The following is a 72089-nucleotide window of genomic DNA, read 5'->3' as shown; positions in this document are numbered from 1 at the left end:
AACAAACCCAACCTAAACTGGCACCTTAAGGCAGGGTCATTCCATCGAGAAGCTACGCACCCACTGGCGTAGCTATAGGGGTCGCAGCGGTCGCAATTGCGACCGGGCCCCGAAGCCAGGGGGGCCCACGGCCCCCCGCACCACATCAATAAAAAGTTACTATAGTAACTCGGGCCGCGGGCCCCTGTTACTATAGTAACATACTTTACTTACCTTCCTGGTTCCGGATCGCAGCGGAGGTCCTGACGTCAAGCGCTGTGCGCAGCGCATGACGTCACAGCGCTATGCCGCCGCGCACAGCATCGAGACTACAGAACTCCCGCCGCGGCCGAAGAGGAAGGTAAGGTTATCCCTGACTGGCGGGGTCCGACTCCCGGGACCCGCCAATCAGCTGTTTTGAAGGGGCCGCAGCACTCGTACGAGAGCTGCTCCCCTTCATTCCTGTCACTTCATTCCGGTCACACTGTGAATCGGTGTCGGCGATTCACAGTGTGAGCGAGTAGTGAAATGAAGGGGAAGCAGCTCTCGTACGAGTGCTGCGGCCCCTTCAAAACAGCTGATTTGCGGGTCCCGGGCGACACATCAGCTATTGATGGCCTATCCTGTGGATAGGCCATCAATGTTTAGGGACTGCACAACCCCGAAGCCTACGATGTAGCAGGCTTAGGGGGCCCATGAGACAGGATCACAGATTGTGTGATCCTGTCTGCTGGGCCCTGTATCTAAGCCAATCACATGGTAGGCTTAGATACATGGCCCATGCGTGATCCTGTCTGCTGGGCCCTGTATCTAAGCCTACCACACTGTAGGTTTAGATACAGGGCCCCAGCACACAGTAAATCTTATACTGTATAAGATTACTGTCTGCTGGACCCTGTATCTAAGCCTACCTTGTGGTAGGCTTAGATACAGGGTCCCACAGACAGTATCACACATGGGCCCTGTATCTAAGCCTTAGGGTATGTGCACAGACACTAATTACGTCCGTAATTGACGGACGTATTTCGGCCGCAAGTACTGGACCGAACACAGTGCAGGGAGCCGGGCTCCTAGCATTATAGTTATGTACGATGCTAGGAGTCCCTGCCTCGCTGCGGGACAACTGTCCCATACTGTAAACATGTTTTCAGTACGGGACAGTTGTCCGGCAGCAAGGCAGGGACTCCTAGCGTCGTACATAAGTACGACGCTAGGAGCCCGGCTCCCTGCACTCTGTTTGGTCCAGTACTTGCGGCCGAAATACGTCCGTCAATTACGGACGTAATTAGTGTGTGTGCACATACCCTAACACGTGTTACTAATCATTTTTTGTGTGTTTTCTTACAGGTTCGGTCGTTGGACTACGTCGGATTCCAGGACTACTTCGATGACAGCTTTTTTTTTATTAATAAAATGGTTAATGAGGGCTGTGTGGGTTTTTTTTTTATTTCAATAAAATATTTTTTCTATGTCTTTGTGTTTTTTTTTAAACTATATTACTAACGCCTTAGTAATGGCCGCCGGCTGATTGACAGCATCCATTGCTAAGGCGGGGCTTAGTGTTAGCGGATGCGGAGGCTAACACTAACCCCCTTTATTACCCCGGTACCCACCGTCACCAGGGGTGCTGGGAAGAGCCGGGTACGATCCAGTACCTGACCATCAGTAGTGATGGTCGGCCACTGGGGTGGCCGCAGGCTGGTATTATCAGGATTGGAAAGGCCAAAAACAGTGGCCCTTCCCACCCTGGTAATACTGCCTGCTGCTGCTTTATTGTATCTGGCTGGTTATGAAAATGGGGGGGACCCCACGTCATTTAAAGAAAAAAAAATAATTGGAAAGAACGATGTCGGGTCCCCCCCAATTTTCATAACCAGCCAGATACAACACAGCAGCAGCAGGCAGCATTACCAGGGTGGTAGGTGCCACTGTTTTTGGCCTTCCCCAGCCTAATACTACCAGCCTGCGGCCACCCCGGTGCCTGCCCGTCACTACAGATGGTCGGGTACTGGTTTTTACCCGGCTCTTCCCAGTACCCCTGGTGGCGGTCGGTACCGTGGTAATAATGGGGGTTAGTGTAGCCTCTGCACCGGCTAACATTAAGCCTCGCCTTAGTAATGGAGGTTGTCAATCAGCCAGCGGCCATTACTAAGGCGGTGATAATAAAGTTTAAAAAGATACAAGCACATAGAAAAATATTTTATTGAAATAAAAAAACACAACCCTCATTAACCATTTTATTGAGAATAAAAAAAACGCCGTCATTGAAGTTCTCGTATCCGAAGTCCAACAACCGAACCTGTAAAAAAAACACAAACACAAAAATAATCAGTAACACATAAAGAAGCAAAATTATTATTCTTACCTATCCTGGGTCCAGCGCTGGAGCCGCAATGTCAGCGAGCTGGGCCCTGTATCTAATCCTATCATGTGTGATACAGTCTGCTGAGCTGTGTATCTAATCCAATCATGTATGATACTGTCTGCTGGGCCCTATATCTAATCCGATCATATGTGATACTGTCTACTGAGCTGCTGTATCTAATCCGATCATGTGTGATACTGTCTGCTGAGCCACTGTATCTAATCCTATCATGTGTGATACTGTCTGCTGAGCCACTGTATCTAATCCTATCATGTGTGGTACTGTCTGCTGAGCCACTGTATCTAATCCTATCATGTGTGGTACTGTCTGCTGAGCCACTGTATCTAATCCTATCATGTGTGATACGGTCTGCTGGGCCACTGTATCTAATCCTATCATGTGTGATACTGTCTGCTGAGCTGTGTATCTAATCCTATCATGTGTGATACTGTCTGCTGAGCTGTGTATCTAATCCTATCATGTGTGATACTGTCTACTCAGCCACTGTATCTAATCCTATCCATAGTTGATAGGGTCGTAGTGCTATAGATATGCTATGCTGTCTCATATACACACTTTTTTTTGGGGCGGACACATATGTATTGGGGCTATTTCCTGGACATTTTAAGCCCTGAGGGTATGTTCACACGGCAGCGTCCGTTACGGCTGAAATTACTGTGCTGTTTTCAGGAGAAAACAGCACCGTAATTTCAGCCGTAATGGCATGTGCAGGCGTCTTTCGCTGCGTCCATTACGGAAGTAACTGAAGCTGGTTTTCCATGGAGTCCATGGAAAACGGCTCCATTTACGTCTGAAGAAGTGACAGGCACTTTTTTACGCGCCGCCTTTTGACAGCGACGCGTAAAAAAAAATGACCGTCGGCACAGAACATCGTAAGACCCATTCAAATGAATGGGCAGATGTTTGCCGATGCTTTTGAGCCGCATTTTCGGACGTAATTCAATGCTAAAACGCCCGAATTACGTCCGTAAATAGTGTGTGTGAACCCAGCCTTAGTGACGCCCCGGCTGCTAGTGCACTTAGGAGACCCAGCGATGCAGCTGAAAGCGGACCGTCGGCCATGAGAAGTTTGCGGGGGGGGGGGGGCCCAGTAAGAATTTTTGCATCGGGGCCCATGAGCCTCTAGCTACGCCCCTGTACGCACCACTTCCTAAAGTCAGAGCAATACTCCTCAACAGGTCTCTCACCCTGACGTAAGGTCACCAGCTGACTCTCGGCAAAGGCAGTCCTGTCAGTCTCGTCATAAATGAGTCAGAGAGCAGAAAAGAAAATATCAACGGAGGAAAGTTCAGGGGCGTCAGGAGCCAAGGAGAAGGCCCATTCTTGGGGCCCTTCCTGGAGCCGGGACATAATTATACCCACCCGCTGGCTCTCAGAAACTGAGGAGTGGGGCTTTAAGCGAAAATAGAGCCTACAACTCTCCCGAAAGGAGAGAAAAGTCTTCCGGTCCCCTGAGAACCGGTCAGGCAACTTGAGGTGGGGTTTAAGAGGTGAGGTGAGGGGCACTACCATGGTAGCATCAGGCTGGTTGACCCTCTTAGCCAGGGCCTGGACCTGTAGGGAGAGACCCTGCATTTTCTGAGCCAGGGTCTCAAGGGGGTCCATAGTAGTGTGAGGGACCAGGGTAGACTAGGTAATGGGCTTGTGATTATGTAATGATAGGGGTAGGGAAACAGACAAGTGAGCCCTAATTTACCCGCCACTCAGTCCCTGCCTACTTGCAACGACCCGCCCTAGGCGACGGGGTACAACTGGGCGACGGTCCCTACGCTCAATAAGTGCACGACAGACAAACAGACAGTGCATCAGCTTTAATATTTTTAGACCCAGCTCTATAGGTGACCACAAAGTTGAATCTAGTAAAAAAAACTACGCCCATCGAGCTTGTCTCGGGTTTAGCCTCCGGGCAGATTCTAGGAAAACCAGATTCTTGTGGTCGGTATGGACCGTTACCTGGTGCCTAGTCCCCTCCAGGAAGTGGCGCCACTCTTCAAATGGCCATTTAAGGGCTAAGAGTTCGCGGTTGCCAACGTCATAGTTACTCACAGTGGGGGAGAACTTCCTGGAGAAGTAGGCACATGGACGGATATGGGTGAGAGACCTAGTACCCTGGGACAAGACAGCACCCACTCCCACCTCGGACGCGTCAACCTCCACGATGAATGGCTCCATTTGGTTAGGCTGAATCAGCACTGGGGCAGTGACAAAGCACCTCTTAAGGACCTCAAAAGCCTGAACCACCTCCAGAGGCCAGTGGAGGAGATCAGTACCCTTGCGAGAAAGGTCCGTAAGAGGCTTAGCGATGACCGAGAAGTAAGCAATAAATCTCCTGTAATAATTAGCAAACCCCAGGAAGCACTGTAAAGCCTTCAGAGAGGCAGGTTGGACCCATTCCGCCACAGCCTGAACCTTGGCAGGGTCCATGCGGAATTCGTTAGGAGTGAGGATTTGACCCAAAAATGGTATCTCCTGCACCCCAAACATACATTTTTCAGTTTTAGCAAAGAGTTTGTTTTCCCTAAGGGCCTGGAGCACCTTCCCGACATGCTCAATGTGGGAGGACCAGTCCTTGGAAAACACAAGTATATCATCAAGGTACACTACAAGAAATACCCCCAGGCAGTCTCTTAAAACCTAATTTATGAAATTCTGGAAGACCGCGGGAGCATTACACAACCCAAAGGGCATGACGAGGTATTCGAAATGACCTTCGGGCGTGTTAAATGCAGTCTTCCACTCATCCCCTTCCCTGATTCGGATAAGGTTATAAGCCCCCCCCCCCCCCCCGAAGATCAAACTTAGAGAACCATTGGGCCCCCTGAACCTGATTGAAGAGATCAGGAATCAAAGGAAGGGGATATTGGTTCCTTACAGTGACCTTATTTAAGATCCGGTAACCGATGCATGGCCTAAGACCACCAACCTTCTTCCCTACGAAGAAGAAGCCAGAACCTACCGGAGAAGTAGAGGGGCGGATGTAACCCATGGCCAGGCTTTCCTGGATATATTCTCTCATGGCTTCACGTTCAGGACAAGAGAGATTAAATATCCTACCTTTAGGGAGCTTAGCTCCTGGTACCAAATCGATTACAGGAAATACCTGTGCGCCCAAGCGACCTCCCCGATGGTCACTTAGGCACTGAAGTTTTCCGGCTGCTTATTCTTATGCCTAGGACAGTCGTTCACTTGATGCTTGTCATCCCCACAGTAGAAGCCAAGACCATTCTTCCTGCGGAACTCTCTACGTTGTTGGGGAGATATGGAGGCCCCGAGTTGCATAGGTTCATCCGAGTTTTCCGTGGAAGAACGAAGCAACGGAACCTCGGGAGCCATCATAGGGGAGTCAGAGGAGAAGGCACAAAAACGTTCAAGTCGTCGTTCCCAGAGACGTCGGTCAAGACGTACCGCTAAAGCCATAACCTGAACTAGAGAGTCCGAAGAGGAATAACTAACTAACAGGTCTTTCAGGGCATTCGACAGGCCCAATCTAAACTGACACCTCCGGGCAGGGTCATTCCACCGAGAAGCTGCACACCCTTTCCTAAAGTCAGAACAGTACTCCTCAATGGGTCTCTTACCCTGACGTAAAGTCACCAGCTGACTCTCGGCAAAGGCAGTCTTGTCAGTCTCGTCATAGAGGAGCCCGAGAGCAGAAAAAAAAAATCAACAGACGAAAGTTCAAGGGCGTCAGGAACCAAGGAGAAGGCCCATTCCTGGGGGCCGTCCTGGAGCCGGGACATAATTATAGCCACTCGCTGGTTCTCAGTACCTGAGGAGTGGGGTCTTAAACGGAAATAGAGCCTACAACTCTCGCGGAAGGAGAAAAAAGTCTTCCGGTCCCCTGAGAACCGGTCAGGCAACTTGAGGTGGGGTTCAAGAGGTGAGGTGGGGGACACTACCAGGGTAGCATCACGCTGGTTGCACCTCTGAGCCAGGTCTTGGACCTGTAGGGAGAGGCCCTGCATTTGCTGAGCCAGGGTCTCAAGGGGGTCCATAGTGTGTCAGGGACCAGGGTAGAAAAGGTATATGGGCCTGTGATTATGTAATGATGGGAATCAAAACCACCAAAAAGGCCATACTTACTAGGTAGGTGGGTGGGTGAAAACCCATTCCCATCAGGACGCAGACGGGTCAAAGAATGCTGCAGAAGGAGTGTGCATTAAATAGTGATAGCCCCTCCCACTAGTCTTGAGGGGGGTGGCGAACTAAGTGCTCAAAGGTGTGCGATAAATGAGTGTCAGTGTAGTGCTAGGGTGTGAATGGATGGTAAAAAATAAATATGTATGTATGAAAGTGTCAGAACTGTGTAATAATGTAATAAAAATAAATAAATAAATAAATAAATGTGATGAATAGGGGTCAGTGCTGTGAATAGTACATGGGGTGTCAGTACTATGTGTAATACGTGGAGGGATAATGTGCTGGTCGTCAGGCATGGCGTAACTTGCCGAATAACAGCCTATTTGTAACGCCGCTGATGGGGTAGGGAGACGGACAAGTGAGCCCTAATCTACCCGCAACCCAGTCCCTGCCTACTTGCACGGCCCGTCCTAGGCGACGGCGTACAACTGGGCGACGGACCCTACACTCAATATGTGCATGACAGACAACACAAGACAGGGTACACAGAAGAAAGGGAAGTGGGGCAGTTTCCTACGGCAACACCGTAAGCAACAGGAGAAGTGAATGAGCCGAGTCAACCAGGAGAGTACGTGGTAACAAAAGCAGAACAGAAGAATAGTAGTCAATCATGCCAGGGTCAATATGAAGCAGGTCAATTGTAAATAGCAGGAACAGCAGAGCCAGGAAAAGAGAATCACAGGCAAAGGACAAGCAGCAAATGAAGATATACATAGACCAAGGGCGGGAGCTAGAACCGTCTGGCAAGGCTGTGATAGTTTCTCCCACTCCTCAGCCTACCAGCCTGAGTGGTAGCAGATCGAGTCACTCTAGCAGACCTAGGCACAGATGCAGGCTGATTAACCACGGGCGTCGACACAGAAGCTGTGTCAGGCAAATCCTTTACAATACTGTTACTGAATAATACCCCCATACTGTTACAGAAATAACACCCCCTTACTGTTACTGAATAATACCCCCATACTGTTACTGAATAATAGCCCCACAACATAACCATACAGTGACTGGGTAATACCTCCATACTGTTACAGAATTATACACCCATACTGTTACTGAATAATACCCCCATAATGTTACTGAATAATACCGCCACACCATAACCAGTGACTGAATAATACCCCCATACTGTTACTGAGTAATACCCCCATACTGTTACTGAATAATACCACCATACTGGTACTGAATAATACCACCATACTGTTACTGAATAATACCCCCATACTGTTACTGAATAATACCACCACACCATAACCAGTGACTGAATAATACCCCCATACTGTTACTAAATAATACCCCCATACTGTTACTGAATAATACCCCCATACTGTTACTGAATAATACCGCCACACCATAACCAGTGATTGAAAAATACCCCCATACTGTTACTGAATAATACCCCCATACTGTTACTGAATAGTACACCAATACTGTTACTGAATAATACCCCCATACTGTTACTGAATAATACCACCATACTGTTACTGAATAATACCCCCATACTGTTACTGAATAATACCGCCACACCATAACCAGTGAACGAATAATACCCCCATACTGTTACTGAATAATACCGCCACACCATAACCAGTGACTGAATAATACCCCCATTCTATTACGGAAAAATACCCCAATACTGTTACTGAATAATACCCCCATATTGTTACTGAATAATACCCCCATACTGTTACTGAATAGTACCCCAATACTGTTACTGAATAATACCACCACACCATAACCAGTGACTGAATGATACCCTCATACTGTTACTGAATAATACCCCCATACTGTTACTGAATAATACCCCCATACTGTTACTGAATAATACCCCCATACTGTTACTGAAATAATATCCCCTTACTGTTACTGAATAATACCCACATACTGTTACTGAATAATACCCCCACAACATAACCACATAGTGACTGAGTAATACCTCCATACTTTTACTGAATAATACCCCCATACGGTTACTGAATAATACCCCCATACTGTTACTGAATAGTACCGCCACACCATAACCAGTAACTGAATAATACCCCCATACTGCTACTGAATAATACCCCCATGCTGTTACTGAATAATACCCCCATACTGTTACTTTATAATACCACCATACTGGTACTGAAAAATACCCCCATACTGTTACTGAATAATACCACAATACTGTTAGTGAATAATACCTCCATACTGTTACTGAATAGTACCACCATACTGTTACTGAATAATACCACCATACTGTTACTGAATAATACCACCATACTGTTACTGAATAATACCCCCATACTGTTACTGAATAATACCACCATACTGTTACTGAATAATACCACCATACTGTTACTGAATAATACCTCCATACTGTTACTGAATAATACCTCCATACTGTTACTGAATAATACCACCATACTGTTACTGAATAATACCCCCATACTATTACTGAATAATACCCCCACACCATAACCACATAGTCACTGAATAATACCCACAGTCCTAATAAGTCTTCTCTACTATACATAGACCAATATTACTACCACACAGTGACCGTATAGTGGTAGATACCGGTTCCGCACAGGCGCTCTGCAGACCATATAAGTGATTATACTACAGTTATGTTCAATGACTAATAAGGGGAGATCTTCTCTGATTGTAGAAGTTCTCTTTCCTTTTCTTCTCCATCCGGCCCAAACCGCCAAGACAACTTCTTCCAGCCACCACTCTGCAGAATTTCACACAGACATGTTAGTTCCTCGCTTTACCAGCATCCTCTCTACCTATACCCCATCCTCTAAACAAACTCAGCACCCACAGTGCTCCAGATGGTAATGGTATCCCACACAATAAAAGTGCCCCCTCAGTAACACTGCTCCTTTTGGGCCCCTTTTCAGTAATAGTGCCCCCTTAGTGCCCCATACAGTAATAACGCCTCCTTTAGTTCTCATAGGTTGTACCCGCATCTATCAGACATTTATGGTCTATCCTGCGGACCAGGCGATTTCCCCCCTATGACAGATTCATCAGCAAGGCATGCTCCGCATATATGAATCTGGCGCATGCTGCTCTGGGGTAGAGAATGGCGCCCCAACCCCACTAATGCGCACAAAATTGTCTAGAAACTCCCAATCTTCATAAGCCCCACCTCTTAGTGGCCCTGTTCATGGGGAGTCCTGTGATAAGCCAGACTGTTAGGAGCTGTGCACTTTATATGTTTACACTGGAGACTTTATTCAGCACCATCTGAAGTTAGCAAGGATGTTAAAAAAGCAAAATTAAAATATAGTGGTTGCCCATAGCAACTAAATGGTGTCACTGCTTTGATTTCTCAACATGTCATTGATAAATGAGATCTGTCATCTGATTGGCTGCTATCGGCAGCAGCACATTGTATTTGCACAAGCCCCTCCTCCGATAAAAAACACGTAGACGTTAGAAACACAATACTTCCTGTTTCTGTGGAGTCACATGATTTATCTCAGCCAGTCAGCAGCTCTGAAATAGTTACCGTTCTCCTGGATGAAGCAGTGAAGGTGAAGTATAGAGAGGTGACGACATGACCTCATGACTGGATTCTGTCATCTATCTATCTATCTATCTATCTATCTATCTATCTATCTATCTATCTATCTATCTATCTATCTATCTATCTATCTATCTATCTATCTATCTATCTATCTATCTATCTATCTGTCTGTCTGTCTATCTTCGGTATACAAATCTTTTTAGCCTATTCATTGTATTATGAAAAGTCAATTTTCCAATTTACTTTGTGTGTATCAGTTTCATACAGAGTTCAAGATCTCAGCTTCATGTCAGTGAATAGAATCATTTTCCTGTTGTGTTTTTTTCTTCTTCTTTTTGTAATATCCTGACCAAGTTCTGCTCACACAGCTTAGGGGTTGTTAAGAGAGAGAGCTCTGATACACTTTAGCGCATTATCAGGGCAGAGTTTTTAGCTTCTAAATGGGTGTTTTTATTCACTGCCTGGAACCAGAGATCCTGAAAACTGGGAGGAATTGATATACAAAGTATTTTCTGTAACTTTTTATTTGAAGTAAGCAGTACTACTTAATACACAAAAGAACAGATGTCTAAGGGAAAAGGAGAAAGCAACAAGTTTTCTTGTGTGTCAAACTGCACGCAGAAAGAATAATAATCTGAGATGTGACCTTGGTGACAGCTGGACCACCAGTAGATAACCGCTCTACTAACAGGAAACACTGGTGCTTCATAACCCACGTAACTGGGAACATCAAAACACAATTTCCTGCGCTGTACGACCTACTTGGCCAATCATTTTATTACCCCTTACGTTCAGAACAGTCCAAGGTAAAGGACCTAATATCCAGTATAAACCGCAGTGCACACTCAACTGTCCCAATGCTTTATAAAGAGACGTAACATCAAGCCCGCGGGCCCTATTGCAAAATGTGTGACAGGGCCCCCCAAGTATCATGTGCCATTTCTACTATACTAGTGTTTCCTTATGTGACAGAGGGGCCTTTGGACCCCCTTAGCTACAAGGGCCTGGTGTGACTGCTACCTCTGCACCCCCTATAGCTACACCCCTATATTTCAGTGCTGTAGTATCGCGGCTACATTGGTATATCTTGCAGCATGCGATCCGTTGACAGTCCTGTGTAAGCCAGAGTGGACTGGCTACTGATGGAGACTCAGGGCTCAGCAGCAACAGGGATCCCCTTCCAGGCCACACCAAGATGGGGCCCAGCACTAGAGCCCCTGCGTTAAAAGGGAATTCCTGGTTTTATGTAAATAAAGCTTAATCAATGCATTAAATCCACAGCAGATCCACCACATGCGCATTGACCTTTAGGGTATGTGTACACATGTCGTATTTGCAATATGCAAGCCCGCCACTTATTTTATTAATAGATTTGCGGCAGAATTTCAAGGCTGACATTCCGATTTCTGCCACAGATGGACAGTTTGCTATTCTGCCAATAGCTGCAGCAGAAGCAGGGGAACGTCAAAGGAAGTGACAGCAGAACAACATCCCACCATGGAGGAAAAGTGCTAGGGAAAGTATTAAATGTGCTTGTGATGTTGTAATTCTAACACTCATGGCCGCGGACCGTCGGGATTACTCACCCCCCGACGGCCGCAGCCATGGATCTGCAAGCGATGGCCTCTATCTCCTCCTCAGGAGATGCCAGCGCTCACTTGCATCCCGTTCTGCAGCATCCCGCAAAGTAATGTTCCAATTAGCCTAAATCACCCTAGACTAGAAGAAGGGCTCTGCGCCTTCCTTCATCGCCTGAGCGTTGTTGTTGTATACCCGTGTTAGTCTTTCAAAATGGTCCCTTGAGTGTTTTCCAGTTCCCAGTGTTCCCGTTCCTGCTACCATTATCCTGTTCCCATGCTACCATGTTCCTGTGCTGTACAAGTGTTGGAGCCGTGTTGCATCGCTTACTACACCTGCTGTGTTTCACCACACCTGTTGTCTGCCTGCTGCCAGAGTTCCATCAGAGCCTAAAGCATCGCTACTGTCTGTATTGCCACAGGTACCTTATCCGAACTATAGACATTGACTTTGTACCCTGTTTGGCGAGCTGCTATACTGCTACAGCGGTACGGCCCACAGATCGTGACAGTACGCTCAGGCCATGGACTCCGCTGGTCAATCCAAGACCATGACGACGTCACAAGTGAAGCGGGCGGATATGCTAGACCTCAGGTCTCGACAACACCAACTCCTCCAGGCTTAAACATTATTGCACATCGGCTGGATATGCAAGCTGCCGTTCCTCCTACTACACCTCCTGGCTGTACGGACCCTCCGACTACACCTCCTGGCAGTGTTGATCCCTGATTCTCTCTGCCGCTATCTCATTGCTATGATGGAGACGTGAAGACCTGCAGGGGATTTTTTAACCAGTGCCAAATCCACTTCAGTCTGTATTCAAGAGCATTTTCTACTGACGGCGCAAGGGTCGCTTTCATCGTCTCTCTCCTCACTGGCAGGGCCCTAGCATGGGCGAACCCCATCTGGGAACAACAAGGATCAGAGACCCGTGATTTCCAGGGGTTCCTACGGACATTTCGCATGGTATTTGAGGAACCTGGATGAGTCTCGTCTGCAGCCACCTCCTTGCTGAACCTTCGCCAGGGAGACACTTCCGTGGGCGAGTGCGCCATTAACTTCCGCACCCTAGCGGGAGAGTTGTAATTGAACAACGATGCCTTGGTGGCAACATTTTGGCAGGGACTGTCCCACGTGATTAAGGGCGAGCTTGCTGCCTGAGATCTGCCATCTACCCTGGACGATTTCATTCTTCTGGCCGCCCGGATTGACATAAGGATCCGAGAACGGTTCCAAGAGGCTCGTCGGGAGGGAGGACTCTCTAGTCCGGCTCCCATATTTCAGCAACCCCTGCTGTCCTCATCAGCTGTTCCACCTAAGGAGTCCTTGAGGATGGACTATCTCAAACTGTCTTTCCAGGAGAGACAACGCAGGCTCACTTCGGGACTCTGTATTGCGGCCTCGGAGGCTATCTTGTGCGTCTGTGCCCCCAAAAGCCCCAGAACCTAGCATTGGTTGGAGAGACAATTCTGGGTGTGGAGGGAATTTCTTCCAAATTGTCCACCCCTGTGACCATAGTGTCCGGCGAGAGGACGCACTGGGTCTCTGCCTATCTGGGCTCTGGATCCGCAGCTAACTTAATTCGGAGAGACCTGGTGGATCTTCTCCAGTTGCCCACAACCCCCCTGGAGAGACATTTGATCATTGCCTCGGTGAATAGACTGCCGTTGCCAGACCCTATTGTAGTTGTGACCAAATCACTGAAGCTCCAAGTGGGAGCCCTTCATTCTGAGATCATCTTGTTTTTTGTCCTGTCCAAGGCCGTCAACCCTGTGCTGCTGGGCCTGCCCTGGCTCCGTCCACATGCCCCAGTTCTGGACTTGAATTCTGGAGAGGTTCTCCAGTGGGGTTCCGAGTGCTTCAACCGCTGCCTGGGCCAGATCCATCCAACCCTGTCTCCCCAGTCTCATCCATTGGCAGGATTGCCTTCCCACTACTCACAGTTTGCGGATGTCTTTACCAAGAGGGAGGCTGAGACGCTGTCTCCACACCGGGCGTATGACTGCCCTATTGAACTGGTTCCTGGTGCGTCCCTTCCAACGTGGTAGGGTATACCCTCTCTCCTTGCCAGAGACTCAATCTAAGTCCACCTATATTAAGGAGAATTTGGAGAGGGATTTCTCTGGGTGCTTCTTTGTCAAAAAGAGGGACGGATCTCTTCGACCCTGCATCGATTACCGGGGTCTCAACCAGATCACGGTAAAAAATAGATATCCGTTGCCATTGATTTCAGAACTGTTTGATCGCATACAGGGAGACAAAACATTTTCTAAGCTAGCCCTGCAGGGGGCTTATAACCTAATCCGGATTCGCCGGGGTGATGAATGGAAGACGGCATTTAACACTCGAGATGGGCACTATGAATACCTGATAATGCCCTTCGGTCTATGTAACGCTCCCGCAGTCTTCCAAGAGTTCGTCAATGATATCTTCCGAGATCCCCTCTATGTCTGTGTTGTGGTCTATCTGACATTCTGATTTTTGCCCCAGATCCAGTGACTCATCAGAGACATGTCCGTCAAGTTTTGCTGCGATTAACCCCTTAACGCTCAGCAGCGTAATAATCCGTCGTGCTAAGTGTATCGTTCGCGCTCAGCGACAGACTATTACGTCGCGGGAGTAACGGCCATTTCGGCCATCCTCCCGACACATGCAGGAGCTGTGACGAAGTCAGGACCCACTATGCTTGCTGTCAGTGAGTAGCTGACAGCTCTAATACACTGCACTACGCATGTAGTACAGTGTATTAGAATAGTGATCAGGGCCTCCTGCCCTCAAGTCCTCTAGTGGCACAAAGTAATAAAGTAAAAAAAAAGTTAAAAAAAGATGTGTAAAAATAAGAAAATAAAAGTTTTAAAAGTAATAAAAGTCTAAATCCCCCCTTTTCCCTTATCAGTCCTTTATTATTAATAAAAATATATAAACAAACAAATAAACTATACATAATTGGTATCGCCGCGTCCGTAACGGCCTGAACTTCAAAATTATTTCGTTATTTATGCTGCGCAGTGAATTCCGTAAAAGAAAATAATAATAAACCGTACCAGAATCACAATTGTTTGGTCACTTCACCTCCCAAAAAATGAAATAAAAAGAGATCAAAAAGTCGCATGTACCTAAAAATGGTACTGATCGAAACTACAGTTCGTTACGCAAAAAACAAGTCCTCGCACGGCTTTCTTGATGGAAAAATAAAAAAGTTATGGCTCTTAGAATAAGGCAACACAAAAAGTAAATGATTTTTTACAAAAAGTATTTTATTGTGCAAACGCCATAAGACATAAAAAAACTATAAACATATGGTATCGCCGTAATCGTATCGCCCCGCAGAATAAAGTGAATATGTCATTTATAGCGCACGGTGAACGCTGTAAAAAAAAAATTGAATAAAAAAACAATAGTAGAATTGCTGTTTTTTAGTCACCACGCCACTTAAAAATAGAATAAAAACTGATCAAAAAGTCGCATGCACCCCATGAAAACTGCAATGAATTCCTCAAGGGGTCTAGTTTCCAAAATGGGGTCACTTTTGGGGGTTTTCCACTGTTTTGGAGCCACAAGACCTCTTCAAACCGGACATGGTGCCTAATAAAAAGGAGGGCTCAAAATCCACTAGGTGCTCCTTTGCTTCTGAGGCCGGGGCTTCAGTCTATTATCACACTAGGGCCACATGTGGGATTTTTCTCAAACTACAGAATCTGGGCAATAAGTATTGAGTTGCATTTCTCTGATAAAACCTTTTGTGTTATAAAAAAAATGGAATAAAGAGGATTTTCTGGCAAAAGAAAAAAAGTAAATTTCACCTCTACTTTGCTCTAAATTCCTGTGAAACACCTAAAGGGTTCATAAACTTTCTAAATGCTGTTGTGAATACTTTGAGGGGTCTAGTTTCTAAAATGGGGTGTTTCATAGGGGTTTCTAATATATGGGTCCCTCAAAGCAACTTCAGAACTAAACTGGAACCGAAAAAAATTAATAAATTAGGCAATACTTCGCTTCTTACATTATGCTAATAATGAGCCGTGCCCTGTGCCCACGCCGAGATGACCCCAGTTTTGACCGTTTGTATAAACGGAGACCAATATTAGACTGTTTCAGTGCCCGGTTTTCCCAAGCATACACCCCCGAGAAGTGTATTTCTATCGTTGAGTCCTTGGTAGATTTTAAAGGGAGGGTTCAATTCCGCGAGTACCTGCCGGGTAAGAAGGCAAGGTATGGCGTGAAGATGTATAAGCTGTGCGAGAGTGCATCAGGGTATACCTACAAATTTAGGATATATAAAGGGAAGGACACCAGTAGTCAACCCCCATAATGCCCCCCCCCCCCCTTACTGGGATTTGGTGCACCCACTGCTGGACCAGGGTTACCACCTCTACTTGGATAATTTTTATACCAGCATCCCACTCTTCAACTGCCTCGCTTCCAGAAGTCCTGCGGCATGCGGCACTGCTAGAAGAAATCTGGCAGGCCTCCCTAAGGCTGGGTTCACACGACCTATTTTCAGGCGTAAACGAGGCGTATTATGCCTCGTTTTACACCTGAAAATAGGGCTACAATACATCGGCAAACATCTGCCCATTCATTTGAATGGGTTTGCCGACGTACTGTGCAGACAACCTGTAATTTACGCGTCGTCGTTTGACAGCTGTCAAACGACGACGCGTAATTGGACTGCCTCGGCAAACAAGTGCAGGGCACTTCTTTGCCACGTAATTTGAGCTGTTCTTCATTGAACTCAATGAAGCACAGCTCAAGATTTACGAGCGTCTCAGACGCCTCGCAAAATGCGAGGAGGAGCATTTACGAGTGAAACGAGGCAGCTGTTTTCTCTTGAAAACAGTCTGTTTTTTTCCACACGTAAATGACAGCTAGCGTGTGCACATACCCTAAGACTCTGCTTGGGCAAACAAGAAGGGGTGAGAGCAGGGCACATTCTAGCAGCAACATATTGTGTGTCAAGTACAAGACAAGAGAGATGCCACACCAGTACCCGTGTACCAGTAGGAGGTACCAGTACCAAACCAGACTGCATCCTGGACTACAATAGGTACATGGGAGGGGAGGACTTTTCAGATCAAGTCCTGAAGCCCTACAGCGCCATGCGGTGTGGTATAAGAAGCTGGCCAGGCACATCATACAGATGGCATTGTACAATGTGTACGTGCTACGTCGATGTGCAGGCCAGAGGGGAACTTTCCTGGAATTTCAATAGGTGGTTATCAAGAACCAAATCTTTAGGGACCAGGAAGGGGGGGGGGCACCCAGTACTTCTGGAAGCGAGGCCACACGCATCGTACAAGGGCAACACTTTCCTGGAGAAGTTCCCCAAACTGGCAAGAGGGGAAAAAGTCAAAAGAGGTGCAAAGTCTGCTATAAGAGGGGAATAAGGGAGGACACAATATATCAATGCGACGCGTGTCCCGGAAAAACAGAGCTCTGTATGAAAGAGTATTTTAAAATTTATCATACATCCCTTGATTTATAATTTACCCCAATTTTACTTACCCTGATGCACTCCGCACAGATTATCCCCCTCATCTTTCCCTTCTGAGCCCTGCCGTGTGCCCAGGCAGCTGATAACAGCCACATTGAGGGTATTGCCATACCCGGGAGAACCCACAATACAGTTTATGGGGTGTATGTATCTGGTCAAAATGCTCACTACACCTCTAGATGAATGCCTCAAGGGTGTAGTTTTTAAAACGGGGTCACTGGATTCTGTCATCTATCTATCTATCTATCTATCTATCTATCTATCTATCTATCTATCTATCTATCTATCTATCTATCTATCTATCTATCTATCTATCTATCTATCTATCGGTCTGTCTATCTATCTATCTATCTATCTATCTATCTATCTATCTATCTATCTATCTATCTATCTATCTATCTATCTATCTATCTATCTATCTATCTATCTATCTATCTATCTATCTATCTATCTATCTGAGAGATTAAATAATCCAAAACAAATTTGCAAAAGTTCTGATAACGTGACCACAGTGGCGATATTTTAGTGAGGTGATCTCCTCTTGTAGTTTGTGATTGGGCAGTAGAATGACAGATTGATAGAAACAGAGATTTACATGGGGCTGTCACATCATATTTTTCGCTCTAGATACAGCCTGGTGAAATGCAAATACAGCAACAATCTATAAATGTTCTATTAACGGGATCTGATATGTGCCGGATTATCTCCTGTTCTGGATTATCAGACGGTCATAGAAAAAAGTGTAAGTATTATTACTGGCTATACTCTTTTTCTTACTTACCTTTGGCCCTAATAGCTTAGTCTTACCCATCAATCATACTGGTGCTGCTCCCATACACACAGGCCAGTATCCTTGTCAGTGAATAGTCACCCACCATCCAAGTCTCCATTCACTGACAGTCACATCCAGCTCTTACCATCCTCCTGGATCATCTCCTCTCATGTCACTTTTTGTCCATGTGTTTCCTATAAACTGTATTATTGCGAAAAATGAAACCAGTGCTGATTATGTGACATTATAATATTTATTAATAATTTGTTAGCTCCGCCTCCTCATTGCGGATCTGTATATGTGTAGGCGATGACATATGGGCCGGTATTCTGCCTCTATTCCCAGTCCTGTACGGCCCGGCCTCGTCACCTTCCCATGTGGTCACGACTTGGTACAGGAGATAAAGGTGGAGGCACAGGGCGTATCCCACCAGTGTTCCTACGGAGACACCAGACCAATGGCCGATCTCTAAAATAACACAACGAGATGCCAGGGACAGGATTGTGGACCCCATAACAGTAACGGGGACACACATAGAGTAAAACCAAAGGTTTCGTCTTCTCCTGCGTGTGTACATGTGAGACATCGAGACGTGGATGTATGTTGTCCCACACACAGGGAAAAATCTGCTCACGACGTCGTCCATGTCTGAAAAGTTCATGGAGACCTTGAGTAGATGCAAGATCGCGTGAGCAAAGTATATATAGAAAATAAGGGTGTAGCCTGCAGGTTGCCAGGAGACAGGAAGAGCTGGGATGCAGAGTCCAAGGGTTGTTACCCCGAGAAAGAGGCAGGAGGACCAGACGACCATCCTCAGGGGGCTACACATCAGATGCGGAACAGTCCTCCTCCTCCATGCGAAAAACTCCATGATGTCCTGCTCCATGGGGGTGACAACCTGTATCTCCAGCCGGGAACAGGTTGTCAGAAAGTTGCAAAGTAAAGAATATCCTGTTAAGGTAGAAACGCTCGACAGCTCCTAGAAGACGTGTCTGACTTCTCTCACCGATCAACAAGAAATGCCGCAACACGCCGTCATCACCCGGGAGATGAGCACAATGTCTATGATGCGGCAGGGTTCTAGGTTCCATCAGTATCATGCAGCCAGATTGTATAAGCTGCGCTGTGATAGGAGGAGAATAAAACCTCCTGTATTTACTGCTGCTTCTTCACAGGGGAAAAATAGAAAAGCGCAGAAAGCAAATTAAAGAGTTCTTCCAATCTCAGACATTTATGGCACATCCACTGGATAGTCTATAATGTCTAACAGATGCGGGTACCAACTCTGAGACCCACACCTATATTGAGAACTAAAGGAGGCATTGCTAGGCCTTATTCACGCAGCGCTAAAAGCTATGTGTAAACGTGTAAAAAACTCTAGTGGCTTTTTACGTGTTGTGCGCGCGCTTTCAGGGCGTTTTTTGGCATGTAATTAGGGCTCTCATTGACTATGGGAATTATGCGTTTTACACACAAAAGAATTACTCTGAAGCTTCTTTTTATACTCGACGCGTTTTTAAGAAACGCTTTAAGTGACTGAATAATACTTCCATACTGTTAGTGAATAATACCCCCATACTGTTACTGAATAATACCCCCATACTGTTAGTGAATAATACCCCCATACTGTTAGTGAATAATACCCCCCTACTGTTACTTAATAATACACCCATACTGTTACTGAATAATACACCCATACTGTTACTGAATAATACCTCTATACTGTTACTGAATAATACCCCCATACTGTTACTGAATAATACCACCATACTGTTACTGAATAATACCCCCATACTGTTACTGAATAATACCTCCATACTGTTACTGAATAATACCTCCATACTGTTACTGAATAATACCCCCATACTGTTAGTGAATAATACCTCCATACTGTTACTGAATAATACCCCCATAGTGTTACTGAATAATACCTCCATACTGTTACTGAATAATACCTCCATACTGTTACTGAATAATACCCCCATACTGTTACTGAATAATACCTCCATACTGTTACTGAATAATACCTCCATACTGTTACTGAATAATACCCCCATAATGATACTGAATAATACCCCCATAGTGTTACTGAATAATACCGCCACACCATAACCAGTGACTGAATAATACCCCCATACTATTACTGAATAATACTCCCATACTGTTACTGAATAATACCCCCCTACTGTTACTTAATAATACACCCATACTGTTACTGAATAATACACCCATACTGTTACTGAATAATACCTCCATACTGTTACTGAATAATACCACCATACTGTTACTGAATAATACCCCCATACTGTTACTGAATAATACCTCCATACTGTTAGTGAATAATACCCCCATACTGTTACTGAATAATACCCCCATACTGTTACTGAATAATACCTCCATACTGTTACTGAATAATACCTCCATACTGTTACTGAATAATACCCCCATACTGTTAGTGAATAATACCTCCATACTGTTACTGAATAATACCCCCATAGTGTTACTGAATAATACCTCCATACTGTTACTGAATAATACCTCCATACTGTTACTGAATAATACCACCATACTGTTACTGAATAATACCTCCATACTGTTACTGAATAATACCTCCATACTGTTACTGAATAATACCCCCATAATGATACTGAATAATACCCCCATAGTGTTACTGAATAATACCGCCACACCATAACCAGTGACTGAATAATACCCCCATACTATTACTGAATAATACCCCCATACTGTTACTGAATAATACCCCCATACTGTTACTGAATAATACCCCCATACTGTTACTGAATAATACCCCCACACTGTTACTGAATAATACCCTCATACTGTTACCGAATAATACCTCCATACTGTTACTGAATAATACCTCCCTACTGTTACTGAATAATACCTCCATACTGTTACTGAATAATACCTCCATACTGTTACTGAATAATACCCCCATACTGTTACTGAATAAAACCCCCATACTGTTACTGAATAATACCCCCATTCTGTTACTGAATAATACCTCCATACTGTTACTGAATAATACCTCCATACTGTTACTGAATAATACCCCCATACTGATACTGAATAATACCCCCATACTGTTACTGAATAATACCCCCATACTGTTAGTGAATAATACCCCCATACAGTTACTGAATAATACCCCCATGCTGTTACTGAATAATACCCCCATACTGATACTGAATAATACCCCCTTACTGTTACTGAATAATACCGCCACACCATAACCAGTGACTGAATAATACCCCCATACTATTACTGAATAATACCCCCATACTGCTACTGAATAATACCCCCATACTGTTACTGAATAATACCCCCTTTCTGTTACTGAATAATACCTCCATACTGTTACTGAATAATACCTCCATACTGTTACTGAATAATACCTCCATACTGTTACTGAATAAAACCCCCATACTGATACTGAATAATACCCCCATAGTGTTACTGAATAATACCGCCACACCATAACCAGTGACTGAATAATACCCCCATACTGTTACTGAATAATACCCCCATACTGATACTGAATAATACCCCCATACTGTTACTGAATAATACCCCCATACTGTTAGTGAATAATACCCCCATACAGTTACTGAATAATACCCCCATGCTGTTACTGAATAATACCCCCATACTGATACTGAATAATACCCCCATACTGTTACTGAATAATACCGCCACACCATAACCAGTGACTGAATAATACCCCCATACTATTACTGAATAATACCCCCATACTGCTACTGAATAATACCCCCATACTGTTACTGAATAATACCCCCTTTCTGTTACTGAATAATACCTCCATACTGTTACTGAATAATACCTCCATACTGTTACTGAATAATACCCCCATACTGATACTGAATAATACCCCCATAGTGTTACTGAATAATACCCCCATACCATAACCAGTGACTGAATAATACCCCCATTCTGTTACTGAATAATACCCCCATACTGATACTGAATAATACCCCCATAGTGTTACTGAATAATACCGCCACACCATAACCAGTGACTGAATAATACCCCCATACTGTTACTGAATAATACCCCCATTCTGTTACTGAATAATACCTCCATACTGTTACTGAATAATACCTTCATACTGTTACTGAATAATACCCCCATACTAATACTGAATAATACCCCCATACTGTTACTGAATAATACCCCCATACTGTTAGTGAATAATACCCCCATACTGTTACTGAATAATACCCCCATGCTGTTACTGAATAATACCCCCATACTGATACTGAATAATACCCCCATACTGTTACTGAATAATACCCCCTTTCTGTTACTGAATAATACCTCCATACTGTTACTGAATAATACCTCCATACTGTTACTGAATAATACCCCCATACTGATACTGAATAATACCCCCATACTGTTACTGAATAATACCCCCATACTGTTAGTGAATAATACCCCCATACTGTTACTGAATAATACCCCCATACTGTTACTGAATAATACCCCCATACTGATACTGAATAATACCCCCATACTGTTACTGAATAATACCGCCACACCATAACTAGTGACTGAATAATACCCCCATATTATTACTGAATAATAACCCCATACTGTTACTGAATAATACCCCCATACTGTTACTGAATAATACCCCCATACTGTTACTGAATAATACCCCCATACTGTTACTGAATAATACCTCCATACTGTTACTGAATAATACCCCCATACTGTTACTGAATAATACCCCCACACTGTTACTGAATAATACCACCTTACTGTTACTGAATAATACCCCCATACTGTTACTGAATAATACCACCATACTGTTACTGAATAATACCCCCATACTGATACTGAATAATACCCCCATACTGTTACTGAATAATACCCCCATACTGTTACTGAATAATACCCCCATACTGTTACTGAATAATACTCCCATACTGTTACTGAATAATACCCCCATACTGTTACTGAATAATACCCCCATACTGTTACTGAATAATACCACCTTACTGTTACTGAATAATACCTCCATACTGTTACTAAATAATACCCCCATACTGTTACTGAATAATACCCCCACACTGTTACTGAATAATACCACCTTACTGTTACTGAATAATACCCCCATACTGTTACTGAATAATATCTATCTTTATTTTTTTATTTATCAATCTATCTTTAGTCTGTATCTATTGGGGTTTGGGGTATTTTGTGTAATGGGTCTATACAACTGTATATATTTATCCCCTTTCTGACATTTGGCGTACATTTATGTTATAGTCGGGAGGGGCTGTATGTAGTAGGCTCTCAGGCTCCATTAGGGGGAATAATATAAAAATAGTTTAATCAAATTTTTAGGATTATAGGGGGGAAAACATTACAATAACGGTCAGTTCACACAAAGTTTTTTAGCATTGAATCCGATGCGGAAACCGCGTTGCCGCATTTTTTCCTCACAGTGATTTGCATCAGATCAGCGGCTTTTTGTGCAAAAAACGCAGCGAAAAATGCAGAAAAAAAGCATTAAATCTACGCTGGCCGTTCAAAATCTGCCTCAAAATTTCTGAAGGAGTTCTGGGCCAGAATTCTTCTGCCTGAAAAAAACCTCAGTGTGAACTAGACCTAACAGTATAAAAAAAACAGAAAACTCCCTTGTCTTTTAAAGTAATGTAAAGTAATAATCGTAATTGGTATCGCCGCATCCGTAAGGGTCCAAACTATTCTATTAAATTATTTGACCCGCAGTGAAATGCAGTAACAAAAAAAAAGAAAATAACCCACAAGAATTGAATTATTTTTGTCCCCTTACTTCCTAGAAAAAATGAAATAAAAGTGACCAAAAAGTTGGATTTACATAAAAATAGTACCAATAAAAACGACAGCTCGCCCTGCAAAAAACAAGCCCTCTCACCGCTCCATAGGGAAGGGGTTAATGGGATTGGCTTGGGTCTGTATATATTTAATGATTCTGGTCTGGGGGTCAGTATGTCTGTATCTAGGGGGTCTGGAGTCTATTTGTTTAGGGTTCTGGTCTAGAATCTGCTCTTACTACAGGTCAGGACAGTCAGCTTGAGGACCATTGCATATATCTTAGGCCCCATGCACACGACAATGCCCGTAATTAGTGCCTGTGATTACGGGCACGGCCAGCCGCTGACAGCCCCAGCATTTTTGGGCCGTGCTCCCATCTGTATTTGTTTGGGGATATAGTCTAGAATCTACTCTTGCTACAGGTTAGGACAGTCAGCTGGAGAACTTGAGGACCATTACATATTTCTTAGTGTGGAGAACAGAAAAGTTATTGGCGTCTCATAGGGCAGTCCTAATACAATGAAAAGTTGCAGTAAAGCCTCTCAATAAATGTGTCACTTATTTCAGCCGTCCATGCTCCATCCTTCCCCCACATCGGCAATAAAAGAAAAACTCACCTTGCAGCTCCTCTTCTCATCTCAGGCTTCCTCAGCTTTCCAGCGCGGCTCATACAAGTATCTGACGCCAGGCAACGCCAGGGCCTTATATGTGACGCAGCACAATGACTGACAAGGATACGGTCTTTCTTTTTATTAGGTGCGTAGCATAGTGACATTATTCTTGTATTATTTATACTTCTAATTGTCTTTTGTGTGAAATATCTTCAGTAAGAGTTGACACCTGGATACCATTGTTGGGGATACGTTGTGGGTTTACAATAAGTGGCGCCATCTAGGGACTAAATAATCCAAAACAAATTTGCAAAAGTTCTGATAACTTGACCACAGTGGCGATATTTTAGTGAGGTGATCTCCTCTTGTAGTTTGTGATTGGGCAGTAGAATGACAGATTGATAGAAACAGAGATTTACATGGGGCTGTCACATCATATTTTTTTTCTCTAGATACAGCCTGGTGAAATGCAAATACAGCAACAATCTATAAATGTTCTATTAATGGGATCTGATATGTGCCGGATTATCTCCTGTTCTGGATTATCAGACGGTCATAGAAAAAAGTGTAAGTATTATTACTGGCTATACTCTTCTTCTTACTTACCTTTGGCTCTAATAGCATAGTCTTACCCATCAATCATACTGGTGCTGCTCCCATACACACAGGCCAGTATCCTTGTCAGTGAATAGTCACCCACCATCCATGTCTCCATTCACTGACAGTCACATCCAGGGCCGCTATCAGGGGTGTATTAGGGCTACTGGTGTGCGGGGCCCGGCCAAACCTAATTGAAAGGGGGGCCCGGCAACTGCCGCGACATTCTTTTGGTAGGAAAAAACGGGCCCCTGCAATGGGGCCCGTTTTTTCACCAAAAGAATGTCGTGAGCTGCTGCTGCTGCGGGCCCCCTCCCCTCGTCATGGGGGGCCGTCAAACCGTCCGCCCGCGCGCACAAGGAAACTCCCGCGCGTGCGCACTCGCGAGCGCGCACCCACGAACGCCCGCACCCGCGATCGGCCGCGCGCGCACCCGCGATCGACCGCGCGCACACCCGCGCAGCCGCGGACACACATGGACAAAACTTACCTGGAGCCTGGCTGGAGGTGAAGGACTGGACGTCTGGACCGAAGACCTTGCCTGGAAGACATCGCCGGAAGAGGACTGGAGTGGGAGCAGCTCTTCTGACACAGTGAGTAAATTATCTCAAAGTGCTGATCATGTATGGCCCTGTTCACACAGGATTTTGCAGGCAAAAAAAAAATCTGCCTCAAAATTCCTTAAAGAATTTTGAGGCAGATTTTGACCTGCCCACACTATCTTGCCGCGTTTTTTTGCTGCGTTTTTTGCCCGCGGCGATTGAGGACAGCAGACAAAAAATGCAGCGAAAAATGCATTTTCTGCCTCCCATTGATTTCGATGGGAGGTCAGAGGCGGAACCGCGGCAAGAAAGGACGTGCTGCTTTTTCTTTTTTCCGCGACTGGCTCCCATTGATTTCAGATTAAATCAATGGGAGGCGGTTTTGGAAGTTGTTTGGTGCTGATTCTGACGCAGTGTCCGAATCAATATCAACGCCCAAAAACTCTGTGAACTGGGCCTTATTGTTAGGGCTTATTCAGACTAACGTGTAATACGTCCGTGCAACACGCGTGATTTTTACGCGCCTCGCACGGACCTATGTTACTCTATGGGGCCGTGCAGACTGTCAGTGAGTTTCATGCAGAGTGTGTCCGTGTGTCCGCTGCGTAAAACTCACGACATGTCCTATATTTGTGCATTGTTCGCGCATCACGCACCCATTGAAGTCAATGGGTGCGTGAAAATCCCGCCCAGCACTTCCGCAGCAGTATAAACTATGAATGAAAACAGAAAAGCACCACGTGCTACAAACATACAAACAGAGTGTCATAATGATGGTGGCTGCGCGAAAATCACGCAGCCACGCATCATACGCTGCTGCCACACGGAGCTGTTATGGACCTTTTGCATGCGCAAAACGCCAAGTTTTTTGCGCGTGCAAAAAGCACACGCTTGTGTAAATCCGGCCTTAGGGTAGGAACACACTAGGCATGAACACTGCGGATTTCATGCAACACATTTTATTGTGGAAAATCCGCAGCGTATTACAGTCGCAGCAGAGTGGATGAGATTAGAACAAATCTCATCCACACGCTGCAAAAAAAATTGACCTGCAGTGTGGCTTTTTAAGCCGCAGCATGTCAATGTATTCTGTGGAATCGCTGCTCCTCTGTTGCGGAAATGCTGCGGTTCTGCCGCAAAAATCACACATGAGAAGAAAAAAAAGGCACTTTTTTAAATTTATAAAAAAGTCTAGACTTGCCCCGGCCGTAGTCCTGGTGACGCGATCCTCTATTCTTAGCGCAGCCCGGCCTCCTGTCATGACGTTTCATCCCATGTGACGGCCAGGGCCACCATCAGGAATTTCAGGGCCCCCTACAGCTAAATTTTCTGGGCCCCCATACCGTGGCACCGCCTGTTAACGGTACTCCGTCCAGCACTATATCATGGTACCCAGGGCCGCCATCAGGGGGGGTATTAGGGGTACTGATGTGAGAGGCCCGGCCAAACCTAATTGAAAGGGGGGCCCGGCAAACTGCCGCGACTTGCCTTTGGTAGAAAAAAAACAGGCCCCTGCAATGGGGCCCGTTTTTTTCACCAAAAGAATGTCATGAGCTGCGGGCCCCCCTTTCAATTAGGTTTGGCCGGGCCTCTCACATCAGTACCCCTAATACCCCCCCTGATGGCGGCCCTGGGTAGCATGGGGGCCGTCAAACACCGCCGCCCGTGCAACCGATCACTCGCACCCGCAAACTCCCGCGCATGCGCACCGGCGACCGCCTGGAACCGCGCACCGAATTTTGAGGCAGATTTTGACCTGCCCACACTATCTCGCCGCGTTTTTTGCCCGCGGCGATTGAGGACAGCAGACAGAAAACGCAGCAAAAAATGCATTTTCTGCCTCCCATTGATTTTGATGGGAGGTCAGAGGCGGAACCGCGGCAAGAAAGGACGTGCTGCTTTTTCTTTTTTCCGCGACTGGCTCCCATTGATTTCAGATTAAATCAATGGGAGGCGGTTTTGGAAGTTGTTTGGTGCTGATTCTGACACAGTGTCCGAGTCAATATCAAGGCCCAAAAACTCTGTGAACTGGGCCTTATTGTTAGGGCTTATTCAGACTAACGTGTAATACGTCCGTGCAACGCGCGTGATTTTTACGCGCCTCGCACGGACCTATGTTACTCTATGGGGCCGTGCAGACTGTCAGTGAGTTTCATGCAGAGTGTGTCCGTGTGTCCGCTGCGTAAAACTGACGACATGTCCTATATTTGTGCATTGTTCGCGCATCACGCACCCATTGAAGTCAATGGGTGCGTGAAAATCCCGCCCAGCACTTCCGCAGCAGTATAAACTATGAATGAAAACAGAAAAGCACCACGTGCTACAAACATACAAACAGAGTGTCATAATGATGGCGGCTGCGCGAAAATCACGCAGCCACGCATCATACGCTGCTGACACACGGAGCTGTTATGGACCTTTTGCATGCGCAAAACGCCACGTTTTTTGCGCGTGCAAAAAGCACACGCTTGTGTAAATCCGGCCTTAGGGTAGGAACACACTAGGCATGAACACTGCGGATTTCATGCAACACATTTTATTGTGGAAAATCCGCAGCGTATCACAGTCGCAGCAGAGTGGATGAGATTTGAACAAATCTCATCCACACGCTGCAAAAAAAATTGACCTGCAGTGTGGCTTTTTGGCTTTTTAAGCCGCAGCATGTCAATGTATTCTGTGGAATCGCTGCTCCTCTGATGCGGAAATGCTGCGGTTCTGCCGCAAAAATCACACATGAGAAGAAAAAAAAGGCACTTTTTTAAATTTATAAAAAAGTCTAGACTTGCCCCGGCCGTAGTCCTGGTGACGCGATCCTCTATTCTTAGCGCAGCCCGGCCTCCTGTCATGACGTTTCATCCCATGTGACGGCTGCAGCAGTCACATGGTCTACAGCGTCATCCCAGGAGGCGGGGCTACGTTCAGAAGAGAGAGACGTGTCGCCCCAAAAAACAACGGTGTGCTGTCACTTTCACTTTCCGTTGCGGGGTTCACCCGACGGAAACCTCAGACGGAACCCCGGAACGGAAGCGAACGGTGATGTGAACAGGCCCAAACACAAAAGTTTTGTATTTTTTTAAGCTGGTTCACAAAAAAAAATAATTCCAAATTCTACTGGACCAACTACCTATTTAGAGACCGGCAGCAGCTCCAGGAGCGACATCATAAGGAACACACTAGGCGGATATGCTGAGTAAAACTACACAGCTTATCCGCCCCGGTAGCCGCAGGGAATTCTGCCAGCAAAACCGCACCAAATAGTGGCGCAGGTTTCGTGAGGCATGTCCGCTGCGGGAATCCTGTAGGGAAAAAAAAGTTTAGAATTGCCCCGGCCGTAGTTTAGGGCGACGCGTCTCTCTCTTTTGAACGTAGCCCCGCCTCCTGGGATGACGCTGTAGACCATGTGACCGCTGCAGCAGTCACATGGGATCAAACGTCATGACAGGAGGCGGGGCTGCGCTAAGAATAGAGGATCGCGTCACCAGGACTACGGCCGGGGCAAGTCTAAACTTTATCAATTTAAAAAAGTACCTTTTTTTTCTTCTCATGTGTGATTTTTGCGGCAGAACCGCAGCATTTCCGCATCAGAGGAGCAGCGATTCCACAGAATACATTGACATGCTGCGGCTTAAAAAGCCACACTGCAGGTCAATTTTTTTTGCAGCGTGTGGATGAGATTTGTTCAAATCCCATCCACTCGGCTGCCACTGTAATACGCTGCGGATTTTCCACAATAAAATGTGTTGCATAAAATCCGCAGTGTTCATGCCTAGTGTGTTCCTACCCTAAGGCCGGATTTACACGAGCGTGTGCTTTTTGCGCGCGCAAAAACGTGGCGTTTTGTGCATGCAAAAGGTCCATAACAGCTCCGTGTGTCAGCAGCGTATGATGCGCGGCTGCGTGATTTTCTCGCAGCCGCCATCATTACGACACTCTGTTTGTATGTTTGTAGCACGTGGTGCTTTTCTGTTTTCATTCATAGTTTATACCGCTGCGGAAGTGCTGGGCGTGATTTTCACGCACCCATTGACTTCAATGGGTGCATGATGCGCCAACAATGCACAAACATCGGACATGTCGTGAGTTTTACGCAGCGGACTCACGCTGCGTGAAAATCACTGACAGTCTGCATGGCCCCATAGAGTAACATAGGTCCGTGCGAGGCGCGTGAAAATCACTGACAGTCTGCATGGCCCCATAGAGTAACATAGGTCCGTGCGAGGCGCGTGAAAATCACGCACGTTGCACGGACGTATTACACGTTCGTCTGAATAAGCCCTAACAATAAGGCCCAGTTCACAGAGTTTTTGGGCCTTGATATTGACTCGGACACTGCGTCAGAATCAGCACCAAACAACTTCCAAAACCGCCTCCCATTGATTTAATCTGAAATCAATGGGAGCCAGTGGCGGAAAAAAGAAAAAGCAGCACGTCCTTTCTTGCCACGGTTCCGCCTCTGACCTCCCATCGAAATCAATGGGAGGCAGAAAATGCATTTTTCGCTGCGTTTTCTGTCTGCTGTCCTCAATCGCCGTGGGCAAAAAACGCGGCAAGATAGTGTGGGCAGGTCAAAATCTGCCTCAAAATTCGGTGCGCGGTTCCAGGTGGCCGCCGGTGCGCATGCTCGGGAGTTTGCGGGTGCGCGTGATCGGTCGCACGGGCGGCAGTGTTTGACGGCCCCCATGCTACCCAGGGCCGCCATCAGGGGGGTATTAGGGGTATTGATGTGAGAGGCCCGGCCAAACCTAATTGAAAGGGGGGCCCGCAGCTCATGACATTCTTTTGGTGAAAAAAACGGGCCCCATTGCAGGGGCCTGTTTTTTTTCTACCAAAGGCAAGTCGCGGCAGTTTGCCGGGCCCCCCTTTCAATTAGGTTTGGCCGGGCCTCTCACATCAGTACCCCTAATACCCCCCCTGATGGCGGCCCTGGGTACCATGATATAGTGCTGGACGGAGTACCGTTAACAGGCGGTGCCACGGTAGGGGGGCCCAGAAAATTTAGCTGTAGGGGGCCCTGGTCACATCCAGCTCTTACCATCCTCCCATCACGGTGCAGCCACTTCTCCAGGATCATCTCCTCTCATGTCACTTTTTGTCCATGTGTTTCCTATAAACTGTATTATTGTGAAAAATGAAACCAGTGCTGATTATGTGACATTATAATATTTATTAAGAATTTGTTAGCTCCGCCTCCTCATTGCGGATCTGTATATGTGTAGGCGATGACATATGGGCCGGTATTCTGCCTCTATTCCCAGTCCTGTACGGTCCGGTCCTCGTCACCTTCCCATGTGGTCACGACTTGGTACAGGAGATAAAGGTGGAGGCACAGGGCGTATCCCACCAGTGTTCCAACGGAGACACCAGACCAATGTCCGATCTCTAAAATAACACAACGAGATGCCAGGGACAGGATTGTGGCCCCCATAACAGTAACGGGTACACAGATAGAGTAAAACCAAAGGTTTCGTCTTCTCCTGCGTGTGTACATGTGAGACATGGAGACGTGGATGTATGTTGTCCCACACACAGGGAAAAATCTGCTCACAACGTCGTCCATGTCTGAAAAGTTCATGGAGACCTTGAGTAGATGCAAGATCGCGTGAGCAAAGTATATATAGAAAATAAGGGTGTAGCCTGCAGGTTGCCAGGAGACAGGAAGAGCTGGGATGCAGAGTCCAAGGGTTGTTACCCCGAGAAAGAGGCAGGAGGACCAGACGACCATCCTCAGGGGGCTACACATCAGATGCGGAACAGTCCTCCTCCTCCATGCGAAAAACTCCATGATGTCCTGCTCCATGGTGGTGACAACCTGTATCTCCAGCCGGGAACAGGTTGTCAGAAAGTTGCAAAGCAAAGAATATCCTGTTAAGGTAGAAACGCTCGACAGCTCCTAGAAGACGTGTCTGACTTCTCTCACCGATCAACAAGAAATGCCACAACACGTCGTCATCACCCGGGAGATGAGCACAATGTCTATGATGCGGCAGGGTTCTAGGTTCCATCAGTATCATGCAGCCAGATTGTATAAGCTGCGCTGTGATTGGAGGAGAATAAAACCTTCTGTAATTACTGCTGCTTCTTCACAGGGGAAAAACAGAAAAGCGCAGAAAGCAAATTAAAGAGTTCTTCCAATCTCAGACATTTATGGCAAATCCACTGGATAGTCTATAATGTCTAACAGATGCGGGTACCAACTCTAAGACCACACCTATATTGAGAACTAAAGGAGGCATTGTTAGGCCTTGTTCACGCAGCGCTAAAAGCTATGTGTAAACGTGTAAAAAACTCTAGTGGCTTTTTACGTGTTGTGCGCGCGCTTTCAGGGCGTTTTTTGGCATGTAATTAGGGCTCTCATTGACTATGGGAATTAGGCGTTTTACGCACCAAAGAATTGCTCTGAAGCTTCTTTTTATACTCGACGCGTTTTTAAGAAACGCATTAAGTGACTGAATAATACCCCCATACTGTTAGTGAATAATACCCCCATACTGTTAGTGAATAATACCCCCATACTGTTACTGAATAATACCCCCATACTGTTACTGTATAATACCCGCATACTGTTACTGAATAATACACCCATACTGTTACTGAATAATACACCCATACTGTTAGTGAATAATACCCCATACTGTTACTGAATAATACCTCCATACTGTTACTGAATAATACCCCCATACTGTTACTGAATAATACCCCCATACTGTTACTGAATAATACCTCCATACTGTTACTGAATAATACCCCCATACTGTTAGTGAATAATACCCCCATACTGTTACTGAATAATACCTCCATACTGTTACTGAATAATACCCCCATACTGTTACTGAATAATACCCCCATACTGTTACTGAATAATACCTCCATACTGTTACTGAATAATACCTCCATACTGTTACTGAATAATACCCCCATACTGATACTGAATAATACCACCATACTGTTACTGAATAATACCACCATACTGTTACTGAATAATACCCCCATACTGTTACTCAATAATACCCCCATACTGTTACTGAATAATACCCCCATACTGTTACTGAATAATACCACCATACTGTTACTGAATAATACCCCCATACTGTTACTGAATAATACCTCCATACTGTTACTGAATAATACCCCCATACTGTTAGGCCTCATTCACACGACAGGGTCCGAGTGTCGGCCGGGAAAATCGGCCGTTTTTGGCCGATTTTCCCGGCCGGTTTGCATCCGATTTGCATCCGTTCCGATTCCGTTCCGGGCCGAGTTGCCGTTTTTACCGGCCGATTTGGACCCGATTTGCATCCGTTTTTTTCCCTGTCCGTTTTAAAATCGGATGAATTTCATTTAAATTTGTTGCCACACACATCCCTTTGTAGATAATGCCACAGCCCCCCTGGTAGGTAATGCCACCCAGCCCCCTGTTGGTGATGCCACACAGCCCCCTGTAGGTAATGCCACCCAGCCCCCTGTAGGTAATGCCACCCAGCCCCCTGTAGGTAATGCCACCCAGCCCCCTGTAGGTAATGCCACCCAGCCCCCTGTAGGTGATGCCACCCAGCCCCCTGTAGGTAATGCCACCTAGCCCCCTGTAGGTAATTCCACCCAGCCCCCTGTAGGTGATGCCACCCAGCCCCCTGTAGGTAATGCCACCCAGCCCCCTGTAGGTAATGCCACCCAGCCCCCTGTAGGTAATGCCACCCAGCCCCCTGTAGGTAATGCCACCCAGCCCCCTGTAGGTGATGCCACACAGCCCCCTGTAGGTAATGCCACCTAGCCCCCTGTAGGTAATTCCACCCAGCCCCCTGTAGGTGATGCCACCCAGCCCCCTGTAGGCGATGCCACCCACCAGTCCCCTGTAGGTGATGCCACCCACCCTGACCCCTGTAGGTGATGCCACCCACCCTGCCCCCTGTAGGTCATGCCACCCACCCTGCCCCCTGTAGGTGATGCCACACAGCCCACTGTAGGTGATGCCACACAGCCCACTGTAGGTAATGCCACCCACCAGCCCCCTGTAGGTGATGCCACCCACCCTGCCCCCTGTAGGTGATGCCACCCACCCTGCCCCCTGTAGGTGATGCCACCCACCCTGCCCCCTGTAGGTGATGCCACCCACCCTGCCCCCTGTAGGTGATTCCACCCTGCCCCCTGTAGGTGATTCCACCCTGCCCCCTGTAGGTGATTCCACCCTGCCCCCTGTAGGTGATTCCACCCTGCCCCCTGTAGGTGATTCCACCCTGCCCCCTGTAGGTGATTCCACCCTGCCCCCTGTAGGTGATGCCACCCAGCCCCCTGTAGGTGATGCCACCAAGTCCCCTGTAGGTGATCCCACACAGCCCCCTGTAGGTTGCACCCATCCCCCCCCCCCCTTCCAGGAGAAGTCACTGACTTCAATGTCCATATATGGACAGTGTAGTCACTGACTTCTCCTGAAGAGGAATTCCCTGCCACAGGTCGGGAATTCCGCTTCAGAAGTGAGTGACGTCACTGTGTCCATATATGGACAGTGTAGTCACTCACTTCTCCTGTAGCGGAATCCCCGGCCATAGAGTCGGGGATTCCGCTGCAGAAGTACGTGACTTTGCTGTGTCCATATATGGACAGTGTAGTCATGCACTTCTCCTGTAGCGGCATCCCCGGCCATAGAGTCGGGGATTCCGCTGCAGAAGTGCGTGACTTCGCTGTGTCCATATATGGACAGTGTAGTCATGCACTTCTCCTGTAGCGGCATCCCCGGCCATAGAGTCGGGGATTCCGCTGCAGAAGTGCGTGACTTCGCTGTGTCCATATATGGACAGTGTAGTCACTCACTTCTCCTGTAGCGGCATCCCCGGCCATAGAGTCGGGGATTCCGCTGCAGAAGTGCGTGACTTCGCTGTGTCCATATATGGACAGTGTAGTCATGCACTTCTCCTGTAGCGGCATCCCCGGCCATAGAGTTGGGGATTCCGCTGCAGAAGTGAGTGACTTCGCTGTGTCCATATCTGGACAGTGTAGTCACGCACTTCTCCTGTAGCGGAATCCCCAATCCCCGGCCGGGGATTGGGGATTCCGACTCCTACAGCGAGCAATAAAAGACCCTCCTCCTCCTCCTCACATGCACTCTGCACTGTGAGGAGGAGGAGAGAGAGTGCGCGAGCGACGGTAGACCCGGCCATCACTCGGGACACATTCCGGTGATGGCCGGGTATTACCCGGCCCCATAGACTTCTATGTGAGCCGGGCGGCCGGGCACCCGGCTGAAAATAGAGCATGTCCTATTTTTTGACGGACGGTTTTCCCAGCCGTCAAAAAATCGGTCGTGTGAATAGCCCCATTAGGGGTCTATTATTCCTAATGCAGCCGGGTGCCGGCCGATTTATGAACGGCCGGCACCCGGCCGGGAATCCCTGTCGTGTGAATCCCGCCTTACTGAATAATACCCCATACTGTTACTGAATAATACCCCCATACTGTTACTGAATAATACCCCCATACTTTTACTGAATAATACCCCCATACTGTTACTGAATAATACCTCCATACTGTTACTGAATAATACCCCCATACTGTTACTGAATAATACCCCCATACTGTTACTGAATAATACCCCCATACTGTTACTGAATAATACCCCCATACCATAACCACATAGTCAATGAATAATACCCAGTCTTAATAAGTCTTCTCCACTATACATAGACCAATATTTCCACCACGCAGTGACTGTATAGTGGTAGATACCGGTTCCGCACAGGCGCTCTGCAGACCATATAAGTGATTATACTACAGTTACGTTCAGTGACTAATAAGGGGAGATCTTCGCTGATTGTAGAAGTTATCTTTCCTTTTCTTCTCCATCCGGCCCAAACCGCCAAGACGACTTCTTCCAGCCACCACTCTGCAGAATTTCACACAGACATGTTAGTTCCTCGCTTTACTAGCATACTCTCTACCTATACCCCATCCTCTAAACAAACTCAGCACCCACAGTGCTCCAGATGGTAATGGTATCCCACACAATAAAAGTGCCCCCTCAGTAACACTGCTCCTTTTGTGCCCCTTTTCAGTAATAGTGCCCCCTTAGTGCCCCATACAGTAATAACGCCTCCTTTAGTTCTCATAGGTTGTACCCGCATCTATCAGACATTTATGGTCTATCCTGCGGACCAGGCGATTTCCCCCCTATGACAGATTCATCAGCAAGGCATGCTCCGCATATATGAATCTGGCGCATGCTGCTCTGGGGTAGAGAATGGCGCCCCAACCCCACTAATGCGCCCAAAATTGTCTAGAAACTCCCAATCTTCATAAGCCCCACCTCTTAGTGGCCCTGTTCATGGGGAGTCCTGTGATAAGCCAGACTGTTAGGAGCTGTGCACTTTATATGTTTACACTGGAGACTTTATTCAGCACCATCTGAAGTTAGCAAGGATGTTAAAAAAGCAAAATTAAAATATAGTGGTTGCCCATAGCAACTAAATGGTGTCACTGCTTTAATTTCCCAACATGTCATTGATAAATGAGATCTGTCATCTGATTGGCTGCTATCGGCAGCAGCACATTGTAGACGTTAGAAACACGTAGACGTTAGAAACACAATACTTCCTGTATCTGTGGAGTCACATGATTTATCTCAGCCAGTCAGCAGCTCTGAAATAGTTACCGGTCTCCTGGATGAAGCAGTGAAGGTGAAGTATGGAGAGGTGACGACATGACCTCATGACTGGATTCTGTCATCTATCTATCTATCTATCTATCTATCTATCTATCTATCTATCTATCTATCTATCTATCTATCTATCTATCTATCTATCTATCTATCTATCTATCTATCTATCTATCTATCTATCTGTCTGTCTATCTATCTTCGGTATACAAACCTTTTTAGCCTATTCATTATATTATGAAAAGTCAATTTTCAAATTTACTTTGTGTGTATCAGTTTCATACAGAGTTCAAGATCTCCGCTTCATGTCAGTGAATAGAAACATTTTCCTGTTGTGTTTTTTTTCTTCTTCTTTTTGTAATATCCTGACCAAGTTCTGCTCACACAGCTTAGGGGTTGTTAATAGAGAGAGCTCTGATACACTTTAGCGCATTATCAGGGCAGAGTTTTTAGCTTCTAAATGGGGGTTTTTATTCACTGCCTGGAACCAGAGATCCTGAAAACTGGGAGGAATTGATATACAAAGTATTTTCTGTAACTTTTTATTTGAAGTAAGCAGTACTACTTAATACACAAAAGAACAGATGTCTAAGGGAAAAGTAGAAAGCAACAAGTTTTCTTGTGTGTCAAACTGCACGCAGAAAGAATAATAATCTGAGATGTGACCTTGGTGACAGCTGGACCACCAGTAGATAACCGCTCTACTAACAGGAAACACTGGTGCTTCATAACCCACTTAACTGGGAACATCAAAACACAATTTCCTGCGCTGTACGACCTACTTGGCCAATCATTTTATTACCCCTTACGTTCAGAACAGTCCAAGGTAAAGGACCTAATATCCAGTATAAACCGCAGTGCACACTCAACTGTCCCAATGCTTTATAAAGAGACGTAACATCAAGCCCGTGGGCCCTATTGCAAAATGTGTGACAGGGCCCCCCAAGTAGCATGTGCCATTTCTACTATACTAGTGTCTCCTTATGTGACTGAGGGGCCTTTGGACCCCCTTAGGTACCAGGGCCTGGTGTGACTGCTACCTCTGCACCCCCTATAGCTACACCCCTATATTTCAGTGCTGTAGTATCGCGGCTACATTGGTATATCTTGCAGCAGGCGATCCGTTGACAGTCCTGTGTTAGCCAGAGTGGACTGGCTACTGATGGAGACTCAGGGCTCAGCAGCAACAGGGACCCCCTTCCAGGCCACACCAAGATGGGGCCCAGCACTAGAGCCCCTGCGTTAAAAGGGAATTCCTGGTTTTATGTAAATAAAGCTTAATCAATGCATTCAATCCACAGCAGATGCACCACATACGCATTTACCTTTAGGGTATGTGTACACATGTCGTATTTGCAATATGCAAGCCCCCCACTTATTTTATTAATAGATTTGCGACAGAATTTCAAGGATGACTTTCCGATTTCTGCCACAGATGGGCGGTTTGCTTTTCTGAGACCCCCCCTCCTGCTCCGCCAATAGCTGCAGCAGAAGCAGGGGAACGTCAAAGGAAGTGACAGCAGAACAACAGCCCACCATGGAGGAAAAGAGCTAGGGAAAGTATTAAATGTGCTTGTGATGTTGTAATTCTAAGGGTATGTGCACACACACTAATTACGTCCGTAATTGACGGACGTATTTCGGCCGCAAGTACTGTCAGCGCTATTGAGGCGCTATTTTCAGACGTAATTCGGGGCAAAAATGCCCGAATTACGTCCGTAAATAGGCCGTGTGAACATACCCTTACACCCATGGTCGCGGACCGTCGGGATTACTCACCCCCCGACGGCCGCAGCCATGGATCTGCAAGCGATGGCCCCCATCTCCTTCTTATGAGATGCCAGTGCTCACTTCCATCCCGTTCTGCAGCATCCCGCAGGGTGTACGCGAACACTCGTGCCCGGAATTAAAGGGCCAGTGCGCACACCTGGAGTAATGTTCCAATTAGCCTAAATGACCCTAGACTAGAAGAAGGGCTCTGCACCTTCCTTCATCGCCTGAGCGTTGTTGTTGTTGTATACCCGTGTTAGTCTTGCAAAATGGTCCCTTGAGTGTTTTCCAGTTCCCAGTGTTCCCGTTCCTGCTACCACTATCCTGTTCCCGTGCTACCATGTTCCTGTGCTGTACAAGTGTTGGAGCCGTGTTGCATCGCTTACTACACCTGCTGTGTCTGCCTGCTGCCAGAGTTCCATCCGAACCTAAAGCATCGCTACTGTCTGTATTGCCACAGGTACATTATCCGAACTATAGACATTGACTTTGTACCCTGTTTGGCCAGCTGCTATACTACTACAGCGGTACGGCCCAGTGGGTCCGCATACCCACAGATCGTGACAGTACGCTCAGGCCATGGACTCCGCTGGTCAATCCAAGTTCATGACGACATCACAAGTGAAGCAGGCGGATATGCTAAACCTCAGGTCTCGACAACACCAATTCCTCCAGGCGTTAAACATTATTGCGCATCGGCTGGATATGCAATCTGCCGTTCCTCCTACTACACCTCCTGGCTGTACGGACCCTCCGACTACACCTCCTGGCAGTGCTGATCCCCGATTCTCTCTGCCGCTACCTCATTGCTATGATGGAGACGCGAGGACCTGCAGGGGATTTTTTAACCAGTGCCAGATCCACTTCAGTCTGTATTCAAGAGCATTTTCTACTGACGGCGCAAGGGTCGCTTTCATCGTCTCTCTCCTCACTGGCAGGGCCCTAGCATGGGCGAACCCCATCTGGGAACAACAAGGATCAGAGACCCGTGATTTCCAGGGGTTCCTACGGACATTTCGCATGGTATTTGAGGAACCTGGACGAGTCTCGTCTGCAGCCACCTCCTTGCTGAACCTTCGCCAGGGAGACACTTCTGTGGGCGAGTGCGCCATTAACTTCCGCACCCTAGCGGCAGAGTTGTAATTGAACAACGATGCCTTGGTGGCAACATTTTGGCAGGGACTGTCCCACGTGATTAAGGGCGAGCTTGCTGCCTGAGATCTGCCATTTACCCTGGACGATTTCATTCTTCTGGCCGCCCGGATTGACATAAGGATCCGAGAACGGTTCCAAGAGGCTCGTCGGGAGGGAGGACTCCCTAGTCCGGCTCCCACATTTCAGCAACCCCTGCTGTCCTCATCAGCTGTTCCACCTAAGGAGTCCTTGAGGATGGACTATCTCAAACTGTCTATCCAGGAGAGACAACGCAGGCTCACTTCGGGACTCTGTATTGCGGCCTCGGAGGCCATCTTGTGTGTCTGTGCCCCCAAAAGCCCCAGAACCTAGGATTGGTTGGAGAGACAATTCTGGGTGTGGAGGGACTTTTTTCCAAATTGTCCACCCCTGTGACCATAGTGTCCGGCGAGAAGACGCACTGGGTCTCTGCCTATCTGGACTCTGGATCCGCAGCTAACTTAATTCGGAGAGACCTGGTGGATCTTCTCCAGTTGCCCTTAACCCCCCTGGAGAGGCATTTGATCATTGCCTCGGTGAATAGACTGCCGTTGCCAGACCCTATTGTAGTTGTGACCAAATCACTGAAGCTCCAAGTGGGAGCCCTTCATTCCGAGATCATCTCGTTTTTTGTCCTGTCCAAGGCCGTCAACCCTGTGCTGCTGGGCCTGCCCTGGCTCCGTCCACATGCCCCAGTTCTGGACTTGAATTCTGGAGAGGTTCTCCAGTGGGGTTCCGAGTGCTTCAACCGCTGCCTGGGTCAGATCCATCCAACCCTGTCTCCCCAGTCTCATCCATTGGCAGGATTGCCTTCCCACTACTCACAGTTTGCGGATGTCTTTACCAAGAGGGAGGCTGAGACTCTGTCTCCACACCGGGCGTATGACTGCCCTATTGAACTGGTTCCTCGTGCGTCCCTTCCCACGTGGTAGGGTATACCCTCTCTCCTTGCCAGAGACTCAATCTAAGTCCACCTATATTAAGGAGAATTTGGAGAGGAATTTCTCTGGGTGCTTCTTTGTCAAAAAGAGGGACGGATCTCTTCGACCCTGCATCGATTACCGGGGTCTCAACCAGATCACGGTAAAAAATAGATATCCGTTGCCATTGATTTCAGAACTGTTTGGTCGCATACAGGGAGACAAAACATTTTCTAAGCTAGCCCTGCAGGGGGCTTACAACCTAATCCGGATTCACCGGGGTGATGAATGGAAGACGGCGTTTAACACTCGAGACGGGCACTATGAATACCTGATAATGCCCTTCGGTCTATGTAACGCTCTCGCAGTCTTCCAAGAGTTCGTCAATGATATCTTCAAAGATCCCCTCTATGTCTGTGTTGTGGTCTATCTCGATGACATTCTGATTTTTGCCCCAGATCCAGTGACTCATCAGAGACATGTCCGTCAAGTTTTGCTGCGATTAACCCCTTAACGCTCAGCGGCGTAATAATCCGTGGTGCTAAGTGTATCGTTCGCGCTCAGCGACAGACTATTACGTCGCGGGAGTAACGGCCATTTCGGCCATCCTCCCGACACATGCAGGAGCTGTGACAGCTGCTGTCTCGTACAGCTGCTGCCGCAGCTCCTACAGCTGGGGCCGATCACTGTGTCCCCGCTGATTAACCCCTTAAAAGCCATGTTCAATAGCGATCACGGCTTTTTAGGGGTTAAGTTACAATCGCCAGCCTGCTACACGATAGCGGCTGGCGATGGTGACTATGGCAACCGGACACCAAACAATGGCGTCCGGCTATGCAATCGATGGAAGCCTAGTGGGTCCTGACGAAGTCAGGACCCACTATGCTTGCTGTCAGTGAGTACCTGACAGCTCTAATACACTGCACTACGCATGTAGTGCAGTGTATTAGAATAGCGATCAGGGCCTCCTGCCCTCAAGTCCTCTAGTGGGACAAAGTAATAAAGGAAAAAAAAAGTTAAAAAAAGATGTGTAAAAATAAGAAAATAAAAGTTTTAAAAGTAATAAAAGTCAAAATCCCCCCTTTTCCCTTATCAGTCTTTTATTATTAATAAAAATATATAAACAAACAAATAAACTATACATAATTGGTATTGCCGCGTCCGTAACGGCCTGAAATGCAAAATTATTTCGTTATTTATCCTGCGTAGTGAACTCCGTAAAAGAAAATAATAATAAACTGTACCAGAATCACAATTGTTTGGTCACTTCACCTCCCAAAAAATGAAATAACAAGAGATCAAAAAGTCGCATGTACCTAAAATTGGTACTGATCGAAACTACAGTTCGTTACGCAAAAAATAAGTCCTCGCACGGCTTTCTTGATGGAAAAATAAAAAAGTTATGGCTCTTAGAATAAGGCAACACAAAAAGTAAATGATTTTTTACAAAAAGTATTTTATTGTGCAAACGCCATAAGACATAAAAAAAACTATAAACATATGGTATCGCCGTAATCGTATCGCCCCACAGAATAAAGTGAATATGTCATTTCTAGCGCACGGTGAACGCTGTAAAAAAAATAGAATAAAATAACAATAGTAGAATTGCTGTTTTTTAGTCACCACGCCACTTGAAAATAGAATAAAAACTGATCAAAAAGCCGCATGCACCCCAAGAAAACTACAATGTATTCCTCAAGGGGTCTAGTTTCCAAAATGGGGGCACCACAAGACCTCTTCAAACCGGACATGGTGCCTAATAAAAAGGAGGGCTCAAAATCCACTAGGTGTTCCTTTGCTTCGGAGGCCGGGGCTTCAGTCCATTATCACACTAGGGCCACATGTGGGATTTTTCTCAAAACTACAGAATCTGGGCAATAAGTATTGAGTTGCATTTCTCTGATAAAACCTTTTGTGTTATAAAAAAAATGGTATAAAGAGGATTTTCTGACAAAAAAAAATATGTAAATTTCCCCTCTACTTTGCTCTAAATTCCCGTGAAACACCTAAAGGGTTCATAAACTTTCTAAATGCTGTTGTGAATACTTTGAGGGGTCTAGTTTCTAAAATGGGGTGTTTCATAGGGGTTTCTAATATATAGGTCCCTCAAAGCAACTTCAGAACTGAACTGGAACCTAAAAAAATTTATAAATTAGGCAATACTTCGCTTCTTACATTATACTGATAATGAGCCGTGCCCACATGGCCGACCTTAGCTATGTGCGACACGTGTGGTCGCACAGGGTGCCGGGCACCATGCTGTAAGGGGGGCGCCAGTGGGTACGAGCCGAAGAGAGGAGAAATGTTCCTTCCTCTGCACTGCTGCGTGAAGTGAGCGCTGATTGGAGGAGTAGCAGGTGCTTCTGTCTGCTCCACCAATCAGCACAGCCTGTACTGCACAGTCACACAGACTCAGAGCCTCCCGCAGCGCCTTCCTGCTGTGCTGCTGCCACAGTGAAGACTCCTCCACGGAGCTCCAGTGTCAGGTAAGAGCAGCAGCTTTAGCCTAATCTATTTTTATTTATGTGCTGCGTGAGGGAGGAGGAAAGAAGGGGCTTTTACTGATGTGTAACAGGATGTTTTGTTTTTTTGTTTTTTTTTAAAAGATCGATTTTGTGGGGGAGGGGAGACTAGGTTATAGGTACTTTGTGTGTATTTTTTACAGATCGATTTTGAAGGTGAGGGGACATTGCCCTAAATGCTATAGTAGTGTGGGGTGATTTTTTATACATGTATTTTGTGAGGAGGGGGACTTCTGTATAGTTTATTTTGTGGTATAGGAGCTTATTATGAATCATGGGGGAGGGGAACTTAGCGTTATGTATGGGGAGAAAGGATTCTTTAGGGTACGGCCACGCGTAGTGGCCCTCACACTGTCGCAACGCGGGCAACAACCGCGCTGGCACTATGTAGGAGCGGCTGTCCAATACCTCGTTAAGACATGAATTAATATACCCTTTATGGCCGCACGATTTTGCAAATTACAACAGCTTACCCCCTATCCATTCTCTATGGGAGCGCCGGAAAAAGCCGAACACTGCACTCGGCTATCTCCGGCGCTCCCATAGAGAATGAATGGAGCGCAGTGAGCATGCGAATGTAACTGGAATACGTGCGGCCACTAACAGGCTGTTTGACAGCCGCACCGAACATGGTGCCGGCGTGGTTGTTAGCTGCGTTGCGACCATCAGGGCCGCTCTGTGTGGCATTACCCTTAGGCTGGATTCACACGAGCGTGTGCCTTTTGCGCACGCAAAAAACGCTGCGTTTTGCCTGCGCAAAATGCACTTGACAGCTTCGTGTGGCAGCAGCATATGATGCGCGGCTGCGTGCTTTTTGCGCAGCCGCCATCATTATGACACTCCATTTGGATGTTTGTAAACAGAAAAGCACGTGGTGCTTTTCTGTTTTCATTCATCCTTTTCACAGCTGTTGTGCGAATCACGCTGTTCGCACAGAAGTGCTTCCGTGTGACATGCGTGGTTTTCACGAACCCATTGACTTCAATGGGTACGTGATGCGCGAAAAACGCTCAAAGAACGGACATGTCGTGACTTTTACGCAGCGGACCGTCGATGCATAAAAATCACGCACATGTCTGCACGGCCCCATAGACTGATATAGGTCCATGCCACGCGCGTGAACATGTTGCACGGACGTATATCCCATTCGTCTGAATAAGCCCTTAGAGATAATATTTGTGGGGGAGAGCAACTTGATTATAAGGGTAGGAACACACAGGGTGGATACGTAAAACTACACAGTGTATACGTCCTGAGAACCGCAGGGAATTTCACCTGAAAAACAGCACCAAATTTTGGTGCAATTTTTTGGGCGGAAAGACTGCAGAAATAAATGTTTAAAAAAAGCTAATACTCCCGGCCGTAGTCCCTCTCCCTCTCTCTGAGCGTAGCCCGGCCTCCTGCGATGACTGACGCTGTAGTTCATGTGACCGCTGCAGCCTTTGATTGGCTGCAGCTGTCACATGGGATGCATCGTCATCCCTGGAGGCCGGGCTACGCTCAGAACAGAATACGCATCGCTATGACTACGGCCGGGTGTATTACCTTTTTTTTTTTTCTCATTTGAGATTAACGATAAGCAAAGTTTTTATCATTGATCTTCTCCTTTGTTAACACTGACCAAATATCATTATAATTGGTCAGAAACTAGCGAATCATGATGATAATTGGCTAAACTAAATAGGCCTTTAATGGGGGTATATTCAGGCTTAGTGCCTAGGGCAGCGTGAGTTGTAAATACGGCTCTGCTAAGGACGCAGATACTATTGAACACTATAGCAGAGCAGGGAGGTATCTCCCTGCTCTGCGATCTACTAGGCTGGTGGTTCCCAACATGAGGTCCCCATGAGAACCCTCCAGGGGTGCCGCGACACTCCTCTGGACAACTGCCACGGGCGTGCTTTCTCTCCTGCTCCTCATAGCGTGAAGTGGATGTGAGGAGGAGGAGATTTTTTTGCAGAACCCCTGTAGATAGCACCCTCCGACTAAATGGACAGAGACGTCAGGGGCTTCTACTGGAGTGGAATCCCCGGTCACAGCATCTGCAATGCTGAGGACAGGGATTCCGCTTCAGGAGTTAGTTGCCCGATGTCACTGTTCATATATGGACAGAGACATCAAGCACTCCCGTCAAGGAGCGGAATCCCCAGCCACAGGGAACTATAGTGGCGCTATCTACAGGAAGGGAGTGCTACCTACACGGGGGCTGTGTGGCACTACCTACAAGGGTGTGTGTGGCACTACAAGGGATCTGTGTGGCACTACCTACAAGGGGGCTGTGCGGCAAGAGGGGATTTGTGGCACTACTTACTAGGGATGCACAATGCATCGAAACTTCGATACTGTTTAGATACTGTGCATCCCCAAATGGTTCAAGCCACACCGCTAAGTATAGTAATACATGATGAATGAGAGCGGGGCTGCGGCTGTGTAATACAGCCATTGCCCTGCTCCTGAGTCCTGACAAGTGCGCGCCGCGAGGATGATGCGATGCGGCCAGCGCTGCACTAATGAGCGGCGGCACTGAAGACAGAACATGGCGGCCGCACTGCAAAACACCCCCGTGTTCTGTCTTCGGTGTCTGCGCCGCCGCTCATTAGTGCAGCGCCGGCCGCATCACCTCATGCTGACCGTCCGTGCAATTAAAGTCAGGAGCGGGGCAATGACTGTATTACACAGCCGCAGCCCCGCTCTATAACGGCGGAGATCAGAGAAACCGCTCATCTCCGCCGCTATTCTCCTGAATGCTGCGATCAAAGCTGACTGCAGCATTCAGGGGAAAGTGAGGAGGGGGGATGCCCCTGGATCGCGTCACAGGGAATTCCTGTGACGCGATCGAGGGCCATACCATATATGGGCAGACAGCCCAGGGTCTATTGAAGGACCCCAGGGCTGTCTTACCTTATTTCTTGTTGTTAGGGCATACTTAGGTATGTCCTAACAACTGCCTGCGTACTATACATACACAGGCTAATGTACTGGCATATATGTGATATATGCCAGTATATTAAAGTTTAAAAATAAAATAAAAACATAAAGTAATGTTACATTTAAAAAAATACACATACACCTTTTTTTTACAATAAACATTAAAATAAGTCTCATTACATAAAATATACACACATTCGGTATTGGCGCGGCCGTAATAACCTGCACAACAATTTTTGTGCGTCATTTATGATGTGTACGCTGTAAAAAAAAACTTCTTTCACTTATTAATGTGAGGCCCGAGGTGTGATGAATTTAACCTCCATGTGCCTCAAATTAATCGTAATTAACCCCATCATGTACCTCACACATTAACCCATTATGACTGAGAAACATGATGGGGTTAATTACTATTAATGTGAGGCAAATGGAGGTTAAATTCAGCATCACACCACGCGCCTCACATCAGAAAATGGAAGAACTTTTTTTTATTACTGTTGGCAAAGTATCGTTTTGGTATCGAAATCGCAATACTACACGAAGTATCGGTATCGAAGTCCAAATTCAGGTATCGTGACATCCCTACTACCTACAAAGGGGCTGTGTTGCACGACTTACAGGGGGGCTGTGTGGCATGACCTACAGGGGGCTGTGTGTCACGAACTACAAAAGGGCTGTGTGGCTCTACCTACAAGGGGGCCTTGTGGCACTACCTACAAGAGGGCTGTGTGGCACTACCTACAGGGGGCTGTGTGGCACTACCTACAAGGGGGCTGTGCAGCAAGGGGCATTTGTGGCACTACCTACAAGGGGGCTGTGTGGCACGACCTACAGGGGGCTGTGTGGCATGACCTGCAGGGGGCTGTGTGGCACGACCTACAAGGGGGCTGTGTGGCACGACCTACAAGGGGGCTGTGTGGCACGACCTACAAGGGGGCTGTGTGACACTATCTACAGGGGGCTGTGTGGTACTATCTACAGGGGGCATCTGTGAGTGGCGGGCTGATGGTCATTTTACTGTGAGTGGCAGGCTGATGGTCATTTTACTGTGAGTGGGGGGCTGATGGTCGTTTTACTGTGAGTGGGGGGCTGATGGTTGCTTTACTGTGAGTGAGGGGCAACGAAAAACCTATTGGTACAGACAAGAGGCGATCTTGCTGATAAAAGTAACAGAAATATAACCAGAATGCTATATTTAAGACAAGATCTTACGTAAAACCAAGTGTGACTTGGTGCATTGACCCTCAACAACTGCTATATATAGCCTATAAAGTGTGGGGTACAATTAACACAAAAAGTATAGCAGAAAAAATATAAACTTTATTAACATATATCACAACAATTAAAAGATGAGTCATACAGAGCATGAATAAAAACGTTCAAAAATCGCAAGGGATAGGAGTATATAGAAATGGGGACAGAGTCTAGTAAGGTAAGGTAAACAGACTAATTGCGTCAAAGCAAAAATGCAGATGGTAGCCTGTGTGATACAATAATTTACATAAGTATTAATGTATAGTGATAAACACACTGAAAGTCTGTTGTCAACAAAATATATATTAATGACCTCCCGAGAAACTGCTTAGAAAACAAAAACATGAAAGTAGGTAAATACTCAGAGTAAGTATATTTACGAGAGCAAGCAGCATGGGAGGAACAAAATACATGACATACCCATACTGGTGATGGTATCACTGCAATGAGAGACCGTCAGACCCGACGCGCATTTCGGACGAAGGCATCCCCCGGACGAAGGCATCCCGCCGAAACGCGCGTCGTGTCTGCAGCCATGACTAAGGACGCAGTCAGCGTCAGAAACGCGTAGGCACCGCTCCAATTGCTGTTCTATCCCTTTATTGTACATTTGGGAATTTATTTCAATTTCACTGCACTTGTTTTATCCTTCGCTCAATAAAACTTGGAAGAAGATTCCTATATTTTAACAGAACCAAATAGACTCTCCGCTGGATCCGATTTTTTCTTTTCCTAGGCCTCCCTAAGACACTGCTTGGGCAAACAAGAAGGGGTGAGAGCAGGGCACATTCTAGCAGCAACATATTGTGTGTCAAGTACAAGACAAGAGAGATGCCACATGTACCAGTAGGAGGTACCAGTACAGAGACCCCCAAACCAGACTGCATCCTGGACTACAATAGGTTCATGGGAGGGGAGGACTTGTCAGATCAAGTCCTGAGGCCCTACAGCGTCATGCGGTGTGGTATAAGAAGCTGGCCGTGCACATCATACAGATGGCATTGTACAATGTGTACGTGCTACGTCGATGTACAGGCCAGAGGGGAACTTTCCTGGAATTTCAATAGGTGGTTATCAAGAACCTAATCTTTGGGGACCAGGAAGGGGGGGGCACCCAGTACTTCTGGAAGCGAGGCCACACGCATCGTACAAGGGCAACACTTTCCAGGAGAAGTTCCCCAAACTGGCAAGAGGGGAAAAAGTCAAAAGAGGTGCAAAGTCTGCTATAAGAGGGGGATAAGGGAGGACACAATATATCAATGTGACGGCGTGTCCAGAAAAAACAGAGCTCTGTATGAAAGAGTGTTTTAAAATTTATCATACATCCCTTGGTTTATAATTTACCCCAATTTTACTTACCCTGATGCACTCCACACAGATTATCCCCCTCATCTTTCCCTTCTGAGCCCTGCTGTGTCCCAAGCAGCTGATAACAGCCACATTGAGGGTATTGCCATACCCGGGAGAACCCACATTACAGTTTATGGGGTGTATGTCTCTGGTCAAAATGCTCACTACACCTCTAGATAAATGCCTCAAGGGTGTAGTTTTTAAAATGGGGTCACTTCTTTCGGGTTTCAACTGTACTGGTACCTCAGGGGCTTCTGCATACTTTACTTCGCACCAGAAAATCCCCAGTAGGCTAAATGGTGGTCCTTTCGTTCTGAGCCCTCCCATGGGCTCAATCGGCAGTTTATCACCACAAATGGGGTATTACCGCACTCAGGACAAATTGGGCAACAAAATGTAGTATTTTATTTCTCGTGAAAATACGAATTTTTGAGCTAAAACGACATATTATTGGAAAACATATATTTTTTTTAATTCCCAGCCCAATTCAAATAAGTTCTGTGAAGAAACTATGGTGTCTAAATGGTCACATTACCCATAAATGAATTCCTTGAGTGGTGTAGTTTCCAAAATGGGGTCACTTCTGGTGGGTTTCCATTGCTTTGATACCTCTGGGGCTCTGCAAATGCGACATGGCACCTGAAAACCAAACCAGCAAAATCTGCACTCCAAAGAACACACAGCGCTCCTTCCCTTCTGAGGCCTCCCATGGGCCCAAACGGCAGTTTATCGCCACAAATGGTGAATTGCTGCACTCAGGAGAAATTGGGCAACAAAATGGGGTATTTTATTCCCTGTGAGAATAAGAAATTTTGATAAAAAAATGATATCTTTTTGGAAAAAATTTAATTTTTTTTCAATTCACAGCCCAATTCAAATAGGTGCTTTGAAAAAACTGTGCGGTCAAAATTGTAACAACAACCATATTTGAATTCCTTGAGGGGTGTAGTTTACAAAATGGGGTCACTTCTGGTGGGTTTCCATTGCTTTGATACCTCTGGGGCTCTGCAAATGCGACATGGCACCCGAAAACCAATACAGCAAAATCTGGACTCCAACAAACACATGGCGCTCTTTTCCTTCTGAGCCCTCCCATGGGCTCAAACGGCAGTTTATCACCACAAATGGGGTATTGCCGCACTAAGGACAAATTGGGCAACAAAATGGGGTATTTTGTTCCCTGTGAAAATAAGAAATTTTGATCACAAATGACATCTTATTGGAAAAAATTTAATTTCTTTAATTTCACAGCCAGATTCAAATAGGTGTTGTGAAAAAACTGTGCAGTCAAAATGGTAACAACAACCATAAATTAATTCCTTGAGGGGTGCCATTTTCAAAATGGGGGTCACTATTTGGGGATTCCTACTGTTTTGGCACCTCAACACCTCTTCAAACCTGGCATGCTGCCTAAAATATATTCTAATAAAAAAGAGGCCTCAAAATGCACTAGGTGCTTCTTTGCTTCTGGGGCTTGTGTTTTAGTCCACGAGCACACTAGAGCCACATGTGGGACATTTCTAAAAACTGCAGAATCTGGACAATACATATTTAGTAGTATTTCTCTGGTAAAACCTTCTGTGTTACAGATTTTTTTTTTTATATTATTGAAATTCAGCAAGAAAAATGAAATTTGCAAATGTCACCTCCACTTTGCTTTAATTCTTGTGAAATGCCTGAAGGGTTAAAAAACTTTCTAAATGCTGTTTTGAATACTTTGAGGGGTCTAGTTTTTAAAATGGGGTGTTTTATCAGGGTTTCTAATACATAGGCCCCTCAAAGCCACTTTAGAACTGAACAGGTACCTTAAAAGAAAGGCCTCTGAAATTTTCTTAAAAATATAAGAAATTGGGGCGGAGTTACGACGCATCGTGATGGCTCCTCACTTCACCTCTAGAAACGACAGCTTCAAAGACGATATAACCGACCGAAATGGTGAGAACTTCAAGGGATAAGGGCAGAGACTCACCCGGTCCTGCAAAACAAGGAAAGAACCAGTCCGAAATGGACAAATTCCTGAAGAAGAAACTTTCCTCTCCTGCGGCCCGGGATAAAATGGCGCCGGCACAGCATGCAGACGATGCTGGAGATGACGACTCAGAGGGAGACAGCTCTGAAGCTTACTCAGAACCAGCGAGGGGCAGAGACACGCTGTCACGCTCCTACTTTAAAAAGGTACTGACACAAGCAATCTCCCCAATAATGAAGGAACTGGCGGATATAAAAGGGGATATTAAGCAGATTGGGCAAAGGGTGGATTCACTGGAAGAAACCCAGACCTCCATTTTAAGCCACAGTGCTGCTGTTTCCACCATGCTTGTCTCTGATCAGAATCACATAAATAATGCTCATTTGATGATTGAGGACCAGGAAAACCGTAGTCGCCGCCGGAATATCAGAGTGCGGGGTCTCCCTGAAGCAGTAACAGGAGACACTTTGCCCCAAGTGATTACTCAAATCTTTGCTGACCTCGTGGGTCAAGAGAGGGCCGACAAAATGGTGGTGGAGCGGGTTCACAGGGCGCTGAGACCGAAGCCTGCACCGAACGAACCGCCGAGAGACGTGATTTGTGGCCTGTTAAGTTTCATAGATACATCAAGTCTGTTGAAAGCGGCGAGGGAACGACAGGAATATCTCTATGAAGGGACACAACTTGTTAGGGATCTGCCAGGTACTTCATCTAGCTATACTCCTGGGATTAATCAATCCACACCTGAGGCCAGACCTGCTCGACTGACACCATCTCCCACCAACCAGGGTGGCAGGCTCAGGAGTGGGAGAGCCTATCGCGGCCTGGTCTCTCGGAGTTAGCTCCGCCCCCTGCCCTTTATTACCTGCCCTGTGCTCTCCCTCAGTGCTTGTAATTCTTTTGGATTCCTGGCCCCACTGCTGCTTGCTCCAGCCTGCTTCTGCCGTGCTTCTGCCTTGCTGCAGTTCTGCTTGACCTGCTTGCTTGCCCTGGCTTGCTTCTGTCTCCGTGCCTGCTCGGGTGTACTCACTTCGTCCTGGTCCTGACTGTTCGTTCGCCGCCCCGTTTCCTCGTGGCGTTCCGTGGCTACTGCCCCTTCCCTTGCGTGTTCCCTGTTTGTCTTCCTGTGCACTTAGCCAGCGTAGGGACCGCCGTCCAGTTGTACCTCGTCGCCTAGGGCGGGTCGTTGCAAGTAGGCAGGGACAGGGCGGTGGGTAGATTAGGGCTCACTTTCCCTTCACCTCCTTCCTGCCATTACAGAATTACAAGCCCTTACCTAGTCTACCATTTCTCCTACGCTGACGCTATCATGGACCCCCTTGAGACCCTGACCCAGCAGATGCAGGGCCTCTCCCTACAGGTCCAGGCCCTGGCCCAAAGGGTCAATCAGGGTGACGCTGCTTTAGTAGTACCCCTCACCTCACCTCTAGAACCCGACCTCAAGTTACCTGACCGGTTTTCAGGGGACCGTAAGACGTTTCTCTCCTTCCGGGAGAGTTGCAGACTGTATTTCCGCCTAAAGCCCCACTCCTCAGGTTCCGAGAACCAGCGGGTGGGTATCATCATATCCCGACTCCAGGAAGGGCCCCAAGAGTGGGCCTTCTCCTTGGCTCCTGACGCCCCTGAACTTTCCTCTGTTGATCGTTTTTTCTCTGCCCTCGGACTCATTTACGACGAGACTGACAGGACTGCTTTAGCCGAGAGTCAGCTGGTGACCTTACGTCAGGGTAGGAGACCGGTTGAGGAATACTGTTCTGATTTTAGGAAGTGGTGCGTAGCTTCTCAGTGGAACGATCCGGCCCTAAGGTGCCAGTTTAGGTTAGGATTATCTGACGCCCTGAAGGATCTGCTGGTTAGCTACCCCTCGCCTGACTCCCTTGACCAGGTTATGGCCCTAGCAGTACGACTTGACCGACGTCTCAGGGAACGTCAGCTAGAACGCTTCAGTGTGCTCCCCTCTGACTTTTCTGCGATTCCCCCTGAGGTCCCGTCTCCTCGCCCCTCCACGGAGGACTCGGAGGTACCTATGCAACTCGGGGCCTCCATGTCCCCTCGACAACGTAGGGAGTTTCGCAGAATGAATGGTCTCTGCTTCTACTGTGGGGACGACAAGCATCTACTGAACACCTGTCCCAGGCGCAAGAATAAGAAGCCGGAAAACTTCCGCGCCTAAGTGATCATCGGGGAGGTCACTTGGGCGCACAGGTATTTCCCGTTAATGTGAAACGCAATAAAATTTTGCTTCCCTTTCAGGTCTCGTTTGCTGGCCGGTCTGCCACGGGCAGTGCTTTCGTGGATTCTGGCTCATCTGCTAATATCATGTCTGTGGATTTTGCTATGTCTCTAAAGATGCCTTGTATTGATTTACCTTATCCCATCCCTGTAGTAGGAATCGACTCAACCCCCCTTGCTAATGGTTATTTTACTCAGCATACTCCTGTTTTTGAACTCCTGGTTGGCTCCATGCATTTGGAGCAGTGCTCTGTACTGGTGATGCAGGGATTATCGTCTGATCTGGTATTAGGTCTCCCCTGGTTGCAGTTGCATAATCCCACATTTGATTGGAATACTGGGGATCTCACCAAATGGGGTAATGAATGTCTTATGTCATGTCTTTCTGTTAACTCTATTTCTCCCCGGGAGGAGGTAAACACGCTTCCTGAGTTTGTTCAGGACTTCGCCGATGTGTTTTCTAAGGAGGCCTCCGAGGTGTTGCCCCCCCATAGAGATTACGATTGCGCTATCGATTTGGTGCCTGGTGCCAAGCTTCCTAAGGGTAGGATATTTAATCTTTCATGTCCTGAACGTGAAGCGATGAGGGTGTATATCCAAGAATGCCTGGCCAAGGGTTTCATTCGCCCCTCGACTTCTCCTGTAGGTGCTGGCTTCTTCTTCGTGGGGAAGAAGGATGGTGGTCTTAGGCCCTGCATTGATTATCGTAACCTGAATAAGGTCACCGTAAGGAACCAGTACCCACTTCCTTTGATTCCGGATCTTTTTAATCAGGTTCAGGGAGCCCAATGGTTTTCTAAGTTCGATCTACGGGGGGCATATAACCTTATCCGCATCAAAGAGGGGGATGAGTGGAAAATTGCGTTCAACACACCCGAGGGTCATTTCGAATACCTGGTCATGCCCTTTGGGTTGTGTAATGCCCCTGCTGTCTTCCAGAATTTTATTAATGAAATCCTGAGAGAGTACCTGGGTAATTTTCTTGTTGTGTACCTTGATGACATACTGGTGTTTTCCAAGGACTGGTCCTCCCACGTGGAGCATGTCAGGAAGGTGCTCCAGGTCCTTCGGGAGAATAATCTGTTTGCTAAGACTGAAAAATGTGTCTTTGGGGTACAGGAGATACCATTTTTAGGGCAAATCCTCACTCCTCATGAATTCCGCATGGACCCTGCCAAGGTTCAAGCTGTGGCGGAATGGGTCCAACCTGCCTCCCTTAAGGCGTTACAGTGTTTTTTAGGGTTCGCCAACTATTACAGGAGATTTATTGCCAACTTCTCGGTCGTCGCTAAGCCTCTTACGGACCTTACCCGCAAGGGTGCCGATGTCCTCCATTGGCCCCCTGAGGCTGTCCAGGCCTTTGAGACTCTCAAGAAGTGCTTTATCTCGGCCCCCGTGCTGATTCAGCCCAACCAAGAGGAGCCATTTATTGTGGAGGTTGACGCTTCCGAGGTGGGAGTGGGGGCCGTCTTGTCCCAGGGTACCAGCTCCCTCACCCATCTCCGCCCCTGTGCTTACTTCTCTAGGAAGTTTTCGCCCACGGAGAGTAACTATGATATTGGTAACCGCGAACTTCTAGCCATTAAATGGGCTTTTGAGGAGTGGCGGCACTTCCTGGAGGGGGCCAGACACCAGGTAACGGTCCTTACGGATCACAAGAATCTGGTTTTCCTAGAATCGGCCCGGAGGCTTAATCCTAGACAAGCTCGGTGGGCACTATTCTTTACCAGATTTAATTTCTTGGTTACCTATAGGGCTGGGTCCAAGAATATTAAGGCTGACGCTCTGTCACGTAGTTTCATGGCCAATCCTCCTTCCGAGAAGGATCCCGCTTGTATTTTACCCCCTGGTATAATCGTCTCTGCCACGGATTCTGATTTAGCTTCTGATATCGCGGCTGATCAGGGTGCAGCTCCCGGGAACGTCCCTGGGGACAAACTGTTTGTTCCCCTGCAATACCGGCTGAGGGTACTCAGGGAAAACCATGACTCCGCTCTATCTGGTCATCCTGGCATCTTGGGCACCAAACACCTCATTACCAGAAACTATTGGTGGCCTGGGTTGCCTAAAGATGTTAGGGCTTACGTCGCCGCTTGTGAGGTTTGCGCTAGGTCCAAAACCCCTAGGTCCCGACCTGCGGGCCTACTACGTTCCTTGCCCATTCCCCAGAGACCTTGGACCCATATCTCCATGGATTTTATCACCGATTTGCCTCCATCTCAGGGCAAGTCGGTGGTGTGGGTGGTAGTCGACCGCTTCAGCAAGATGTGCCACTTTGTGCCCCTTAAGAAGCTACCTAACGCCAAGACGTTAGCTTCTTTGTTTGTGAAACACATCCTGCGTCTCCATGGGGCCCCAGTCAATATCGTTTCTGACAGAGGGGTACAATTTGTTTCCTTATTTTGGAGAGCTTTTTGTAAAAAGTTGGAGATTGATCTGTCCTTCTCCTCCGCCTTCCATCCCGAAACTAACGGCCAAACGGAAAGGACCAACCAATCCCTGGAACAATATTTAAGGTGTTTCATCTCTGACTGTCAATTCGATTGGGTCTCATTCCTTCCCCTTGCTGAATTTTCCCTGAATAACCGGGTCAGTAACTCGTCAGGGGTCTCCCCGTTTTTCTGTAATTTCGGGTTTAACCCAAGGTTCTCCTCCGTCTCCCCTGGTTGTTCCAATAATCCTGAGGTAGAGGAGGTTCATCGGGAACTGTGCACTGTCTGGGCCCAGGTTCAGAAGAACCTAGAGGCGTCCCAGAGCGCACAAAAGATTCAGGCGGATAGTAGACGTTCTGCTAACCCCCGGTTTGTCGTCGGGGATTTGGTCTGGTTGTCGTCCAGGAACTTGCGCCTTAAGGTCCCGTCCAGGAAGTTTGCTCCCCGATTTATTGGACCTTATAAGATCATTGAAGTCCTCAACCCTGTATCCTTCCGTCTGGAGCTCCCCCCATCCTTTCGCATACATGACGTCTTCCATGCCTCCCTCCTTAAACGCTGCTCCCCGTCCTGGTCCCCCTCGAGGATACCTCCTGTTCCCGTTCTCACCCCTGAGGGGGTGGAATTCGAGGTGGCCAAGATTATGGACAGTAGGATGGTCCAGGGCTCCCTCCAGTACCTGGTCCATTGGAGAGGATACGGGCCAGAGGAGAGGACTTGGGTACCTGCCCGTGATGTTCACGCTGGGGTATTGATCAGGAGGTTCCACCTCCTCTTCCCCACTAAACCGGGTCCCCTTAGTAAGGGTCCGGTGGCCCCTCATAAAAGGGGGAGTACTGTTAGGGATCTGCCAGGTACTTCATCTAGCTATACTCCTGGGATTAATCAATCCACACCTGAGGCCAGACCTGCTCGACTGACACCATCTCCCACCAACCAGGGTGGCAGGCTCAGGAGTGGGAGAGCCTATCGCGGCCTGGTCTCTCGGAGTTAGCTCCGCCCCCTGCCCTTTATTACCTGCCCTGTGCTCTCCCTCAGTGCTTGTAATTCTTTTGGATTCCTGGCCCCACTGCTGCTTGCTCCAGCCTGCTTCTGCCGTGCTTCTGCCTTGCTGCAGTTCTGCTTGACCTGCTTGCTTGCCCTGGCTTGCTTCTGTCTCCGTGCCTGCTCGGGTGTACTCACTTCGTCCTGGTCCTGACTGTTCGTTCGCCGCCCCGTTTCCTCGTGGCGTTCCGTGGCTACTGCCCCTTCCCTTGCGTGTTCCCTGTTTGTCTTCCTGTGCACTTAGCCAGCGTAGGGACCGCCGTCCAGTTGTACCTCGTCGCCTAGGGCGGGTCGTTGCAAGTAGGCAGGGACAGGGCGGTGGGTAGATTAGGGCTCACTTTCCCTTCACCTCCTTCCTGCCATTACACAACTACTCTTTTTTCAAGATATAGCTCCCAGCACCTTGGCTAAACGGAGGATCCTGAAGCCGGTGACGGACATGCTACGTGTCAAGAAATTGCCGGTGCGGTGGTTATTCCCGTTCGGTTTAGCGACCATGATAGAGGGGCGACAATTCACCATCCGCTCTCCAGATGATCTCCCTAAATTTTGGGAAAAGTTAGGCATTTCACCGCTTGACATTCCGTCATGGCTACCTGTGCAGGCAGCATCGGATATACCAGAACTTCCATACTTACCGTCGTTGCAGGGATGGCAGGTGGCGGCCAGGATGAAGTCTCCGCGATATTGGAAACATCAAACGCCAACTCTGGTTGATTGAAATGTTCGTCATGGACGATGAAAATTTCTTCCTTCACTACATAAATTGTGAGCCATAGGGAGTGCGTGAGTGTTTATTGAACTGCTTATGTTCTACCAGCAGATCCCTTTGTACTTTGTATTATATAAGTAAATGGTTTATTTCAACTGTCCTAATATAATGCATACCCTATTATCTGCTATATCCATGTAGCTAAAGTTGTATCAGACGTTGCTATAGTATACTTCTAAAAGAATGGAAAGTGTTTATTATTAAGGAGCTAGTATACTACATTATATAGAGGTTCTATATAGATCTGCTAATTTACACTAGTATAGTGAGATGGATTTTGAGGACAGTCCATTCTTAGTCTAATATTGTCGATTAGCTTAATTAGATGTTAAAGTTTCTGGAGGTGGAACTTTGTTTCCTGGCCCCCCCCCCCCACCCTTTACCTGGTGCTTTCTCCGAAACGGAGATACTAATGGCAATCTTGGATACTGGAGGATGTGCAGGATCTCCTTCTGCCTTTCCTCTGGGATCTCCTCGCTACGGGGTTGATAGTCCCACAGGAATATCTGTGCATAGTTTAAGTTTTTATGTTTACACCGTGACCGTGCTCGGACATCACTGCGTCTGTCTCATTGTATTACTTACTTATGGCCTCGCTTAAAACGTTATCATTTAATGTTAAAGGCATGAACATCCCACAGAAACGAAGTCAGGTTTTCAATATGTTGAGAAGAGAAAGTGCTGACCTCATTTTCTTACAAGAAACGCACTTCAAATCAAATAAGATCCCTTTACTTCCTACTAAGCCTTATGACAAGTGGTATCACTGCACTTATCCTAATGCCTCGAGAGGGGTTTCAATAGCGATACGAGACACAATACCCTTTGTTCATGAAGCTACACAAATTGATCCTTGTGGTCGTTACATATTTCTCAAAGGAACTATTCTGAACACGAAAATTACATTAGTTAATCTTTATGCACCAAATGTGAGACAGGCGCAGTGGTTGACAAAGGTATTGCATTTTCTTCAGCTCTTCTTTGAAGGGTTGGTGGTAGTAGGAGGGGATTTTAACCTGGTACTGGATCCGAACTTGGATTCCACCTCCAAAATATCACATATTACCCATAAAGCCCGCAGACGACTCAAAATGCTGTTAACCAGGTTGAAACTGATCGATGTGTGGAGAATACGTCATCCGTCCGACCGAGATTATTCCTTTTATTGGGCCCCACATGAGTCATATCAGCGTTTAGACCATTTGCTAATTTCATAAAGATTTTTGCCTGCGGTCACATCTTCCTCAATTGGTAACATTACCATCTCGGACCATGCACCGATTTCTATCAAAATTACTTTGACAGACCTTCCAGTACGAGGGTGGAATTGGAGGCTAAATGATACTTTATTAGAAAACGTAAGGGATTCTGACGCCTTAGAACTTAGGTTGAAGGAATTTTTTGTGTTTAATGAGGACCCTCTGGTTTCTCAGCCTATCTTGTGGGAGACGCATAAGGCTGTTGTAAGAGGGGAACTTATTTGCCTTGGGGTCTAGAGTCAAGAAGGAACGGATGAAAAATATCAATCGGGTGCTGGGTAAAATTTCCTCGTTGGAAAATATACACAAATGTGCACAGTTGGCCTCAGCACAGGTTGAATTACGACATCTTAGGCAGGAACTCAAGAATATCCTTAATGTACGATCGGCGAAAACCCTTCAACTATTAAAATATAAAACCTATGCTCACGGGGACAAAGGGAATAAAATAATGTCAAATCTCATTAAAAAACAAAGAGGGAAAAAGTTCATTTCTTCCATAAAAGACGGGGCAGGGCACAAACTCTCTACAACGGATCTAATTGCCAGGGAATTTAGGAATTATTACTTGGAGCTGTATAATATTAAAAAAGATCCTACACAGACCAGTGTAACTCCACATGCTGACGCCATACAAAAATTCCTAGCATCTATTGAAGCGCCATCCCTGTCAGAAGAGGAACGAGCCTTGTTGGTGGTTCCATTCACTATGTCTGAAATTGAAAAGATTTTGATGTCCATACCAAATGGGAAAAGTCCTGGGCCGGGTGGTCTTCCCATCATTTATTACAAAAAATTTAAAAATATACTAATGCCGTACTTTCTATCATTATGTAATGCCATGCTGAATGGAGCTACCTTCCCTAAACAAGCCTTGGAGGCCAATATTACCATCCTACCGAAGGAGGGTAAGGATCTGGAAAGGTGCAGTAGCTACAGGCCTATTTCCCTATTAAATTCGGACTTGAAATGGTGGGCAAAAATTTTGTCAACACGCATTAATGTTTATCTTTCTAAATTGGTTGGAGCGGAACAGGTGGGATTTGTTCCGGGGAGGGAGGGAAAATGTAATACCATAAGAACGGTTCATGCCATATCTCATGCTAGACAAAACAAAATACCCCTGATACTATTAGGGACAGACGCAGAAAAGGCCTTTGATCGCATTGACTGGGTATTCCTGAAAGCTGCTCTTGCTAAATTTGGTTTCCCTCAACCACTTATTGGCATGATTTTCTCTTTATATCAAAACCCTACAGTGAGAATTTAAGTGAACGGCACCTTTTCAGATCCTTTCCCTATTCAAAATGGAACAAGGCAAGGCTGCCCTTTGTCCCCCACGTTGTTCGTTTTGGTAATGGAAACACTCTTACTTAAAATTAGACAGACCTCCTCTATTAAAGGCCTGACGGTGGGAAAATTCGAACACAAAACAGCTGCGTATGCGGACGATTTGTTGGTATTCATAACAAATCCAGTGGTAGTCCTCCCAAATCTCAACCAAATTTTTGAGGAATTTGGTTGGATCTCAAATTTTAAGATAAATTACGAGAAATCGGAAGCATTAAATATAACTTTACCCCACAATACCTTATTGACAGTTAGCTCACGCTCACCTTTTAAATGGCAAAAGTCCGAATTGCAATATTTAGGACTTAAAATCACGTCTGTCCCTAAATTGCTTTTCACCCGGAATTACAACCCATTGTATTACAAAATTAAAGATTTTTTGAATAAACTACATATCCCATATATGTCTTGGATAGGACGCAAGAATCTCCTTACTACATTCATTTTACTGCAGGTTTTATACCTGTTTCAGACTTTGCCAATTGACATCCCTAAATATTATTTCTCAAGGTTTAGACGCTTATTCACAGATTTTTTGTGGAGTAATAAAAGGCTTAGAATCGCATATCTGCAATTGATAAGGAAGAAAAATGAAGGAGGATTAGTGTTACCGGATTTAACTTCGTATTATAATGCAATACAACTGGGGAGATGGACACAATTGGCAAAAGCTGAAGGGTTGAATCAGGGAAAAGGAAAGGGGAAAAGGATGTGGTCTGTGAAAAAATTAATAATTAACTTTTATTAAGTATGCATTAAGAAAATGATTAAAAGGTCCAATGGTGCAATTTGGTATGTGTGAGTGACCCCTCAATTCACATACCCTTGGCCAAAAATTAATTGATGAGGTAATATATAATATTGCTGTCCGTTGTTCCGTTAGTAGTACTAGATGATTAAACTGCAGCTGCCACAGATTACATGAAAATGAATGAAACTGTAAATTAGTAGTTCTACCGATCACTCTGTCTTAAATTGGACCGGCTGTATAGCCTGGGTTAGAGTATTGACTGTTACACTGTATAATACTAAGTGCAGCTGGGCCAGTAGCAATGTGCCCTGTAATGAGAAGAGGTATGATAATAAGCAAGGTGAAACCTTGCAAGCCTCTTACCCCTGCGTTAGTGTTGGTATGGTGGTGTGAACAGTAAATGAACTGCACCCTCACGCTGGTGTCCCTGGGGATCAGAGCAGCAGCGTTGGGAACGGTCGTATAATACAGTGAGAACACTCTCAGCTGTCAGCTGAGAGGCAAAGTGAGAACGGCCGTAAGCAATAGTAGCTGTGCTCAGCTATAAGCCGAGAAGCAGTGTGTGCGGCAGGGTTGCTGTCAGTACCCGCAGGTGAACTGAGTCACCAACGGGAGCCGGCGATAGGCCAGACAGGATGAATCACCCAGCTGATAGACTCAGCAGGGCGCACTGCAGTCACAAGCACGGACAGCCAGCAAGCAGCTGGCAGCCGTGGTTGAAGGAGGATCGTGGAGCAAATAGTGGAACTTGGACAGCTAGTGCCAAGTAGTGCACCATAGGATTATTAAAATTGTTGCTGAGCACCCGACGCGCGTTTCGCCAGAATTCTGGCTTCTTCTAGACCCCTAGAAGAAGCCAGAATTCTGGCGAAACGCGCGTCGGGTGCTCAGCAACAATTTTAATAATCCTATGGTGCACTACTTGGCACTAGCTGTCCAAGTTCCACTATTTGCTCCACGATCCTCCTTCAACCACGGCTGCCAGCTGCTTGCTGGCTGTCCGTGCTTGTGACTGCAGTGCGCCCTGCTGAGTCTATCAGCTGGGTGATTCATCCTGTCTGGCCTATCGCCGGCTCCCGTTGGTGACTCAGTTCACCTGCGGGTACTGACAGCAACCCTGCCGCACACACTGCTTCTCGGCTTATAGCTGAGCACAGCTACTATTGCTTACGGCCGTTCTCACTTTGCCTCTCAGCTGACAGCTGAGAGTGTTCTCACTGTATTATACGACCGTTCCCAACGCTGCTGCTCTGATCCCCAGGGACACCAGCGTGAGGGTGCAGTTCATTTACTGTTCACACCACCATACCAACACTAACGCAGGGGTAAGAGGCTTGCAAGGTTTCACCTTGCTTATTATCATACCTCTTCTCATTACAGGGCACATTGCTACTGGCCCAGCTGCACTTAGTATTATACAGTGTAACAGTCAATACTCTAACCCAGGCTATACAGCCGGTCCAATTTAAGACAGAGTGATCGGTAGAACTACTAATTTACAGTTTCATTCATTTTCATGTAATCTGTGGCAGCTGCAGTTTAATCATCTAGTACTACTAACGGAACAACGGACAGCAATATTATATATTACCTCATCAATTAATTTTTGGCCAAGGGTATGTGAATTGAGGGGTCACTCACACATACCAAATTGCACCATTGGACCTTTTAATCATTTTCTTAATGCATACTTAATAAAAGTTAATTATTCATTTTTTCACAGACCACATCCTTTTCCCCTTTCCTTTTCCCTGATTCAACTCAGCTCAAATTGGTGGTGTACACCATGTGGTCTCTCTGACATGACATATATTGTGTAATAGGTGATCCTCACCAATCCTTGCAAAAGCTGAAGGGGCACTTCCACATGTAGCTATAGAAAAGGGCTTAATGTTACACAATCTGGCTTCTGCTTTCTGGGTCGGAAATACGTTTCCTGCCAGATCATCGGTAGTGAGTGATATGACATGGGGAATGCTTAAGGTTTGCCACACTTCCTTGGCACTATATCTACGCGATAATAAGTTTTCAATGTTAGCACCATTCTCTGTACTTCCATGTTTAGTGAATTCCACTTGCTCTACGGTTCCTGACTCTTGGTCTCAATTGAGGTCATTAAAGATAGCAAGAGTTTTTGACTCAATGGGCCCGCCTACACTACAAACCTTACATGAAGAATTGCATATCCCAAGCCAATCAAGCTTACAAGTGATAGACTTCTCACATACATGTAAGAGGTTTCTCGCTTCAGCAGCTGTACGCAAATCTGATCCCACGTGGTTGGAAAATTACACCTTATTTGCCACGACCCCTAAAAAATATCTCTCTAGGATATACAAACAATTGATAACAAATTTGAACAAAGAGCCCCCAGGTTTTATATCAGCATGGGAACGGGAACTAAGTTGTTCATTTTCTGCAGAAGATAGGTCTTGCATTCCTCGTCATTCACATGGTTTTTCCAGTTGTGTCAGAATGCAAGAAAATTCTTACAAGATGCTAACTCGGTGGTACAGAACGCCGGATTACTTATATAGGATTCGGGTTTCACCCTCGGATCAATGTTGGAGGTGTGGGAAGGAAGTGGGTAGTATTTCACATATATGGTGGTCATGCATGGAGATTCAACCCTTTTGGAAAGAAGTGAAAATCTGATTGTGAGAATTTGTTCTAATCCAGTTTTACTTACTAGAGAACTGATTTTACTTTGGTTACCCACTAAAGAGTTTTCTGCATCTTCCAAAAACCTCCCCACATACATAATCTCGGCGGCTAAATTATTGATTCCTACCTTGTGGAGAAACTCAGTACCCCCATCATTGGATCAACTAGTAAACAAACTCCACCAAATATGTCGGCTAGAAGAGCTTGCAGGGTGGGAAAATAAAAACAGGAAATCCTTTCTTAAAATATGGCAGCCTTGGCTGACATATAGGGACAAGGCTTAGAGGTAATCAAAGATGAGAGACATAAACGGATCTTGTTGGTAAAGGTGGGAGCTCTGAAACCTAGGTTAAGCGGGATAGTACATAGTACTGAATAGTACTTAATGTAAAGTAATAGTCTTACATGAGCCACGGTCACGGTGGATTGTTTATTTGTTTGTCTGTTTATTTGGTTTGTCTGTCATATTGCAGTTGAGCTAACAAGATCTACTGATTATATACATTAAAATTTTACTGCTGTGGCGTGAGATTTTTAGATGTCATGAAGAGAAGATATTGTTCTCAAGCATAAAATATTGATGTGCCGGGCATAAATGCTGCCTGTTATGCTCTTTGTAAATGGATGATGTATTTCTATGCAACTGCTTCAATAACCCCTAAAGGGTTAAAATACTTTCTGAATGTGGTTTTGAATACCTTGAGGGGCGCAGTTTTCAAAATGGGGTGATTTATGGGGACTTTCTAATATAGAAGGCCCTCAAAACCACTTCAGAACTGAACTGGTCCCTGAAAAAATGGCCTATTGAAATTTTCTTGAAAATATGAGAAATTGCTGTTTATGTTCTAAGCCTTGTAATGTCCAAGAAAAATAAAAGAATGCTCAAAAAATGATGACAATCTAAAGTAGACTTATGGGAAATGTGAACTAGTAACTATTTTGGGTGGTATAACTGTCTGTTTTGCAAGCAGATGCATTTAAATTCTGAAAAATTCTATTTTTTCAAACTTTTCTCTAAATTTTGCCATTTTTCACCAATAAACGCTGAATATATCGACCAAATTTTACCACGAACATGAAGCCCAATGTGTCACGAGAAAACAATCTCAGAATCGCTTGGATAGGTTTAAGCATTCCGACGTTATTACCACATAAAGTGAAATATGTCAGATTTGAAAAATGGGCTCTGAGCCTTAAGGCCAAAATAAGCCTGCGTCCTTAAGCGGTTAAGGGAGAATCGCCTGTATGCCAAGTTGGAGAAGTAATAATAATAATCTTTATTTATATAGCGCCAACATATTACGCAGCACTTTACAATTTAGAGGAAACATGAACAGACAATATCAGACATTACATAGTGACAATGTTAATTTACAATTCAAACAAGAGGAGTGAGGACCCTTCTCGCAAGAGTTTACAATCTATGAGGAAATAAGGGAGACACAATGTGTTACAGTGTTTGTTCTGTACAATGGTCCAGCCATTTTTTATACACATGGGTGGTACACATAAAGCTGCATGAGCCGGTCACCAGCCAGTATCCGTGTATGACGGACATGAAGTGAAGGAGTGTGAGGGAATCTTATTCTGACGGCTAATCTAAAAGGGGGGCCATGGAAAGGAGTCAGATTATCGAATGTTATAGACCAGTCTAAAAAGATGTGTTTTCAGGGCACATTTAAAACTGTGGATATTGGGAATTAATCTGATTGTCTGGGGTAGCACATTACAGAGGTGTAGCACGAAAAAAATCTTGGAGACGGGAGTGGGAGGTTCGGATTATGGAGGATTTTATTCTAAGGTCGTTGGCAGAACGTATAGCCCGAGTAGAGTGGTAGACAGAGATGAGGGAGGAGATGTAAGGTGGTGCAGCACTGTGGAGAGCTTTGTGGGTAAAAGTAATAAGTTTGAATTTTATTCTGAAGGGGATGGGCAACCAGTGCAGTGACTGGCACAGGGTAGACGCGTTGGTGTAGCGGTTGGTCATAAAGATGAGCCTGGCTGCTGAATTAAGGATAGATTGGAGAGGGGAGAGTTTAGTGAGGGGAAGACTGACTAGTAATGAGTTACAGTAGTCAAGACGAGAGTGAATCAGAGCAACAATGAGAGTTTTGGCTGTTTCCTCAGTAAGAAAAGGGTGGATTCTGGAGATGTTTTTGAGGTGAAAATGAAAGGAGCATGAAAGTGATTGAATGTGAGGAGTAAAGAAAAGATCTGAGTCAAAAGTAATCCCGAGACAGCGGGTGTGCTGCTTTGGAGTTATGATAGTGCCACACACTGAGATGGAGACATCTGGTTTAGGTAGATTAGTAGATGGTGGGAACACAAGGAGCTCAGTTTTAGAAAGATTCAGTTTCAGATAGAGAGAGGACATGATGTTAGAGACAGCGGACAGACAATCACTGGTGTTTTATATTAGCGCAGAGGTGATGTCATGGGAAGAGGCATATAATTGGGTGTCATCAGCGTAGAGATGGTACTGGAAGCCAAATCTGCTGATGGTTTGTCCAATAGGGGCTGTGTAGAGAGAAAAGAGGAGCGGACCTAGGACTGATCCCTGAGGAATCCCAACAGCAAGGGGAAGAGGAGAAGAAGTAGAACCAGCAAATGACACACTGAACGAGCGGTCAGAGAGATAGGAGGAAAACCAAGAGAGAGCAGCGTCCTTGAGGCCAATAGAGTGGAGCATGTTAAGTAGAAGTTTGTGGTCTACAGTGTCAAAGGCTGCAGAGAGATCCAGAATAATCAGGAGAGAGGATTTACCGTCCGATTTAGCCACCAAGAGATCATTTGAGACTTTAGTAAGGGCAGTTTCTGTGGAGTGTAGAGTGCGGAAACCAGATTGTAAGGAGTCAAGAATGGAGTTAGCAGAGAGATAGCGGATAAGGCGAGAGTAGACCAAGCATTCCAGAAGTTTGGAGATGAAGGGAAGATTAGAGACTGGTCGGTAGTTAGTCACGCTGGATGGGTCAAGAGTTGTTTTTTTCAGTAATGGGTTTATAACGGCATGTTTAAAAGAGAAGGGAAAGATACCAGAGGAAAGAGAGAGGTTAAATATTTTAGTCAGGTGACTAGTGACAGCTGGGGAGAGGGACTGGAGGAGATGTCACTAGGGCAGGTAGTAGGACGAGAAGAAGAGAGGAGCCTGGAGACTTCTTCTTCTGTTATTAGTTCAAATGCTCAAAGTGAACAAGAGGGAGTGCGGGAGGGAAGGGGATCGATGTTACTAGGTGACTGGGAGATAATATCAACCCGGATGTTGTAAATTTTAACTTTAAAATAAGTGGCCACGTCTTCAGCACTGAGATCTGTGATTGGCGTCTGCACTTTAGGATTAAGGAGGGAGTGAAAAGTATCAAAGAGGCGTTTTGGATTATTAGATAGTGTGGAGATGAGAGAAGTGAAAAAGACTTGTTTGGCGTGGTGAAGGGCAGAGTTGTAAGTTTTGAGCATAAACTTGTAATGGAGGAATTAAACCGAGAAAGAATACCTATTGTTTTAAGGTCATATAATCAATATATATTAATTTGCATATGGAAAACCATATAAGACATAAACACCAAGAAAACTTCCCTTAGATGCTATAATAAGACCATATCAATCATTTCATAGAAAAATACAAAAATCTTTTATTGAAGACAAACTAAACAGTTGTACCAACTGTTTAAAAATGACACACATAAAAACAAATGTACAATCAGTACATGAACAGACAGTGTCAATCGTAAGGCAGGGCAGGGAATGGTAGTAGTATACATTCAATATTGATAAATATAGACCATATAGTTAATGCAGGAATGGAGAAGTGCGTAATTGGGAGAAAGTCTCTACCCTTTCTGGGCTACATTATCTCGGATCAAGGTATCAAGATGGATCCTGAGAAGGTAAAGGCCATCCTGGAATGGCCACATCCTCAAGGCTTTAGGTCCATACAGCGTTTCCTGGGTTTCACCAATTTCTACCGGCAGTTCATCCCCAACTTCTCACTGACAGCTCCCATCTCTACCCTCAGCAATAAAGGCATGAACGCCAATGTGTGTACTCCAGAGGCAGAGACCGCATTTATTAGCTTGAAGAATGCTTTCACGTCAGCCTCAACCCTCCATCATCCTGATGTATCTCTACAGTTTTCGTTGGATGTGGACGCCTCCTCTGTTGGTGCTGGCGCAATTCTGTTCCAAAGAGGTCCCAAAGGCAAGACAGTGGTATGTGGCTATTACTCCAAGCTTTTCTCTTCCGCAGAGCGCAACTACTCAATTGGGGATCGGGAGTTACTGGCCATCAAACTGGCCTTGGAGGAGTGGAGACATCTACTAGAGGGCGCAGCTCATCTCATCCTGATTTTGACTGGCCACAAGAACCTCACCTATCTCCAGACGGCCCAACGGCTGAACCCCGTCAAGCCAGGTGGTCGCTGTTCTTTGCCCGGTTCCAGTTTGAGCTCCACTACCGCCCTGCCGACAAGAATGTGATGGCCGATACCTTGCCCAGGTCATTCTACTTCTAGTCCTGCAGTTGCCCCCAGCGGTTCATCAGATCCATTCGAGGTGATGGATATCTTGGACACCAAGAAAGTAGGAGGAAGAACTTTTTATTTGGTGGATTTGAGGGGGTTTGGTCCGTAGGAGAGGTCCTGGGAGCCAGAGGAGAACCTCAATGCTCCTGCCCTCGTGAAGAAGTTTCTCGCCTGCTCTGGTCCCAAGAAAACGGGGCATAAGAGGGGATACTGTAACACCCATGGCCACGGACCGTCGGGATTACTCACCCCCCGATGGCCACAGCCATGAATCTGCGAGCGCTGGCCCCCATCTCCTCCTCAGGAGACGCCAGCACTCACTTCCGTCCAGTTCTGCAGCATCCCGTAGGGTGCACGCGCGTGCCCGGCCTTAAAGGGCCAGCGCGCGCACCTGGAGTAATGTTCCAATTAGCCTAAATCACCCTGGACTACAAGAAGGGCTCTGCGCCTTCCTTCATCACCTGAGCGTTGTTGTATACCCGTGTTAGTGTTCTCCAGTTCCCAGTGTTCCCGTTCCTGCTACCTGTATCCTGTTCCCGTGCTATCGTGTTCCTGTGCTGTATGTGTTGGAGCCGTGTTGTGTTGCTTACTACACCTGCTGTGTTTCACCGCACCTGTTGTCTGCCTGCTGCCAGAGTTCCATCCGAGCCTAAACTATCGCTACTGTCTATATTGCCAGAGGCATCTTATCCGAACTATAGACATTGACTTTGTACCCTGTTTGGCCAGCTGCTATACCGCTACAGCAGTTTGGCCCAGTGGGTCCGCATACCCACAGATTGTGACAGTAATTGTGATTTTTTTTTTCTATGTAATTCTTTATTTCGTTTTCAACACAAAAGGATACATAAGCAATATCAACAATTGTAAAATGTACAATGCAGGTCTCCAGGGAAGGGAAGCAGGGAGATAAACTCTATCTATTACAATAGCTCTGGAAGAATAATAATCAGCAATGATACATGTTGTAGTACATCAGCAACAGTAATGCATATGAACATATATACCGTATACATATATATGTATATATATATTATAGCAGGTATACAGTAGAGCACATAGGAAAGATAAAGGTAATCATTAAGCACCAGACGCAGCATGGGATCCAGGTTTTAACATGTGATGTGTCTGAATGGTTCACCAAACTACAGAGGTCTTCTATTCTACAAATGTATTTTATTTTGAAATTGTGATTTATTTCTTTTTATGTATTTTCATTTTTTTCTTTTTTTAACAGCTTCCCTTGAACATTGGCAGACCAGAGTTTGACCTATTTTTTTATTTTATTTTTAATAAAAGCAAGTGTTTCCAAGCAAGTGACAGCAGAACAGCAGCTCCACCGTGAAGGAAATGAGCTAGGGAAAGTATTAAATGTGCTTTGTGATGTTGTAATTGTGATTTTTTTTTTTATGTGTGTTTGTTTTAACAGGCTTCCCTTAAACAATGGCAGACCAGCGTTTTAACTATTTTTATTTATTTTTTTAATAAAAGGTTTATCGAGGGCTTTTGTAGGGGAGTTTTTTTTATGTCATTATAAGTGTTTTTTGTTTTTTTTTTACTACTCTATAATAGCGTTAGTAATGGAGGTGTCTGATAGAAAACTGTCCATTACTAACCAAGGGGCTTGTTGCCAGCCAGCAAGGTTTTTTGTCATCTCTGAGTTTATACTAATCCCCGCCTCTCTATTACCCCAGTATTCACCACTCCCGGGGTACTGAAAAGAGCCAGTTACCATCAAAAGTGGATCATCTAATGTGATGGTCCCCTCCTGGGGTGGCCGCGGGCTGGCATTTTTAGGGTGCGAAGAGACCAATATTCTTGGACCTTCCCATCCTAATAATATCAGCCTGCGGATTTCGGATTACCTCGGCTGGTTATAAAAAAAAGTGGGAACCCCATACTAATATCATTGAAGATAAATAATTTAAAAAATTGGTCTTGTGGGGTATTACTGGTATGCAGTGGTTGGTATCTACCAAAAGTGGTCAAAGGAAGGACAATCGGTGAATTGGCAACTGGGTCATGAGCACCCAAAACTCATTGATACGCATATAGACGCATATAGAGAGTAGGCTAGCCCGCCTAGTCCTGTCCCACAGAGGAGCTACTGCACACAAATTGTTGAAAAAGTTAAGGATGGCTAGGAAGCTGTCAAAAGACATAGTGCATCGCAGCTTGCTGCGCTTTGGGCTGCGTACCTGCACACCGGTCAGAGCAGTGGCATACCCCCAATGCTTGTCCAGCACTATGCATGTCCTTTGCTGCCTGTCTTTCACTCTCTGTTCAGCGACTAATAGTTGCTCAACATATAGAAATAGAGACAGTCAGGCAAGCCTGTTCTAGGCTGACATCAGGGCCGCACTAGTGGTACTCCCATCAGGGGCCCGGACACATGGCTGAAGAAAAGGGGCCCGCCGGTCTGTCATCGCCCCCCCTGGACTGTTGGCCCCCCCTCGCAACCCTCGTGCAGCCTCCCTCGCAACGCTCACCGCCCCCCCTTGCAACGCTCGCTCCCCCCTCTCCCAACGCTCGCGGACCCCCCTGCAGACCTGTTGTAACTTCATAAACTGGATAGGGAAGATCCAGCATGAGAAGCAGAAGCTCCGTGTGGAGATCGCGCCCCCCAGCCAGCTCCTTCTCTACACAACTGACTGGACCTGCAGGAGGGGACCATCACATTAGATGATCCACTTTTGATGGTATCTGGCTCTTTCCAGTACCCCGGGAGTGGTGAATACTGGGGCAATAGAGAGGCGGGGATCAATGGCGGATCACCATATGGGCAGTTCGGGCGGCCGCCCGGGGCCCGAGGCACTCAGGGGGCCCATGGCTGCCCGAACTGCACATAATCTTAAAAACTATGCAGCGCACTTGCGCTGCTCACTGTCACTGCAGAGAGAAGGTGCAGGGAGAACAATTCGGGGCGGGCTTAGTCGGGATAGTGGAAGTTACCTCTCTACATAAATGTGCTCCGAATAGAAGGACCTTTGATGACGTCATGCCCATGTGACCCCGCCCACCAATCAGGTCCGTCTACCACAGTGAAGGAGCAGAATATCTGCAGGGGAGAAGGCCCGCCCACCAGTCAGGTCTTTACACAGAGCTCCAGGCTGGTGAGTGCTTTTCCAAACCCCCATCCCTTCATCAATTCATCCCTCCATTACCCCCTCCCTTCATCACTTACTCCCTCCATCACTCCCTCCCTCTGTTCATCCATCCCTTCATTCCTCCATCACTCACTCCCTCCCATCATCCCTCCATAACTCACTCCCTCCCTTCATCACTGCTGTGTGTGTAACGCTATCTACAGGGGCTGTGTGTGTGTGTGACGCTATATACAAGGGGCTGTGTGTGTGTGATGCTATCTACAGGGGCTGTGTGTGTGTGACGCTATCTACAGGGGGATGTGTGTGTGACGCTATCTACAGGGGGATGTGTGTGTGACGCTACCTCCAGGGGCTGTGTGTGTGTGATGCTATCTAAAGGGGATGTGTGTGACGCTATATACAGGGGGATGTGTGTGACGCTATCTACAGGGAATGTGTGTGATGTTATCTACAGGGGCTGTGTGTGTGACGCTATCAACAGGGATGTGTGTGTGCCGCTATCTACAGGGGCTGTGTGTGTGTGTGACGCTATCTACAAGGGATGTGTGTGACGCTATCTACAGGGGGATATGTGTGTGATGCTATCTACAGTGGGCTGTGTGTGATGTTATCTACAGGGGCTGTGTGTGTGGCGCTATCTACAGGGGCTGTGTGTGTGACGCTATCTACAGGGGGCTGTGTGTGATGTTATCTACAGGGGCTGTGTGTGGGGCTATCTACAGGGGCTGTGTGTAACGCTATCTACAGAGGGCTGTGTGTGTAACGCTATCTACAGGGACTGTGTGTGGCGCTATCTACAGGGGGCTGTGTGTGTGTGTGACGCTATATACAGGGGGCTGTGTGTGTGACGCTATCTACAGGGGGATGTCTATGACGCTATCTACAGGGGCTGTGTGTGTGTGACGCTATCTACAGGGGGATGTGTGTGACGCTATCTACAGGAGGATGTGTGTGACGCTATCTACAGGGGGATGTGTGTGACGCTATCTACAGGGGGATGTGTGTGACACTATCTACAGGGGCCTTTGTGCACGTGGTGCTTTACTATACAGTGTTTGACACAATTATATTCAGGGGCGCAGTGTATGGTGCTATTATATTTAGAGGCACAGTGTGTGGCACCATGATCATTTTGTTTTCGTTTATAGGTGTAGAAATGTTGGAAAAGTGAGCAACAGAAGACATCTAAGTGGCAAATTCTGCAGAAATGGGTCATGGCCGGGAGAAGTCGTCATGAAGTCTGGACCGGATGGAGAAGAAAAGAGGAAAAAAGTTACCAGAACCTGAGAAGTCGTCACCTGTGAGTCACTAGATTTATAGAGAATCTGTCACCTCTCCTGACATGTTTAACCGGTTAAGGACTAGGCTGTTTTACAGCTAAATGACCAGAGCAAATTTGACAATTTTGCTATGCGCTTCTTTAAATTACTATAACTCTGCAGGTGAATAAAGGGCTTTGTTTTAGTGGCATTTGTCAGTATATATCATTTTTATTTTTTTCCCTAAAGTGGGCAAAATTGGAAAAAAATGCAAGAATTTAACAATTGCGTCAGTTTATGATAGCATTTTTCACACACGGTATGGACCATGGACAAAATTAATCTCCTTTCACATTCTTCCACTTCTCCCGTGCATGGGGATACCAAATATGTGCGCCTTATTCACTGTGCGGGCATGTGCCAGGGCTTGGCATAAAAGGAGGCTTTTTGGCCTTTTCGGTCCAGGAATTTTGCATTTGATTTTATAGCAGCGTACTGTTTTCTGGGGGGCCTAATGCTGCTGAAACATTAGAAACACCCCATAAATGACTTCATTCACACAAGTAGACCCCACAAGGTTTCCTTCAAGGGGTTTATCATATTTTTAGCAAGTCCAGTTTTCTTCTGAAAGTTTCTTGAATAAGATGGAACAAAATAAAATCAGCGCTTTTTTAGCAAATGCGTCAGTTTAGGCTAGTATTTTTCACACACGGTATAG

General features: G+C 46.3%; 1 long non-coding RNA gene across 1 annotated transcript; it reads left to right on the top strand.

Moving 5' to 3' along the window:
* The first annotated feature begins 17722 nt into the window (after nucleotides 1–17722).
* On the top strand, nucleotides 17723–68453 carry LOC142748124 (uncharacterized). The gene is made up of 4 exons (XR_012882144.1): nucleotides 17723–17833; nucleotides 24350–24463; nucleotides 24771–24885; nucleotides 68243–68453. It is a non-coding gene; the product is annotated as an uncharacterized LOC142748124 (long non-coding RNA).
* The last annotated feature ends 3636 nt before the right edge of the window (nucleotides 68454–72089 follow it).

Source organism: Rhinoderma darwinii, chromosome 3 (genome assembly GCF_050947455.1).
Source record: "Rhinoderma darwinii isolate aRhiDar2 chromosome 3, aRhiDar2.hap1, whole genome shotgun sequence".
NCBI lineage: Eukaryota > Metazoa > Chordata > Amphibia > Anura > Rhinodermatidae > Rhinoderma > Rhinoderma darwinii.
This window is presented reverse-complemented; position numbering and strand designations above follow the sequence as displayed.